General features: G+C 48.9%; 2 protein-coding genes and 1 pseudogene across 3 annotated transcripts; all 3 read right to left on the reverse strand.

Moving 5' to 3' along the window:
- Positions 1-4,680: 4,680 nt before the first annotated feature.
- Positions 4,681-9,147, reverse strand: Klk1 (kallikrein 1). Its single transcript, XM_004672566.3, has 5 exons — positions 9,075-9,147; positions 7,125-7,284; positions 5,515-5,801; positions 5,286-5,422; positions 4,681-4,873 (listed from the first exon to the last, which is right to left on the reverse strand). Exons 1-5 carry the CDS (start codon positions 9,118-9,120, stop codon positions 4,727-4,729), a joined length of 777 nt encoding a protein of 258 aa, XP_004672623.1. The 5' UTR covers positions 9,121-9,147; the 3' UTR covers positions 4,681-4,726.
- A 2,982-nt stretch (positions 9,148-12,129) lies between these two features.
- Positions 12,130-23,752, reverse strand: Klk15 (kallikrein related peptidase 15). 2 transcript variants are annotated; one of them, XM_004672568.2, is made up of 6 exons: positions 23,715-23,752; positions 20,599-20,669; positions 14,933-15,083; positions 14,032-14,315; positions 13,804-13,940; positions 12,130-12,409 (listed from the first exon to the last, which is right to left on the reverse strand). In XM_004672568.2, the coding sequence occupies exons 2-6, from the start codon at positions 20,636-20,638 to the stop codon at positions 12,257-12,259; spliced, it is 765 nt and encodes a 254-aa protein (XP_004672625.2). In that variant the 5' UTR covers positions 20,639-20,669; positions 23,715-23,752; the 3' UTR covers positions 12,130-12,256. The 2 variants fall into 2 exon arrangements, with proteins under 2 accessions (XP_004672625.2, XP_004672624.2); XM_004672567.2 differs by having other exon boundaries at positions 14,933-15,086; positions 23,715-23,750.
- A 15,646-nt stretch (positions 23,753-39,398) lies between these two features.
- LOC101602681 lies at positions 39,399-46,328 on the reverse strand (annotated as a pseudogene).
- Positions 46,329-70,434: the final 24,106 nt, after the last annotated feature.

The raw sequence follows: 70,434 nt of genomic DNA on the forward strand, positions 1-70,434 counted from the left end.
GGCTTAGTGGGCAGAGTGCTTGCCTAGCATGCCTGAGGTCCTGGGAGTGATCTCCAGCACCATATAAAATGGGAGTGGTAGTGCATACCTGTGAGCAGTCCCAGCACTCAGGAGGTGGAGGCAGGAGGATCAGGAATTCAAGGTCACCCATCCATGTCTATGTACTGAGTTTGAAGCCAGCACTTGCCTGGGAAACCTAAGGACTCAGGTTCAATTCCCCAGTACCCATGTAAGCCAGATGAACAAGGTGATGCATGCATCTGGAGTTCATTTGCAGTGGCCAGGAGGCTCTGCTGCTCCCAATACCCCTTCCCCCTTCTGCCTCTTCCATTCTCTCCCTCTCTCAAATAAATAAATATAGAACTGAAAATAAAATAAACAAACCAGGGCTGGAATGATGACTTAGTGATTAAGGTGCTTGTCTGAACCCTAAGGATCCTGGTTTGATACCCCAGTATCCACATAAACCAGATGCACAATTTGCAGAGGCTAGAGGCCCTGGTGAGTCCCCTTTTTTCATTCTCCCTCTCTGTCTCTTTCTCACTTTCAAATAAAGAAATAAATGAGATATAAAAATTTTAACAGCAAACTAAAGAAATGGCAGTTCCCCAAGAAGCTAACTTGTCATCACTGCAGCTGAGGGGATGGGCTGCTGCAGCCTAACTGGAGCTTACAGTGGATCTTGAAAGAGGTGTTCTACCAACTGCCCTGGGCAAAACAAAACAAAAACAGGGCTGTGGAGATGGCTCAGTGTGTAACAAGCATGAGGACCCGAGTTCAACCCTCAGTATCCATGTAGAAGTTGGGTGCAGTGGTGCATGCCTGTAATTCCAGTGTTGGGGAGCTGGCTAGCCTACATGGTGTACTCCAGGCCAGTGAGCGACCCTGTCTCCAACAGAGGTGAATGGTGTTCCTCAAGACGGCACCTGAGGTCATCCTTTGGCTTACACATGCACACACACACACACACACACGCACATGCACCCCACTCCCCAAACCAACTAGCCAAGTAATTGATAACAAGGCTGTGATGGGCCAGTGAAAGAGACATGTCTCACACCACTGGAGCATCCAGTAGGCTGAGCAACCAGGATTTGAGTGGTGGGCCTGGGTCTCAGGGAAAGGCAAGAAAGGAAATTGGATCTGAGACCTGCAAAGTGCTTAGGGAGGGCCCAGTGAAAGTGGGCAGGAGGGTCCAGGCAGAGAACACAGGCCAAACTGCATCCAGGGCCCCCATGGTGGCGATAACTTGGTAGTAGAAATCCCTGTGGAAATCTGGAGTGTCTGGAGGTGTGTGAGGCATAGGGGATGGGACTTGAGATGACAAGGAGAGACTGACAAGGTCGCAGGCACTTGGTGACTAGGAGAGGCACTGTCTGCATGGCGTTAGCCTTAGCAGTAGGGATGGAGTTTGGGGTGGGCGGGATCATGACAGGAGGATCTGTGACTGGAAGGAGTTGCAGGCAGTGTTGGAGGTGAAGCTGACAATGGGGATGGGACAGGAACAGCTGGGGACGAGGAGGTGGCTGGGGTGGGAGGGGATTCAGAATGTGGCTAAGGATGGAGCCCAGTATGCAGCAAGACGACGGAGAATGACCCAGGTACTCAGAACTCTTTCCCTCCCAGCCGACCAGCTCTATACCTGGGAGGAGGACCGCAAGCTCGTCCTGCGGGGCTGGTCTCTTGTCTTCATCATCCTCGCCACCCTGTTGCTGCTCAGCGTGACAGATGGGCGGGTGGCCTACCTGCAAAATCCCTATGCTGGCTACCTGGGCTTCTGGACCAACTGCAAAAGGCACAAGTGTGCCAATGTGGGCCAGGTCACAGGTCAGTGCACAGCAGTGGGACAGGCTCTGGGAGGGAGTTTTGGAGTGATGCTGAAGGGAGATCATTGTGTGAGAGTGAGCTACTGCAGAATTTCTGGGAAGTGATGCGTGGCATGATAATTTTGTTTTCAGTTGTCTTTATTTGGGGGGGGAGGGGCTACCAAGGATTGAACCCCGAATCTGGCTTACAATAGGCAAGAACTCTATCACTGAGTCACAACCCCTGCCCATCACTGTGCATTCTAGACAGGACCTCTACCTCTGAGCCACGCCCTCAGCTCCTCACTGAGGATTCTGGGGCAGTTCTATGGCTGAGCCACAACCCTAGTCCTCTTTTTACTTTTTATTCTTTGTTTTTTTTTTTATTTTTTTAAACATTTTATTTTATTTATTTATTTGAGACTGAGAGAAAGAAGCGAGAGAGAGAGGGAGGGAGACAGAGAGAGAATGGGAGCACCAGGGCCTCCAGCCGCTACAAACAAACTCCAGACGCATGCTCCACCTTGTGCATCTGGCTTACATGGGTCCTGGTGAATCAAACATAGGTCCTTTGGCTTTGCAGGCAAGTGCCTTAACTGCTAAGCCATCTCTCCAGCCCATATTCTTTTCTTTTTTTTAAATTTTTATTTATTTATTAATTTGAGAGTGACAGACACAGAGAGAAGGACAGATTGAGGGAGAGAGAGAGAATGGGCACGCCAGGGCTTCCAGCCTCTGCAAACGAACTCCAGATGCGTGCGCCCCCTTGTGCATCTGGCTAACGTGGGACCTGGGGAACCGAGCCTCGAACCGGGGTCCTTAGGCTTCACAGGCAAGCGTTTAACCACTAAGCCATCTCTCCAGCCCATATTCTTTGTTTTTTTGAGGTAGGGTCTCACTCTAGCCCAGGCTGACCTGGAATTCACCATGGAGTCTCAGGGTGGCCTCAAACTCATGGAGATCCTCCTACCTCTGCCTCCTGAGTGCTGGAGTGAAGGTGTGCGCCACCATACCCAGCTACTTTTTATTTTGAGACAAGGTTTTACTAAGTTGCCTAGGCTGGCCTTGAGCTCATTCTGTAGTGTAGGCTGACCTTGAAGTTATAACCCTTCTGCCTCAGTCTCCTGAGAATCTGGGATGACAGGTGTGCACTGTCCAGTTCTGCAGTGGGGGTGAGTTTAAGGGTGTCAGGAGGGCAGACATTGATTGGGTTATCTGGGAGCAGACACTGAGGGGTATCAGTCAGGCTCCTCACAGTGTCAGAAGAATGACTGTTTATCTGCCCACCCCCCCTCCAGTTCTCATTCATATGAGTAAGGGCTTCATAATCCTGGCCCTGGCGCTAGGCCTCTTTCTCCTGTCTTCCATGGTCCTCTCCTTCCAACAAGTCTTCCGCCGCCTGCGGAAGATTGACTTACTCTTCAGTGTCCTCAGCATCAGCATCGGTAAGTGTGGTCGAGGGCAGTGGTGTCCTGGGTGCCCTCACCCCACCCCAACACCCCCTTCTGCTTGGCAGAATGGGCTGTTTCTTATAGCCCAGACTGGCCTTGAACATGTGATTCTCCTGCCTCAACCTCCTGTACCACCAGGCCTGGCTCGGGGTTCTTTTCCTTGTGGAGAGTGGCCAGGGCTGTCTGTGTCCATCTTCTCTTCCTTGGGGGTCCCTTGTCCAGTCTGCTGTCCGTCTCTGGCCCCACCCCAGTGCAGGGTTCCTGATTTCCCTCAGCATGATCTTCTTTGTCATCGAGTGCAAGAGGCTGTTCCCGAGGCCTCAGGTGTCCTACTTGGTGGTCTTCTACCTGTGCTGGTGCGCCAGTGCCTTGATGCTGTGGGCTGGTGAGGGCGGGGCCAGAGCAGAGAAGGGGGCGGAGCCGGAGGGATGGGTGGGGCCATAGTGGTGCTTAGAGTCCAGTAGCCCATCCAGCCCCCTTTCCCAGGAGTCCTGTCCTACATAAACCAAGTGGGCATGTGGAGCCGCAGGCTGCCCACCATGGATAGGAGGGCAAGCTACCTCCGCTGGGTCTCAAGACATTCCATGCTGGAGCATCCACTGCGTCATCTCTCTTCAGTCATCAGCTATGACGTCGCTCCCAGTCTGTCTCATTAACGCAGCATCTAGGAAAACCATCCCTCTTTTCAAAGCGACGGGTCTCAAGCTTCTCTAGACACAACACCCCCATCATTAGACTTCCCTTCAGAACTCACTCCTCCCTGAAAGCAGGCAGCACCCTTAGGAGACAGGTGGCAGCCCTGCCTCTGCTGCTGAGGACCCATCCCCTGCAGCTCCGTCTCCGCCCAGTGGGTGTTTGTAGGAATTCTGTCACTCCTCTGCAGTTCTGCCCCGTTTTGCAGACACGGGTCCATCATCCTGCTGAGAAGGAGCAATGTGGCCCCGCCTCTATGCCTGGCTAGGCAACATAGCCACTCTCCGTCCTTTTGTTAAGCCCTGCCCAAGATGTCCACTGTGGACCTTCAGGCTACACTCCCACAGTCCAGCCTTTGGTGTAGCCTTACCCATCAGAGGAAGGCTCTTCCCCCAGGAAGGAGTGGTTTGAAATATCTCTGCCCCTTTCCTGACTTCCCAGACACAATGAAAAGGGTGCAATAAAAATGGAGTCACAGTGTCCAACTTCTCAGCGTCTGACTCTCCACTGTTCCCCCACCTATCTTCTCAGGTAGGGTAGGGTCAGGCCCAGCCTGAGTGGATGAGTATAGTAACCCTGACATGGTCTTTGAAGTTGGAGTCTCTGATTGGTCACAGTCCCTTCCCTTTGGCCACCTGCACATAGCTGTGAACCCAACCTTGGGATCAACCAGAAGGTCTGGCCTCAGCCAGGACTGTGGCAGGCCCAAGAATGCCGGAACCAGATGCTCATTGGATGCAGCTTGAGTTTTATTGGGAGTAGGGGACAGTGGGAGCTTCAGGAATTTGCTTCTATAGTTTCACTTATCCAGTCCATGAACTCTATGACTTTGGTGTAGATGGCGGGACTGCCACACGGGACGTGGCCCCATGACGTGATACCTTGCAACACACCATCGCAGACCAATGGGCCCCCTGAGTCACCCTGGGAACAAGAGAGGGACAAAAGGGAGTGAGAAGGGTTCAGCCTGCTGGCCCAGCTTCGTTCTGGAGTCTCTTGCACCCAGTGGCAGAGTAAGGAAGGCAAGGATTTCAAGTGGGACCAAATCCCTGGCCCATAGTGTAGGCAGGGGAGGTTGAGTCCAGCTCTTACAAGGGTGGAGGGTAGGGTCCAGGATGGCCCTTGTAGCTAAGTCACAGGGGAGGGAGAGGGCCAGCTATTGGACCATCTCTGCCCAGGATTCATCACTTCCATATAGGTAATGGAGGTGCCGGGGTGGGAGTCTGGGGGAGGGGATAAGGGAATGGGAGGGACAGTAGCTCTCAGACCTCCAGATTGGAACCCGAGACCCCTTCTTCCCAGCCCTTCAAGGCCCTGCAGGGAGGGGCTGGCTCACCACGCAGGTGTCTTTGCCTCCTTCCAGGCAGCCAGCACACAGCATGAATTCTGTCACATCCTTGGGGTGTATCTTTGCACACACTTCGTTAGAAAGGAGCTTCAAATCTACACACTGGAGATCATCTGGGTACTGGACTGTGGTGGCCCAGGGTGAAAAAGAGCAGTGAAAGACCAGCAGGGACCTCCTTACTCGTCCCACAGCCCACCGCAGTCTGGCCCAAACGTACACTGAAGGGGCTCGATACTGCCCCAACCTGAGGCAGTGCAGATGCTCCCCAGCTCGGGCTCCTTAGTGGGAAGTGCCAGGACCTGGATGGCATCCGTGAGCTCCACGGGCTGAGCCATGCGCAGCAGCATCAGGTCGTGGCTGTAGTCATCCCCGGGGTGGTTCGAGTTGTTCTTCAAGAGGCTGAAGTTGAAGTTGGGGTGTGGGAAGCTTTCGCTGACGAGCATGTGCCTAGCGGACTCTTCATCATCAAACAGATTGTGGCGACCCAGCCAGAGCTGGTACTCCCTGAGGAGCAAAGAGGTGGAGAGAATGAGAGGAGGAGGCAGGGCCAGGACAGTGCAGGGGGAGGGTCCCCAAAGAGGAATGGAAGCAGAGAGAGGGAGAGAGGGAGGGAGAGGGGGAAAGATGCAGAGATAGTGAGGAGGAAAACAGTGGAAGGGGAGAGTGGGAAAGACACCTGAAGACTGGGTAGAAGAAGAGTGGAAGACAGCAACAAGGATGGAGGACGAGAAGGGCAGAGTGGGAAATGGAGCCGACAGAGAGTGAGTGAGAAGAGACAGAGAGCAAGTTTAGAAGTGCAGAAAGTAAAGAGAAGGAGGTAAAAAGAGGAGCAGAGGGGCTGGAGAGATGCCTTAGTGGTGGAGCTTGCCTCTTGAAGCCTAAGGAACCCAGTTCGAGGCTTGATGCCCCAGGACCCACATAAGCCAAATGCACAAGGGGGCGCATACATCTGGAGTTTGTTTGCAGGGGCTGGAGGCCCTGGTGCACCCATTCTCTCTCCCTCTCCCTCTTTCTCTGTCTATTGCTCTCAAATAAATAAATAAAAATAAATGAGAGCAAGTGAGCAAGAGAGAGCAAGAGTGAGAGCGAGCGAGAGAGAGAGAGGAGCAGAGAGGCAGAGAAACCAAGTTAGAGAGTCAGAGAGAGCGAGGAAACACAGGGAAAGGAGAAGAGGAGGGTAGGCCTGAGAGCCTCGCAGCTGCAGGCGAGCTGCAGTGAGGTTCCCCAGCAGTCAAGGCCTGGCCCACAGCCCAAGGTCAGAGCCCTCCCTGTGTCCCTCCCCAGAACACTGCCCTCCCTTCCCCCCTTAGCTGCCTCCACCCAGCTCCAGCTCAGACCAGTCCTGACCAGTGTCTCCCAGAGTGGGCAGAAGGTCCTGCAGGGAGGAGCCCTTCAGAGTGAGAAGCACCTCTCACACATGCGTATCTGGGGACATCCCCATCCTTTGGGGTCCTCTTTGAACCCATTCTTGTGTGTGGTCAGTAGAGATGAGGGTGAAAAGCACAGACACATGCAAAGACATATTGTGACGGATGGCCGCAGAGACACCTAGAGGTGGATAGAGATGGCAAAGACATGGAGACATGGAAGGAAGAAATATAGAAGCCAAACACAGGCCTGGTGAGAGAAACAAGAACATAGAGACCAAGACAGTCATGGGCCATGACAGTGCACTCCCATGCAGCTCTGCCTCTCTCCTTTCAATCCCTTGCCCTCCTTGTCCCTCAGTCCCCCAGCCTGGTCTGGGGGTCCTGCGGCTAATAGCTCTGGCTTCTCAGTCCTGTAAAGTGTTGATGCGCTCTCCCCTGACTCCCTGGCCCTACTTACTCGCTGTAGCAGTGGGCAGCTGTGAGCACCCACTGGGGGTTCACCAGGACGCCCCCACATTGGAAGCGGCTGTAATGGTAGATAGCCACCTGCCAGGGTTGGGAATTCTTCGCACACTCATAGCCTCCGACAATCCGAGACTGGATCGGAGGAGCGGCACCTGTAAACAGGGTGGGTGGGGGGTGGAGTTAGCCCAAGGGTCAGGGACAGCTCAGAGAGGACGCTGTGCTATAGGCTGTGAAGGGACCTGAGGACACAGAACCAGGGCTGGAGGAGTCTGGGGCACTGGCCAGGGACTTAAATGCAAGAGCCGCCTTGAGCTTGGAGGTGGGTGGCCGATTTGGGGTAGGGAAATTTCTGCTCTGCCAAGACAGCATCTGGAGTCAGAATGAACCTTAGGGTCAGAGAACAGAGGGACTCCAGGAAGGGACTCCTTGAAAGCTGACCAGAGGCTGGGAGACAAAGAACACAGCATTAGAGGTTCACAGACTAGGGACAGGGTCAGGGCTAGGGTTGGGCTTTTGGGACTCAGGAAGGGATAAGGCCATTGGGAATTAGATGTGAGTGGTTAAATGCACTGGGGAAGGAAAGCTTGGGGCTAACTGGGGGTGTGTGTCACTGGATTGAGCTGGACCAGGAGTCAGCTGACCTGGGAGAGTAGACCTAGGGGTTTCCAGATCCAAATTAAAGGAAAGGGGGAAGCCTGAGAGAGGATACAGAATGCCTGTTAGGTTTCAGGAGTTCCTTGCATTGCTGGGATGGCTCCTAAGGGAGCTGGGGACCCTCTGAACAGAGTTTTGGTCAGACTGAGAAAGGGCTCAGGGTGAGAGGGATTATGGTACAGGATGGGGAGGGGCTCTGCTTCCCTTGGAGATGGGGCACATGGTCTGGGGTGCTGGAGGGATGGGGGGGGTTCTCTTGGTGGCAGTCTGGGGATAGGTATGGATCAGGAGTTAAACCGGTCCTTGCCACTGCAGAAAAAGAGGGGAATACCCTTTTGATGTGGGGTTGGAGGTTCACATATTAGGGTCTTTGGGAGGTCTGAGCAGGGTGACCTTGTGGGGAAGGGATTGGGGATCCTAGGGCTAGGTCCCAGAAAACCAGAGCAGTGCAAGGGGTCTTGGGTGGGGGAGGGTAGGAGCTTGGGGAAGGATGGGGATTCCATAAGGAAAGGAATCTTTGGTTAGAGGGTTATGTGTGGGAGGATGTGTGGAGTCTGGGGGCCGGCAGGAGGCGTGGTGGTGCATACCTGTTAGCCCAGCACCAAGGAGGCTGAGGCAGGAGATTGGGCACAGCTGATCTGGGCTACAGAGTGAGTGAGTCCCTGTCTCAACCTCCCACAGACAGGTGGAACCAAAAGGGCCAGAGGGAGGGAGAATTGGCAGATCGTGATACAGGGTATAAATCTGGTATCATGTGCCAGTTTGGGAGGCAGGATTGAGGGACTTGTGAGAGTTAAGGACCAGTGTTAGGGTCCGGAGGACACAGTTGAAGACTGACAGCTGGACAGGCAAAGTCGCTGGACATGGTGGGATTTGGTGGGACTCTGTCTAAATTAAGGAGACAGGAAAATAGGGAGCTGGAAAGATAAATCTGTACCCCAAAGTCTGTATGGGGTTACGAGGCTCCTTGGCAGAGGCGGAGAACCCCCAAAAGAGGTGGAGTGAGCCCAGAGTCTTCCCCTTTGGGTAGTGGCTAGGAAAGAGGAGAAAGTACTGCAAAGTGAGGAGGAATAGGAACCTAATGTGGGAATGAGGGCTGGGGGGGGGGGTAGTCTTGGCCGTGGGCAGGGACACAGGAGAAAGAGGAAAGAGGGAGGCATCTGGGATCTCCTTTGGATGCTGGTGACCTCTGCACTGGCTGAGGTGCAAGGGGGAGGGAGGAGAAAGGACTTGCAGAGGTAAGGACAGCACAGAAATCAGGGCTCTGGTCCCTCCCCCCTCATCTCACCAGTGCCCCCCAAGACTAGGGCGAGGCACAGAACCAGGAACCACATGGTGACAGGTGTCCAGGGGCAGCAGGCGGTGAGCTAGGAGCTGGGGCACCTCCTTGGGGAGCCTTTAAAAACCCTCATCTTCCCCCAGAGCCCCGCCTCTGCTGTGCTGGCACCCAGATGTTGGCCAAGGTCCTGCCCCTGCTGACGGAGGTTGATTCCCCCCACCCCCAGGGCTGTGGAAGGGGAGGGACAGCCACACCTGCTGTCCCGCAGGCCTTGGGCCACCCTGGACACCTTCCCAGGGCTGAGGTTGGGTGGGGCAGAGCCTGCAGTTCCCCGAGGCATTGCTCTGGGGGGCAGAGCCCGAGAGGCAAGTTGGGAGCGGAGGAGTATAGAGAACGGAAGATAGAGGAGTAGCTGGAAGCTCCAAGGAAGGTCTTGTATCCCAAGATTCAGTGTACCCTGAAATCAGTCTCCAAAGCTTTACATTTTTGTTTCGCTTATAGCCAAGAGAGCTAACAGCGCCCCTAAAATATAAATATTTGCCTTGACGATGCCAGAATATTTTTTGCATTATAAGTGTATTTTATTTTGTAAGCAACAATCAAAATATGTTTGTGCTACTGATTTCTTCAAATACTAAATGGGATTTTAACCAATAGTGTCCACTTTGATGTATGTTTGTCAACTTTGGAACCTGCAGAGACCTGACTAAGGAAACAGAAGTAATTGTACAACTGAGACTGAAGTTGTTACAGTGCTGCAAATGATGCCTGAGGTCTTGCAGTTAACCAGTACACTTTCAGAGGTCCCTTGATTTTGAACATTAGGAACAACAGAGAAATACTCACTGAAAGTATCAGCAATAGATTTCCGTGTTGCATTATTTACATACAACCGTGTCTGACATTGCTGCTAAACACTGGACACTATTTGAAGTCATAAGTACATCCACATGTTCTTCCAAGTGATGTTTGGGATCCTGCTTGCTCTTCTTTATTGCCAGCTGAGTGGTGATGCCCACACCAGAAAGCCAACAGCCGAAGCCAGGGTGACTGTAATACCAACCAACAACCATCTTGGGCCTCCTGTCTGCTTCAACATATCTAACATTCTGGGTTGGAACATGGGGTCAACTGCTTCAACACTGACACCTGGTCCTGACTGTCACACAGCAAACACATCAATCACTCGGCTGGTGTAGTCACCAGCAAATTCACCAAGCATAAGTCCCATAACTTCCACTGGAATTCCAGCACGGCCATGCTTTAATAGTTTTAGCAATGCCAGGAGTATCTGTAGGTGGCCCCTGGCCCAATCCAAGAGAATGCCATAATTTTTGTTGGCCCTTCCCAACCTGAAATCTAGATCCCGAAATTTATAATAAAAATTTGGGGGGCATTTATCTTGAACATGAACACCGTCAGATACAAGAATATGAGATTTCAGGGTCTGCGATGGTGTTTTAGCACTTCAAAATTCCGTGTCCATTTTGAACAATGTTGGGGCCACAATGACCCTTCTATGCCTTGTTTCCCGGATGAGGGGGAGATCTGCCTCTTTCCCCATCCTACCCCATAATGCCTGAACTAATTGCCCTTCCTGGCCAAGATTTAATGCCCCAAAGCCAGGTGTGATAGAGCATGACTGTAATGCCAGCACTCAGGAGGTGGAGGCAAGGTGGAGGCAGGAGGATCAGGGGTTCAGCCAGCCTCAGCTGGTGAACTTGAGGCTAGAATGGGCTACATGAGACCATCTCAAAAAATAAAAAAGACTAGCACCACAAATTGCAATTATCATCCCCCCCCAATTTATTCTTTAGGTCTTTAACCCAGAGTATGGGCTTTAACATTGTGTCCTTAAGAATTATATTTCAGGGTCTCTGCAAAGAGTTAGGAACTAAGCCAGGCATGGTGGCACACACTTTTAATCCCAGCACTTCAGAGGCAGAGGTAGGAGGATTGCCGTGAGTTCAAGGCCACCCTGAGACTCCATAGTGAATTCCAGGTCAGCCTGGGCTAGAGTGAGACCCTTACCTTGGAAAAAAAAAAAAAAAAAAAGAAGAGTTAGGAACTAGACTTGTGCCCTTTAATGGTAAAGTCATGGACTTCCAGTTGTGACCTTGACTCTGAAAATCAGTGAAGCGGCCCACAGTGTCCCACACACTGCTGTGTGTCACATATGTGGCCAAGGAAAGGAGAGTGTTTGCCTAATTACCACAGTTACTAAGAAACCTAGAACTAAGTGTAGAAGATAAAATGTCTTTCTTTTTAAAAATAGTTTAAATTTATTTATGTATTTATTTATGAGAAAGAGGGAGGGGTGATGGAGGGAGGGGGAAGAGGGAGAGAGAATGGGCGTGTCAGGGCCTCTAGCCACTGCAAATGAATTCCAGGTGTATGCGCCACAGTGTGCATCTGGATTTATGTGGGTACTGAGGAATCAAACTTGGGTCATTAGGCTTTTCAGGTAAGTACCTTAACTGCTGAGCCATCCTTCCAGCCCTTCCTCCTTCCTTCTTTCCTCCTTCCCTCCCTCCCTCCCTCCCTTTATTTCTGAGGCAAGGTCTCATGCTAAGTCAGGCTGAGCTAGAACTCAATAGTGTAGCCCAGGCTGGCCTGGAGTTCATGGTGATCCTCCCACCCCAGTCTCCCAAATGTTAGTCTTAAAGGTGTAAGCCACCACTCTGAGCTTTCTTTATGATCTGATGTGCTGGGTTCTCTCCTGGATGTACAGTTCCTGCGTATGGACAGAATGCCAGATACCATTTCCTTCGCTTCATATGTATGATCTCATTTGATGCTCAAAGCCCCCTTCCACAAGGCAAGCAAGATGATATGGTGATGCCCGTTTGACAGATAGGAAAACCAAGAATGAGTGGAGTTGGGCCACTGATCTGGAGCGAAGCCCTGCCCAGAGTCATGTTCCCTCACTCAGGGATAGGGGGGCCTAGGTGACACAGAACAGTGGACCATGCCCCTCAGCTCCCCTGCATTTATTTTCATTGTCTGAAGAAAGCCATAGACATGCCTACAGAGCAGCTTGCATCAACGAGTCTGATATCCTGGCATTAAAAAGGCAACTTTGAACCTCAGCTGGGCTTCAGGTGGAGCGAGTCCGTGGCTACCATCAGTGACAATGGGGAACGGCCCAGTCCTGCCCCAGGTCTGATGCTGCCCAGGCAGGAAGTGATGGGTCAGTTCCTCTTCATGGTTTCCCGGATCCATTTCAAGTAGTAGCAGACTTTGGTATAGACTCCAGGCTTAGTGGTGGTATCACAAGGGACATCACCCCAGGACACAATGCCCTGCAGGGCACCCGTACAGACCAGAGGTCCTCCAGAGTCACCCTGTGGGGAAAAGGGGGGCGGTTGTCAAGGTAAGTAGGAATTTCCAAAATATTGTGGCTTCAGCCTCATTTGAATCAGTATTCACTACTGCAACAAAGCCCCAAGCCAGGGCTGGAGGGATGGCTCAGCGGTTAAGGCACTTGCCTCCAAAGCCTAATGACCCAGATGGATTCCCCTGTACCCACATAAACAAAACAAAACAAAACATGGGTGCTGGAGAGACAGCTCAGTGGTTAAGGTGCTTGCCTGCAAAGCCTAATGACCCAGGTTGGATTCCCCAGTACCCACATAAACAAAACAAAACAAAAGCAGAACAGAACAGAATAAAACTTGGAGGATGGAGGGATGACTCAGCAGTTTGAGGGGGCCTGAGACTGCCAAGTTCAAATCTCCAGATCCTGCATAAACAGTCGGGTGTGGCCATTCATGTCTGTAACTCCAGTTTCATAGGGAAGCACAGAACCAAGAATTCTCAATGCTCCCCAAGCTCTGGAATTAGTAAAAAGGAGAGAAAAGTTGTGTGTGTGTGTGGGGGGCAGACTCACAAAAAGACCAGGCAGAAGTGCAGTGGGATGGAACACTCAACATTCCACTCCAGCCGCCCCAGGTGAGTGCAGGGGTGCCATAAGGGACCATACATGTGCATACCCCCCCCCCAAACACGGAAGAAGACCACCGGGTGGTGCTGGCTTGTAAGAGAAGGCAGCCTGAGGAGCCTTGGAGCTCCCTGGCCAGTCTAGTGTAGTCTAATTGAGTTCCAGAGCAATGAGAGACCCTGTTGGGAATGAAGTGGATATTTGCAAGGAACGAGGTCCTTCTCGGTCCTTCATACAGGTGCACCCACACGATATTAACGTACACACACGCACACAGGAGAAAACCCAAACTAATCCCACCCTAGGCAATACCAATGCTAACCCAAGTCAGTCCAAATACCCCGATCCAATACAACCCAAGAGGACTCACTCAACTTATGTCCACTTTACCTTCATTCATGCAAGCGCACATCTCCCCATTCAAAATCGAAGCAAGCCCACTATCATCAACACAGCCCCATTCCGATCTCTGTGTCTTCTGCCTCCTCCCCATTTCCATGACACCCCACACTAACCCCGACATACTTCTCACCCCAAGTCAAAAGGCACCCATTCCCCTTCTTCGCCCCACCCTGTGCTTTCTCAAACGAACCACCATACCACTCACTCCAAACACAACCCTAGCTAGCCCTGGCTCCTCCAATCTCACCACCATCCAAACTTTTCCTGGGGCTCCGCCTTCACACTTAGCCGTAGCATCTTCTCTGGCCCAAAGCAAAGGACATCCAAGCCAGCCCCAGCTCCCAGCCCGTCCCATCCTACCGGTCCTTCCACCCCATGGTCCCTCTCGCCCCTGACCTCACAGGAGTCGGTGCCTCTCCCCTCCACACCGGCACACACCATGGTGTCCATCACGCGTCCCGGGTAGTCCTTGTCGCAAGACGCATCTGAGATGATGCTAATGTTGGCGCAGTGCAGCGTATCCGGGAGGCGCACTGGGGAGGACAGCAAGATCGGGGCATAGCCATACCCGTTGGTTCTTTGTCCCCTCCACCCGAGAGCCTTGGAGGATCAGGCTCCACGCACCTTGAGGTTTAGGCCTTTTGGGGTTCTCAGGCCCGTCGTCCGAGATCAGGCCCCAGCCGGACACCAGGCAGGGCTCTCCCACGCGGGGACAGCGAGTGGGTAGAGCCAAAGGCCGCACCTGGGGCGTCAGGCGCACAGGGCGGAGCAGCCGCAACAACATGATGTCGTGGAGGTGGCTGCGAGCCTCATAGCCCGGGTGCGGGATGATGCGAGAAACTGCGAGAAGCTGCTCCGGGCCGTCGTACTTCCGAAGGTTGTGCTCTCCTAGGCGCACTCTCATGAAGCTGGGCGGGCACAGTCAGAAGCAGACACAGGCGTCAGAGAATGGGCAACCCGGAGGTCCCCCAACTGGTGAAGAATTTTAAGATCCTTTCTTTACCCTTTCCTAAGACCGTGAAGAGGATGATGGTTCCAGCCATAGCCAGGTAGGAACACAGGAGTCCCAAGGCATATACACATTTAGAGCCCAACCTTTCAAGTCCTGGCTCTTGTTCAGGATGTAGATTTTTTTTTTTTTTTTTTTTTTTTTGGCTTTTCGAGGTAGGGTTTAGCTCTAACCCAGGCTAACCCGGAATTCACTATGTACTCTCAGGGTGGCCTTGAACTCACGGGGAGCCTCCTACCTCTGCCTCCCGAATCCTGGGATTAAAGGCCTGCGCCACCACACCCGCCACTTGGGTTCAAAGAAGGGACGTTTGCTGACTTCTTCTTCTTTCAAGGACGTAAGGATTCCGAAGTCACACCTCTCTTCACCCAGGGCCTTGACACCCCACTATCTTCCTTTCTCAGTATCCAAGAATCTAGGTCCCTTTCTTCAAGTCCACAAGTCCAGGTAGCCCCCAAACCTAGGAGTTCCCAGGCCCAGTCATGCCCCACAGGACCACCCAGCCCGTCTTCATACCGGGTTTGACAGTGGGCAGCAGACAGCACCCACAGCGGGGAAATGAGGGAAGCACCACAGTTGAAGCGGGTGTGCTCGAACAGGGCCACTTGCCATGGCTGTGAGTGGGGCACGCACTCCTCATCTTCCAGCACCTTGCCACCATCCTGGGCTGCTGGGAGAGGGGGTAGATCCCTGAGCATGGGGCCCTTTTCAGAAACCCCTAAACTTTCCTTAGACCCTCCTCACTATACTGCCCATCTATGCCCTTTCCCAGTTTATCAGGAAGTCCCTGGGCAGGGGAGATGGCTTGGTGGGTAAAGCAGTTGCCACTTAAGTGTGAGTACTTGCCTCAGAACCCACATGAAAAGCCAGATGTTGAATCCAGTGTCATGGTGCACACCTTTAATCCCGGTACTTGGGAGGCAGAGGGAGGATCACTATGAGTTCGAGACCAGCCTTGGACTACAGAGTGAGTGCCAGGCCATCCTGGGATAGACTGAGACCCTACCTTGAAAACAAACAAACAAATAGCCACATGCCAGTGGGACAGATGGCTTAGCAGTTAAGGCACTTGCCTGCAAAGCCTAAGGACCCATGTTTGACTCTCCAGAGTAAGCCAGGCTCACAAAGGTGATGCAAGTGCAAGGCCACACATGCCCACTAGGTGGCGCACACATTTGGAGTGAGATTTCAGTGGCTAAGGCTCTGGCATGCCAATTCTCTCCCTCTCTCTCTCCTCATTAAAAAACAAAATAAAATAAAAATATTAAAAAAAAAGAATCTTATAAAATTCAGGGCTAGAGGGATGGATTAGCTGTTAAGGTGTTTGCCTGCAAAGCCAAAGGACCCAGGTTCGATTTCCCAGGACCCGCATAAGCCAGATGCACAAGGTGGCACATGTGTCTGGAGTTCGTTTGCAGTGGCTGGAGGCTCTGGTGCACCCATTTTCTCTCTCTCCCCCTGTCAAATAAATCAATAAACTTAAAAAATAAAAATAAAATCCAGGTGCTGTAGTGAGAGCATCTGTCATCCCAGGGTGGCTATGGTGAGAAGGGAGGTAGGGACAGGAAGAGTGCCTGGAAAGTTGCAGGGTAGCTAGCCTGGTGAACACAGGGATGAGAAATGAGAGATCCTACCTTAAGGTGAAAGGTGAGAACTGACACCTGCAATCATCCTTCTGATGCCACGGAATGCCTGTACCTACACTCACACACAAGAACACACACACATACACATACACACAACATCGAAAGCTGTCCCTATTGGGACTGGAGAGATGGCTTAGTAGCTAAAGCTCTTGCCTGCAAAGGCTAAGGACCCAGGTTCGATTCCCCAGGACCTACATAAGCCAGATGCAGAAGGTGGTGCATGTGTCTGGAGTTTGTTTGCAGTGGCTGGAGGCCCTGGTGCGCCCATTCTCTCCCTCTTCCTCCTCTCCCTCTTTGCCTCTTTCTCTCTCTCTCTCTCAAATAAATAAAGTAAAAATTTTCCTGCCATTTGAAGCTCTGTGCTCTGGCTTTTACATCTACTGCCTGTGGTACCCTAACCCTATTCCACTTTCTACAAGAACTTGGGAAAAAAGAAGGGGAAAGGGCCAGGAGGAAAGAAGTCTTCTGTGGCTGGAGGTGGAGACAGGTCACTTAGAACAGCCATTCAGCGCCAACAGGTTATCACAGATGTCAAGTTGGTGTAGTCACTTGATATATATGACAGCCTTGGTTCTAGAGTCTGTATCTCAACCAAGTCGAGCTCACCAAATTTGGTTGAGAATCAAAGAAGGTCTCAGACATATTCATGGGTATCCAAATGCAGGGGCAACACTTTAAGCTGAAATTCACATGCAACTTCAAGAATCACAGCAGTGGGGCCCAGGGATGTAGCTCAGTTGGTAGAGTGCTTGACCAACTTGCATGATGCCCTGGGTTCCGTCCTCAGCACCTCTTAAACCAGGTATGTGGCACACACGATCCCAGCACTCAGGAGGTGGAGGCAGGAGGATCAGGAATTCAAGGCCATCTTTATATATATAACAAGTTCAAGGCCAGCCTGGGTTACATAAGACCCTGTCTCAAAAAAAAAATCATCGAAACAAAAAAGTCACAGCAAGACATTCACATGCATGGATGAGTATGGCCAGTTGAGGGATGGGCGTGTGGGCAAACACATGCACAACATGGAATGGAGGGCAGACCTCAAATCACAAGTCTCCAGCATGAGACTGGGCATCCAACATCACCCGCCATTTTCTGCACAGGGCCTGGGAAAGGGAGGTGGCTCTGCACCCTGGGTTCAAATGTACTGGTGAGACTTTGACCTCTCTCTCTCCTTCTCTCTTGTTTTGGTTTGTTTGTTTGCAAGGTAGGGTCTCACTGTAGCCCAGGCTGACCTGGAATTCACTTTGTAGCCTCAGGCTGGCCTTGAACTCACAGCAACCTTCCTACCTCTGCCTCCTGAGTGCTGGGATTAAAGGCGTGTGACACCACACCTGGTTTGACTTTGATCTCTTGATTGGAACCCGTTTCCTCGCCTGTAAAATGGGGAGGGCAGTGAAGATGAAATTGGAATGTGTATGTGTGTGGAGGAGAGGGTAAATTGTGCCTGGAACATGGTATCTGCTTAATAAATCTTGTTGATCATTGTTTATCTGGTATTTATTTATATTTTTTGATAATTTCATGCATGTATATATCTTGATCATACTTACCCCTTATTACCTACCTCTCTTCTCCTGCTGAAACTTTTCTTTTTTCCAACTACTTTTTCCCTTCCTACCTTCATTTCAGTTTTTAATTTTTAAATTTTATTTGTCTATCTATCATCTGTCTGTCTATCTATCTATTCACCCATCCATCCATCCATCCATCCATCCATCATCTACCTATGCATTTATCACAGAGAGAGATGAGGATGAGAGATAATGGACATGCCAGGACTTCTTGCTTCTGCAAACAAACTCCAGATGTATGAGTCATTTTACATATCTGGCTTTATGTGGGCACTGGGGAATTGAACCCAAGCTAGCAGGCTTTGCAAACAAGTGCTTTTAACTGATGAGCCATTTTTTCAGCTTCTCATTTTTTATTTATTATTTGTTTATTTTTAGTTTTTAAAGGTAGGGTCTCACTGTAGCCCTGAAATTCACTCAAAATATTTTCTTTACTATAAAAGAGTGTGAGGGTTGGAGAAATGGCTTAGAGGTTAAGGTGCTTGCCTGTGAAGCCTAAGGACTCAGGTTCAATTCCCCACTACCCATATAAGCCAGATGCACAAAAGTGGTGCATGTGTCTGGAGTTTGTTTGCAGTGGTTAGAGACCCTGGCATGCCCATTCTCTCTCTCTAAAATAAATAAATAATAAATAAATAAATATTTAAAAATAAAGAGTGACGGGGTGTGGGGGTGGGGAGAAAAGATGCACAGAGTGAATGAGAATGAGCACCAGAACCTCTAGTCACTGCAAATAAACTCCAGATGCAAGTGCCACCTTGTGCATCTGGCTTTATGTGGGTACTGGGGGATCAAACCTGGGTTCTGGGCCTTAACTGCTGAGCCATCTCTCTAGCTCTACTCTTTTTTTCTAAATAAACATATTTATTTGCAAGGAGAGAGAGAGAGAGGGAGGGAGGGAGGGAGGAAGAATGAGAAGAAGGAGGAAGGGAAGAAGGACCCCAGCGATTGTAGCTGCTATAAACAAACTCCAGAAGCACACACCACTTAGTGCATCTGGCATATGTGGATGCTGGGCAGTTGAATCCAGGTCATTAGGCTCTGTAGGAAACTGCCTTAGCAACTGAGATATCTCTCCAGCCCCATCCCCTCAATTTTTTTAAATGGCCTCACTATGTAGCCCAGGCTGGCCCCAAATGCATGGCAATCTTCCTCAGCCTCAGCCTCTCAAGTGCTGGGGCAGCTGGTGTGCAATACTTACTATTATTATTGAGGGGGGGGGTGGAGGAAATGAATGAATGAACTGGCATGCCAGGGCCTCCAGCCCCTGCAAGCGAACTCCACACGCTTGTGCCAGCTGGTGCATCTGGCTTATGTGGGTACTGGGGAATTGAACGTGGGTCCTTAGACTTCGAAGGCAAACACCTTAACCACTAAGTCATCTCTCTTGCCCCTGTTATGTATTTTAAACAAAGGACACATGCATTCATTTATGGGAGCATCCACATCGCTATTCGGGTTGGTAACACACACAGCTACATTACTGCTGACATCTGTGCAGACCAAGGTCAAGATCATGCTTTACTTACCAGCCATTTGCAGAGGTCAAAGTCCCAGGCACCCATCTACAGGGCAAATACTCAGATGTGGGCCCTCCCCCAACATTAGATCCCAGGGCAATACCTTCATATAGAGCCAGCATTTAAGCTCAAAGGCACAAAGCAGGAGAGACAGGATAATTCATTCATCTCTAGATCCATGTTCAAGGTCATTCATCTGAGTTCACATTGTGGGGGTCCTGGTTTATCAACTGGACAGCCTCTCTCTCTCTCTCTCTCTCTCACACACACACAAACACAAAATGCCATCATACTACCATATAAAAGAAAAACCATACACAGGTAGTGTGGATACTCTCCTACTCTTGTCAAAGGTCACAGCCATGACAGGCGCCCACACCAGAGCTGAATTGGCACAGCCAAACCAAATGTCCACTTTCTGCCCATTGAGGTTAGGAACAAGGCCAAAGGCCCTTCGAGGGAATGTGGGAATGCGGATGTGGTGGGTGAGGGGCTTAACAAAGGAAGGGTGAGGCCCGTCTATGGTTGAGGGCATGGCTGAACAGCTGGGCACCGGGTTGCATCCAGCCAGTCCGAGCTGGAGGAGGGCGGAGGCTCCGGCTGTGTGCAGCCAGCAGTGGGGAGACAGTACACTGACAGCCTGAGGCTTGGCAATGTGGGGGAGGTCTGAGCGCCCCAGGGCTGGTCGGGGAAAGGTGGGAGTGTCGTGTGGGGAACAGGACAAGGTTAATGAACATCTACCCCCCCCCCCAATTTCTCCAGGGCAAAAACCCTATCAGGTTACAATGAATTTTTCCCTGGGAGGTGGCACAGCCTGGTCTGGAGTTCACCTGTCACCCAGGGTGACCTTGATATGGTGGCCATCCCTCTCTGAACCACAGGCTTGATAAATGAGGGCCGCTTATGAACCTGGTGTCTAAAGCACCCTGCCACACCCATATACCTGACAACACACCACATTTAATCCACATGGTACCTGAGTTAAGATGTCACAGACTTAAGGACCTAGAAGGCGTTTGAACCCAGAGACTGTTCGCTTGGTGCCTCATCCTATGTGACTACTGAAGCCATTACTATTGCAGACAGGTACTGTCTCTTATAGAAAGCTATTGAGGCTTCAGTAGTTTCCCCAAGATCACACAGCAAGAAAACAAAACAAAACAAAGCTTTGGGACTCAAACTCAGGTTTGTGTGATGCCAGAATGTTGTGTTCCCTCTTATGGCCAGGGAGGGGACCCAGGTGGCTCAGCCCCTCCAGGGCTTCTTTGTGCTCTTAGGCTGCACTGAGGGTTCAGGGTCATTTGGCTGGTGGCTTCGATGGGGTCATGAAAGGGTCTCTCGGTAGGTAGGAAGGGTCTGTCAAGTCCTAGGGAGCGGATACCCCGGGGAAACAGGCATTTTATTCCCATAGCCCAGGACCCGATCTCGGTGGCCCTCACCTGTGGATGCCAGTACGAAGAAGGTGAAGAGAAGCCACATGGTGCAGGAAGGGCTGGGGCTTGGAGGAAATCTGAGGAGGAGAGACCAAAACCTGGGGTAAGGCTGGGCCCACCTGCCCCACCATGGTCCATGCAGACACAAAGGCACCCCTACCTGGCTGCTTAAGAAACTTCTTGGGGGCTGGAGAGATGGCTTAGCAGTTAACGTGCATGCTGTGAAGCCTAAGGACCCAGGTTCGATTCTCCAGGTCCCACATAAGCCAGATGCACATGGTGGCACATGCGTCTGGAGTTGGCAGGCGCTGGAAGCTCTGACGCTCCCATTCTCACTCTCTTTTTCTCTCTCTGACTGTAATAAATAACTAAATAAAAATACAATCTTTAAAAAAAGAAAGTTCTTTTCTTTTTTCTTTAATTTTTATTTATTTGAGAGAGACAGACACAGAGAGAAAGACGGAAAGAGAGAGAATGGGCGCGCCAGGGCTCCCAGCCTCTGCAAACGAACTCCAGATGCATGCACCCCCTTGTGCATCTGGCTAACGTGGGACCTGGGGAACTGAGCCTCGAACCGGGGTCCTTAGGCTTCACAGGCAAGCGCTTAACCGCTAAGCCATCTCTCCAGCCCAGTTCTTTTCTTTTCGAGGTAGGGTCTCACTGTAACCCAGGCGGACCTGACTGTAGTTCCCTATCCCTGTGAACACTGCGCTGGCCTCAGGCTCATCACCTACCTGCCGCAGCCTCCTCGGTTGGTATTGCAAGAGTGAATCACCACAGCAGTTTAATAAACTTTTTACTGTCTTGTCCCCTAACTGCTGCACCCCACTTGTCCTCCCTCCTGGGTCCTTATCTCTGGAGGATCCACCGTTCCTTTAAGCACTCAGCAGAGCTCGGCATCATGTAACAGTCCCTTGGGTCTCTTGTCCCAACACCATGGCCCTGGCTCCGGACCCTACCTAGCCCCCCATTGGCTTCTTAGGTCCTCTCAGATCTAGTTCTCCTATATCTTGCCCTCCACATAAGGCACTAAAGAGTCTTCCTGCCTCCCTCCCTTGCTCCTTCTCCCAAAAGTCTCATGCATGATGGATAAGTGCACTGAGCCATGCCCCCAGCCCTCACTGTGGATTCTAGACAGGAGCTCTACCTCTGAGCCACGCCCTCAGCCTCACTGTGGATTCTAGACAGGAGCTTTACCTCTGAGCCACGCCCCCAGCCCTCACTGTGGATTCTAGACAGGAGCTCTACCTCTGAGCCACGCCCCCAGCCCTCACTGTGGATTCTAGGCAGGAGCTCTACCTCTGAGCCATGCCCCCAGCCCTCACTGTGGATTCTAGACAGGAGCTGTACCTCTGAGCCATGCCCCCAGCCCTCACTGTGGATTCTAGACAGGAGCTCTACCTCTGAGCCATGTCCCCAGCCCTCACTGTGGATTCTAGACAGGAGCTCTACCTCTGAGCCATGCCCCCAGCCCTCACTGTGGATTCTAGACAGGAGCTCTACCTCTGAGCCATGTCCCCAGCCCTCACTGTGGATTCTAGGCAGGAGCTCTACCTCTGAGCCATGTCCCCAGCCCTCACTGTGGATTCTAGGCAGGAACTCCATCTCTGAGCCATGCCCCCAGCCCTCACTGTGGATTCTAGACAGGAGCTCTACCTCTGAGCCATGCCCCCAGCCCTCACTGTGGATTCTAGACAGGAGCTCTACCTCTGAGCCACGCCCTCAGCCCTCACTGTGGATTCTAGACAGGAGCTCTACCTCTGAGCCATGCCCCCAGCCCTCACTGTGGATTCTAGACAGGAGCTCTACCTCTGAGCCATGCCCCCAGCCCTCACTGTGGATTCTAGACAGGAGCTCTACCTCTGAGCCACGCCCCCAGCCCTCACTGTGGATTCTAGACAGGAGCTCTACCTCTGAGCCATGTCCCCAGCCCTCACTGTGGATTCTAGACAGGAGCTCTACCTCTGAGCCACGTCTTCAGCTCCTCACTGTGGATTCTAGACAGGTGCTTTACCACTGAACCATCCCGCCTCCATCTATCTTCACTTTTTGAAATTTGAGACAGCGTCTCACTATGTTGTCTAGGCTAGCTTTGGACTTTCCATCCTGCCTCTGCCTCCCTAGTGCTGAGATGACAGGCCTGTGCTGTGGCACCCTGCTCCTGAGGAGCCTTTCTACTCCCAGAGCTGACCGTGCCTGCCCCCTGCTCACAGCCCTCCTCCACAGGCCCCAGGATAAAGTCCCAGACCCTTAGTTGTACTTTCAAGGAAAACAGTGGCTTCTCCCTCTTCTGGTTGACTGTTGCTTACCTCGGGCCAGATACAGCCAACGCTGCCATTTCATGCTTCCCTGCCTTTGCTGGTGTTATCTCTCCTACCAGCCCTTCTAGGATCACTTTCTCCTTGAGGCCTTTCCTGACCCTCTTGACCCTCTGTGCTATGTGCTTCCCCATAAAAACTGGGAACTCTCTCTGAGCAGACCCAGCCTAACTGACCCTGGATTGCAGGTACTGCTCAGTGTACAGTATAGGTCACCCATGGGAGGCCTCAGGAGTGAATTCAAGCCTTCCTTGTCATCTTCCAATTATCCGTTTGTCCTGAAAGTTCAACCTTACTCTTCTGAAAGCCCCCTATACCCATAAAGGAAACCCCCAGTGCTCATCCTGCCTCTGTATGGTAGCAGTAACTAGAAATGCTGAGGTCTGGCCTGTACACCTGTTTCCCCCACCTGTCTCCAGCCCCTGACTATGGAGTTCAGAAGGGGCCAGGTCCTTCTGTCCCCAGCACTGCTCCAGGCCTGAGACCTGGCACTGGGGATACCTTAGGGCGATTGTACTGAACTGACTTGAACCTTGATCACTGCTGACTATGTCCTTGGCTTGGAGACAAGTGCTTTTAGGGACGTCCTTCTCCATCACCCCTCCCTCCACTTGAGCTCCTTTTAGAAGCTTTAGGACATTTTCTTGATTCTAATTCAGCTTGGGGCCACAGGAAAGGACACCTGGATTACCCAGTGCCTTTGACACACTGGATTCACCCAGGATAGTCTGTATGTCAGATCAGGGCATTCCCAATGTTCCCTCACCACCCTCATCTTCCCAGGTTTTTTCTCAAAGATCTCACCCCTTCTAGGTCCTCCGGTAACATCCAGGGCAGCTTGGATACCAGAAGAAAGGAAGCAAGCACCAGAATGCCTGGATTTATAAGCTCCTAGCCCCACCTGGGTCTGGGGGTGGAGTGGTATAGGGTGGGGCGAGAGGCAGCTGAAGGTCAGTCAGGTTTACAGGCTGGACGCCCCAGTGGTGGATGGGATGTGGGGAGGGATTAGCCTGGTCTAATGAGCATTTACTAGTCTGAAGCCATTGTTCTGCGTCCTTAAGGAGGTATTTTCCCCAGGGGCAGTCCCACCAGGGGGAGGGGACAGAAGGGCAAGAGCAGAAAATCGGAAGACATCAAAACACAGCTCCTAGAATTCTGGGACTTGGGTGTGGAAATTGGATGCTATAGCCATACTTCTTGGGACTTGAGAGAAGGTTCTGGAACTTGGATTCTGTTTTGTTTTGCTTTGAGACAAGGTCACACTATGTAGTCCAGACTGGTCTGGAACTCAAGATCCTCCTGCCTCAACTTCCCAAGAGCTAGGATGACAGGCATGTGCCACCATGCCTGGGCTGGAATTTGGATTCTGGATTGGAAAGTCTTGAGTTTGGTCAACATGACCTGAAGTTTGGAGTGTGAAGTTTTGAAATCTGAGGTTTGAAGTCTGATGTCATGCCCCTAGCCCTCTTTTTCCTTTTTTTGTTTTTTTGAGGTAGGGTCTCAGTCTAGCCCAGGCTGACTTGGAATTCACTATGGAGTCTCAGGGTGGCCTCGAACACACAGCGATCCTCCTTCCTCTGCCTACCAAGTGCTGGGATTAAAGGTGTGCGCCACCACGCCCGGCTTTTTCTTTTTCTTTTTTTTTTTTTTGAATTTTGAGACAGGGTTTCACTAAATTGCCCAGGCTGGCCTTGAACTCACTCTGAAGTCCAAGCTGGAGATCCTGCGATCAGGTCTTTGCATGACCTTTGAAGGCTGGGTGTGTGTGTATGGATGCACATGTGTATATGTAGGTGCATGTACATGTGTGAAAGCCAGAGGTGAATGTTGGGTGCCTTCCTCAATCTCTCTCCACCTAATTTTTTAAGTTTACTTATATGTGCACGTATATGATATGTATATACATATGTATGTGTATATAATCTCATGCATGTTATGTCATGTATGTGGGGGTTTTTATTTTCTTCATTTTTTGAGCTAGGGTCTCACTCTAGCCCAGACTGACCTGAAATTCACTATGTAGTCTCCGGGTGGCCTTGAACTCACAGAATCCTGTTACCTCTGCTTCCTGAGTGCTGGGATTAAAGATGTACGCTACCACATGTGGCTTACCTTCTTTAGAGACAAGGTCTCTCTCATTTTGTTGCTGTATTTGTTAGCTTCTGTATTCTGGCTCCACCTTTCATTGAAATATGCTTGTTGGGACTACAGGCCAAGTTCCACTTTGCATTGGCTTTATGCGGGTACTGAGGAGGACTGAGTTGAGGTCAGCAGGCTTGCAAGCAAGAACCTTTAACCCATGAGCAATCTCTGTAGTCCCCTTACTTTTTGAAAAAGTGTCTCTCACTGAACCTAGAACTCACTGATTTGGCTAGAATAGCTTGCCTTGTTGCCTCCAGGATCCTCCTATCTCTGCACCCTCCCCCCACAGTACTGGGATTAGAAGCATATAACATTATGCCAAAGCCTTTTACAAATATATATTTATTCATTTGCAAGGGGAGAGAAAGAGAGAGGGAGGGAGAGAAGAGAAAGAGAGTGGGTATGCCAGCGACTCTAGCCACTGCAAACAAACTCCAGGCGCAAGAGCCACTTTGTCCATTGGGCTTTACGTGGGTCCTGGGGAATTGAACCTGGGTTGTTAGGCTTTTTAGGCAAGCACCTTCACTGCTGAGCCACTTCTCTAGCCCCTATGCCCAGCCTTTATGTGAGTGCTGGGGATGTGAACTGAGGTTCTTATGCTTGTGTGGCACTGAGTCATCTCCCTAACCCTGGTTCTGGGTGTTTGAATTTCAAATCTAGACTAGGACTCCCAGAGCTGGGTGTTTGGAATTTGGGACTTGACAGCAAAAACCTTTGCATTTGCTGGATGAAACCTGGACCTGGAGCACATATGGTTAACTTTGGAGTTGGAATTTTTGTGACTGGAACTTAGCATTTGGGTCTAAACTCAGGTTTAGAGCATAAAGCCTGCTTTTCATATCTTCACCAAACAGTAAGAAGCTGGAATGAAGGCCAGGTGTAGTGTTACATACTCGTCATCCAGGCACTTGAGAGGTAGAGGAAGGAGGATCAGAAATTCAAGGTCATCACTGACTACATAGTAAGTTTTAGGAAAGCCTAGGCTATATGAGGCCCTGTCTCAAAAAAAGGATGGGTGCTGGAGAGATGGCTTAGTGGTTAAAGTGCTTGCCTGCGTAGCCTAGGAACTCATGTTCAAATATCCAGATCCCATGTAGCCAGATGCACAATGACACAGCGTATAATGTCACACATGTGCACAGGGGACTCACACATCTGGGGTTTGTTTGCAGAGGGTGAAGGCCCAGGTGTACCCATTCTCTCTCTCTGCCTTTTTTATTTCTCTTGCTCTCAAAATAAATAATAATAAAAGGGTGGAGTCAGGGGAAATGGCTTAGTTGGTAAAGTGCTTGCCTAGCAAACATGAGGGCTTAAATTTGATCCCCTGAACTGACATAAAATAAACCACATGCTTGGGAAGGTGGAGACAGGAGGATTTTTGTAGCCTACTTGGTGGCTTTCAGGCAAATGAGAGATCATATTTCTAAGAAAAGATGAACAACACCTGAGGAATGATACCTAAGGTTACCCATGGCCTCCACACACACTCGTACAGTATGTGGGGCATTTACTTAACTGGAGCTGGGTGGGGGAGGGGGAGACTGAATTAGGCCTGGCTTAGTGGTGTCTGAGACAGGAGGATTGAAAATTTCAGACCAGTATGGACTACATAGCAAGTTCAAATCTAGTCTGGGGTACATATTGAGACCCTATGTCAATAAACACTCAAAAAACCCCAAGTTTGCACTTGAAGATAGGCTTCCTGTGCTCCTGGTGTCTCTCTTCTGGATCCTGCAGTGTTGATTCCTGTTGGGTCCTGTAGGCTAGAAACGACCCATCATGAATATGACCCAAGGCTTCAGGTATTTGTGGCTGGCTCACAGTGTCTCAGAACCCCGAGGGTCTTGAGCAATTGTCTAGTAACTAGCTAATGAGAAGGTTCTGACAGCAGGAGGGACTTAGTTGAGGTCATTGAGCCCCAAACGGAAACTTTTACAAGCTCTGTCCCTCCCTGTGTCTGGGAATGTCACATTTATAGGAAGAACCTGCATGGCCAGGTTGGCCCCTTGGGAGCCAAGGACACCTCTAAAACATCAGACTTTCCATTCTATGGCTACAGGCCCCAAGACATTATGACAGTCTAGGTCCTCTGAAACCTGGGGACCCAAGATTCTAGAATTTTCTAGAAACACAGATGACTGGGCACTCTGGAACCCTGAAGCTCCAAATGTGCTGCAGCTCCCAGATCTTACTTGCAGCATTTAGAACTTCACAACTCCCGTCTGCAGACCTACAGACAGACATTCTGGACTCCCAATATGGAAGCAATTCTAGTACTTTCCCTTGTCCCCTTGGTTCCTCTCCCCCAGATTCATGCTCATTGTCTTCTGGCCTTTGGCTGGGTAGATGCTTGGGTGGTGCAGGCTGTCCTGGAATTGTCTCATTGGTCCTCCCAGCAGCCCTGTGAGGTTATGGCTATGGCTTACTCCTTAATGGAATTATGGAGGAACTGAAGTTCAGAGATGAGTGCCACAGGACAGGAGCTCAAGGAGAGAGGAGTGCAGTGCTCTCATCCAGGAATACCAGTTTGGTCCATTTCCAGCCCTCTACTCACCTGCCTCTTGGAGCATGGCAGGGCCAGCAGAAAGTTCCAAGGGCTTGTGCTAAGCTTTCCATCATAATTGCTCACCCTACTAACTCACCCAAGCAGGTGCTGACCAGACACACATGGGGACATCCAGGGAGCTCCCCACATCCAAAAGAGCCAAGTCTGGGCCCTGTAGGTTCCCAGGAGTGCATCCTCCCACCCCCTAGCAGCGAGTGATCTCAGCCCTGTGTCCTGCCCGCCCCAGGCTGGCTGCCAGCATCTGCCTGGGCATCTCGGCAGACGTCCTTCACCTCTCCTGGCCTCAGTCCTGTGTTCTGTCCTCCTCCTCCCTTTGTTCTCCTCCCCATTCTTCTGTTTCACTTTATTCCTCTCCCCCTCTCTCTTTCATATCCTTTCTCCTCCTCCTCTTTTCCTCCTTCTACCCTCCCCTACTATTTTTCTTTCCCCTTTCTACTCTTTCTCCCTCACTTTTCTCTCTCCTTCTTATCCCACTCAGTCTTCCTTTCCCACCTCCTTTCCCATCCCCACTTCTTCCCCGACTTCCCCCTCTTCTCCATCTTTTCACTCCATCCATACTTTGGAGAATCTTTATTTCATCAGTTCTCTGATAAATCACTAAACAAGCCTCCTCCATCTGACCTTGACCTGTACCCTCCACCTGCTCCCAGTTGCCCTCCCCCCCAATGTCCCTGGGCCCTGGACTCATTTGTCACTCCAAACCCTCTCTGGGGTAGCCCCACCTTCCCCCTCCTTCCTTCTGCAGTGCATGGATCCCCGGCCCATTCCATCTGCCCCTCTCTTTCTGCATGTCTCTCCAGCTCTTTCCCTTTTATGTGGTTCCAGCTTAGACATTCTTCTCTCTTCCTGGGTGTGTCTACATAGCTCCCCCATGTCCTCCTGCCCTGTGGCTCATCCTCTCTGTCCATTATCAAGTGACCCCAGAGGGTCTCTCCACACTCAGAGCTCATCCCACACTCCCTGGCTCACAGCCCTTCTGTAATGTTCCATCATCCCTGGACAGGGGCTCTGCCTCTCATCTGGAGTTCTAGTCCCCTGGGGTGGCCTTGCTAGAAGGAATCCTGGTCTCCAGGGAGATGCTTCTGAGAAAGAAACCAGCCTCCCTTTTCCTCATCAGCCCAGTCAGGGGGCAGTTCAGGGACTCATGCTGCCTTCAGTCAGCCAGGCTCACACCTTGCACTACTATTTTTTATTATTTACTTCTCTCTCTCTCTCTCTCTCTCTCTCTCTCTCTGTGTGTGTGTGTGTGTGTGTGTGTGTAGTTTGTACATGCCCTGGTGCACATGTGGAGGTCAGAGGATAATAACCTTTGGTGTCTGTCCTCTCCTTGTTTGAGGCAGTATCTCTTGTTCACAGCTGCATCTGCCAGGTTAACTGGCCTGTGAGCTTCCAGGGATTTTCTGCTACTCTTGTAGTTACCTGGGCATTGCCAGGGCACACCACCCAACGAAAAGCAACTGATGGGCGGTGGTGGTGGTGGTGGGGGCTATTTTGGCTTGTAGTATCAAGGATGGCAGAGCAGAAGCTGGAAACTGCTTTTTGCCACAGCAGCTGACAGAAAGCAGCACAAGAATGAGCTGAGCTCTGGCAAGGGGGAAGCTAGGCCAAAACACCCCAAAGCCCATCCCTAGCAAAACACCTCCTCCAGCAAGACTCCACTTCCTAAACTGCCACCAACTAGGTCCAAGCACTGAAAACACAGCCGTTTATGGGGGACATCTGGTTTAAACCACCATAACCTCCCATAGAGCACTGGAGTTACACGTACTAATGCTACAGCATCGAGCTTTATGTGGGTTCTAGGAATCTAAAGGTAGGTACTTGTGTGGTAAGTACTTTATCCATTGAGCCATCTCCCTAACCCTATTTATTTATCTTGAATATATATTTAAAATATTATATTTATTTATTTACTTGAGAGAGAGAGAGAAAGATGCAGAGAGAGAAAGAGACAGAGAGAAGGAGAGAGAATGGGCATGCCAGGGCCTTCAGCCACTGCAAATCAACTCTAGATGCATGTGCCACCAGGTACATTTGGCTTACATGGGTACTGGGAAATCAAACCTGGGTCTCTAGGGTTCTCAGGTAAATGCCTTAACCACAAAACCATTTCTCCAGCCCTATTAATTTTTTTTTTTTTTTTTTTTTTAGGGCTGGAGAGATGGCTTAGTGGTTAAGCGCTTGCCTGTGAAGCCTAAGGACCCCAGTTTGAGGCTCAATTCCCCAGGACCCACGTTAGCCAGATGCACAAGGGGGCGCACGCGTCTGGAGTTTGTTTTCAGTGGCTGGAAGCCCTGGCGCGCCCATTCCCTCTCTCTGTCTGCTTCTTTCTCTCTGTGTCACTCTCAAATAAATAAATTTAAAAAAAATTAAAAAAAATTTTTTTGGGTGGTTTTCAAGGTAGTGTTTTGCTCTAATCCAGGCTGACCTGGAATACTGTTGTGGTGGTTTGATTCAGGTGGCCCCTATAAACTTAGATGTTCTGATTGCCAAGTTCCCAGCTGATAGAGATTTGGGAATTAACGCCTCCTGGAGGGAGTGTATTGTTGGGGACAGGCTTATGGGTGTTACAGCCAGTTTCCCCTTGCCAGTGTTTGGCACACTCTCCTGTTGCTATTGTCTACCTTATGTTGGCCAGGGGTGATGTCCACCTTCTGCTCATGCCATCGTTTTCCCCTGCCATTGTGGAGCTTCCCCTTGAGCCTGTAAGCCATATAAACCTCTCTTCCCTACATGCACTTAGTATGCCCAACTCAGGCTTAGACTCATTGTGAATGTCAGTCAAACCCAGCGTTATACAAGGACACATGGTCATAGTCAGCATGCGCACATGTGGATGCCAGACTAGCACATTTAAATACAGAGGTGGACAACCCAGTAAGCTGGACCTTACTTGGCTCATGGATAGGTACAACTTCAGTAACCATAACACAAATACTCATATGTACAAAGGAATCTGTGGTCTTGAGGCTTGGGCACCTATGAGCACGTGTGCACATACATCTTTGGACATAAAGTGAGACTGAATTCAGTCTCCAGCACAGATCTGGATTCTGACTCTTCTAGGAATTTATTTGGCCACACTGATTACATTTCATCTGTGAGATACTGGCTGTGTTGGAGTGTGTATGATGATGGCTGTGATACAGTAACTGCTTTGTAAATGTTGTGGCAGCCAGGTGTGGTGGTGCACACCTTTAATCCCAGCCCTCGGGAGGCAGAGGTAGGAGGATCGCCATGAGTTTGAAGCTACCCTAAGACTACATAGTTAATTCCAGGTCAGACTGGGCTAGAGTGAGACCCTACCTTGAAAAACCAACTAAATAAGTAAATAAATGTTGTGGCATATAATGTATTTATAGGAAATACATAGAGATATTCATGCTGTGCAGATAAATACTTCCAAAGTCAGACATACTCACAGAACCAGATGGTTAAGGGATATACTGTGATAAGCCCATAAAGCCCCTTAGCAGAGATTCAATTTGGAATTGTACTAGACCTCAGAGACTCAACACTCAGATACAGACCCACGAGACCAGATTTCAGGCGACTCCCAGACACAGAGTATGCAGGCAGGTGAAAACCACAAGGTAAAGACAAAGGGATGTTGCCTCTGGAAACATGTTCATCTCTAGATCAGCCTCCAAATAAAGTGCCTGAGGTTGAAAGTTATTCATAACATTTCCATATGGGGACATGGCTCATTTGTGAGGGGAAGTGGTGGACATAATCAAGTGAGTGAGTGAGTGAGGGAAATAGAGATGAGAGAGAGAGAGGAAGGAGAGAGGAGAGAGAAAGAAAGAGAGAAGCTCTATGAACAAATGCCAAACACAGGCTTTTCAAATCTACACTGATACATGGATTTGTCCCTCAAGGTCAAAGCCACCCAACAATAAGGCTGTGTGGTGGCTTGATTTAGGTGTCCCCCATAGACTTAGGTGTCCTGAATGCTAGATTCCCCAGCTGACGGCAAGTGGAAATTAAAGCCTCCTGTAGGCAGGGTATTGTTGGGGGTAGGCTTATGGGTGTTATAGCCAGTGTCCCCTTGCCAGAGTTTGGCACACTCTCCTGTTCCTATTGTCCAACAGGACAATATTGTTAGCCAGGAAGTGATGTCTACCCTTTGCTCATGCCATCATTTCCCCTGCCATTGTGGAGTGTCCCCTTGAGTCTGTAAGCCAAAATAAGACACCCTTTCCCTGAAAAGCTGCTCTTGATTGGGTGATTTCTGCCAGCAATGCGAACCTGACTACAACAGGCTGGGCTTGCATATCTGCAACAAATCCTCACATCTTCCTACTTATTCCTACTTACTTACTTACTACCTACTACCTACTTCCTACTTACTTCCTACTTCCTTATTGGGACCTAAGCCTTGAACATGGGTGAGGCTGGGTGGGGATGATATACAGATGTGGTAAATGAGACATATAAAGAAGAAAGTGTGAGGTTGTCCCATAGGGAAGGGTGGAGTGTGCAAGCTGAGTGGTATAGGGAGGAAATTCTCCATGAGTCTATAACATTTCGGTAGGTTTTCAGAGCGAAGAACAAAATGAAAATAATTAATGCCTTTGTATCTGGACTGTCAAGGATATGTGGCCTGCAGAGCAGCTGTGTCTATTGTCCAGGGTGCCAGTATGTCCCCAGAATTGATTTGCTTAATGTCTAGGACAATAACTGTAATAGGGCCCTGCAGAGAAGTTCTGTGTGTGGTTCAAGACAATAGAAATCACATCTCCACCAGGAACTGGGTCTGGAAAGGTTTGCTAGCAGACACTTTTTCTTACAAATCCAGGGACTCCCAAGCTCAGGGCCTTTAACAGTGGGAGAAACCACTGGTGTGTCCAGAATCCTCTTGGACCATTCTGATGAGCTCATAGATTTGGGGATCAAGGTGTCAACATGGGACTTATGTTGCCTGATGGGCCAGGAATGACATTCCCCTTGGTCATTGTTTCAGGATCAAATGTTCCTCAGACAAAGTAGGGCTAATCCTCCTGGTAGGAGGGAAGGCTGCTTCTACTGGCAAGGATGCATCAGGATGGAGGGAATGCTCCCTGCTTCATAAACCTTCCCAGTGTTCAGGATCCCCCTCCTTTCAATCACCAGCTCAATTTAACAGCAGAAACCCTGAGGGAGCAAGCTACCTTGCGGGAGGCAGAGTCACAGAGGTGTCTGATGAGTTTTCTTTTGTTTTAGACATTGTGTCCCAGCACTATGGAAACCAGGAGAAGATTGGTAGGCTAGGGAGGGGATGGAGGAGAGGGTAATTGTGGTGGTTTGGATGTGAATGTATGTCCCCCACAGGCTTGGGTGTTTTATTAAGCTTGTAACTTGGGTTCCCAGCTGCCTGGCTGGAGGAGGTGTCCCTAGGGGATGGATCCAGGGGTCCAGCTTAAAAATGTGTTTGGGGGTGGATCTGAGTTCCAGGCCAAAGATAGGAAGAGAGGTTTGTGCTCCACGGTCCTGCTTGCCGCTGGTCTGAGCTTGCTGGTTTTTATTTTTTATTCTTTGTGTTTGCTGGCTGTTGGTTGTTTCTCTCTCAGCCTGGGTTTGTGAAAGGGACCCGGCTTCTTCTATCTTGTAAGGGGCAGCACAGTACTAGGTGCCCACACACCATGGTGCTTACCTCAAGCGGAGACTGACTTCCTCTCTCCGTCTCTGTAAGCATCTCTACATGTCTTTAGCCTGCTTGTGTGTTCACTGTGCATTTTTTTGTTACCCATTCTGCATTGGGGGAACTTCCCCTGGATTCCTTAAGTTTGAAATAAACCCCTTCCTCCCATAAAGCTATGTTTGATTGGATATTCATTCCAGCATCGTGGAACTATCTACTATAATCAGGAAGTGTCAGGGCTCTGCAGAAACGGAATAATCACTGTCTGTCCAGTGCCACAGCCAGAGAGACAGGGAGAGGAGAAAGACAGAGATGCAGAGATGGGAGAAGCCAAGTCCAACAGATGGAAAGTGAGTAGGAGGCAGCCTCACAGAGCAGAGTCCTGAAGGCTGGGGTAGGGGAAAACCATGGGTGGTAGGCATGGATGGAGACACAGGGCCAGACAGCGAGGAGCAGGAAGATGCCAAGCGCATGTTCAGCAGGACCAGGGAAGGGCCAGTACTGTACTTGGTGCCCACACACCACGGTGCTTACCTCAAGTGGAGACTGACTTCCTGTCTCCATCTTTTTTTTTTTATATTTTTATTTATTTATTTATTTGAGAGCGACAGACACAGAGAGAAAGACAGATAGAGGGAGAGAGAGAGAATGGGCGCGCCAGGGCTTCCAGCCTCTGCAAACGAACTCCAGATGCGTGCGCCCCCTTGTGCATCTGGCTAACGTGGGACCTGGGGAACCAAGCCTCGAACCAGGGTCCTTAGGCTTCACAGGCAAGCGCTTAACCGCTAAGCCATCTCTCTAGCCCCCTGTCTCCATCTTTGTAAGCATCTCTTCATGTCTCTAGCCAGCTTGTGTGCGTTTTTTGTTACACATGATGCATCTACTTTTGCCTCCTGCCTCTGACTCTGTCTTCTTCTGTGTTTCTGTTGCCATTTCTCTTTTGTCCTGGGTCAATTACAGTCTGGATCCCCACATACAGTCCTCATTTTTGTTTTAGACATTATTGGAATGAAGATACCACCATTGACTGGGCCGTTTTCCTGTGATAGACATTCTGGAAGTTTCCATTTTGACACATGCATGAACTTTCTTACATAAGGTTTTCCATGAAGCTATGCATTTCCATTGAGTGGCAGTCTGCATACTTATTCAGTTTCCACACTCACCGCCAGCCAGTGTTCTCCCGAGATGACCCCAGTGTACATGCCCTGACATCTTATGGATCTTTTTTTTAAAATTTATTAAAAAAAAATATATATATTTTTATTTTTTCTCAATTTTTATTAACATCTTCCATGATTATAAAAAATATCCCATGGTAATACCCTCCCTCTCCCCACTTTCCCCTTTGAAATTCCATTCTCCATCATGTCCCCTCCTCATCTCAATCAGTCTCTCTTTTATTTTGATGTCATGATCTTTTCCTCCTCTTATGATGGTCTTGTGTAGGTAGTGTCAGGCACTATGAGGTCATGGATATCCAGGCCATTTTATGTCTGGAGGGAGCATGTTGTAAGGAGTCCTACCCTTCCTTTGGCTCTTACATTCTTTCTGCCACCTCTTCTGCCTTAGACTCTGAGCCTTGGAAGGTGTGATCAAGATGTTACTCAATACCCTAGTCAATTCTTTCCAGCACTATGATACCTTCTGAATCATCCCAACGTGCCATCTGAAAAGGGAAGATTCTCTACCCAAAGTGAGAGTAGCGTTAATATAAGGGTATAAATATTAAGAGAAGTGCTTACTGGGCAGTTTGATAATCATACTATATATAATTAGCCAGACATCAACAGATGTTACACCCCTAGGGCTCATGACTACCCCTATTTTAAGTTTTCAGTATCAGGGATTTATTCCCTCCATTGGAGCGGGCCTCCAGTTCAGTTGGAGGACAGTTGGTTTCTACCATGACAGATGTGCCACTATTGCACCCATTGGCTCATTTGGCCTGGCTGGCCAATTATAAGGCTTGCAGTGTCCACTGTTATTATGGATCTTAATGACCTGAAGTCCTTCAGACATTTAAAAATCTCCCAAATCTGGTCTGGGAAGATGGCTCAGTTGGTAAAGTAAGTAAAGCAGAGCTCACTACTATCTCTCCAAAGCCTGCTTCCAACAGTCCTTCTTTTCACGTAGATGCCGAGGGCAGTTTCTATGTGGCCCTGACTGTGGCCATGTCCTTCCTCCTGGGCTGTGGATGCCTGTGACACACATGCCATGGCCCTCATGTGGATAGCATGCTGGTGTGAAATGTGTCCTTCCATTACCATGGACACAGGATGGGACACTCTTCTCACCAAGGCATGGAGAAAAGGAAATGGAACCCCCATCATGTTCCTAGGGGGACCAGGATCTGTCCTCACAACTGGGGCTTCTTTTGGCTGCCCCATCATAGGAGAGATTCCCAGGTATCCCATCACAGGATCACACAGCCCCAGACACTTCCTCACCTTCCCCCCTCGCCCCTCTACCTCCTCACCCTTTATCCTTTCCCCTCTGCTTCACATCTTCCCATTGCTCATCCTCTTCTTCCTTATCTCTCTTCCTGACCTTCCTCCTCATTCCCCACACAGTTGGAGGTGCCTCGGGAAACCTGGGTGCTCAACCCTGTATGCCTCATGTAGAGAATCTCCTTGAGTGGCTTCCAAGAGTCAATGCTTGGTGTTTGGACCTCCCTACTAACAGGTCCTCTGTGGGCCAGGGCCTCACCATGCCGGGCGTTTTCTGATGACAGGGTGAGTGGTTTGAGTGTAGCGTGTCTCCCACAGCCTCATGTATTTGTGCTTAAACCTTTATACTTAGCTGGTGGAGTCCTGGGGAGGCAGAGCCTTGCTAGAGGAGGTGTGTTACTGGGGCAGGCTTTGGGATTTTATCACCCAGCCCAGCTTGCCAGTGCAAGATAGCTCACTCTTGCCGGTTCCCTCCAGCTGACGGGATGAGCCGCTGCTTGTTCCTGCAGGACTTTCCCCACCGAGACTGTAAGCCAAAATAAATCCCTTCCTCCCATAAGCTACTTCTGGTAACTGCTACAAAGCGTGACCGTGGGAAGACAGGAAGTGTGCTTCTGGGGCCTTGGGCAGGGAACAGCTGACTGAGCAGCTGGTCAATTGTGGGGCCCTTTGGAGCCTCTCCTATGGGAACCCCTCCCTCTAGGGAACACCCCTCCCACAGGGCTTGAGGCCACTGCCCAGATGGGAACATTCTGGATGTGCTTGAGCATATCACACATCCCTGTTACTGAGCCCGCTAGGCAGGCAGCTGCAGGGTTTCCCTGTTCTGGCTACAATGAGTCTATGTCTGGATTTTAGTCTGCACCTTGTCCCCGTCATTATCCGGGAAACCCCACAGCGTGACAGCTCTTCTGGGGTCTGTGAGTCCCGCTGAACAATTATGTGGTCTGAGGGTGGCTTAGGTGTCCCTCACAGTGGATAAACTTTCTATCACTGTGGTCCCTCTCCTGAGCCCCCACGACATGGAGTGACACCCCTCCTTTCCTAGAGGTGAACTTTAGGCATGCTGGTGCCTCCAGGACAACGCAGGTGACGTTCTAAGCACTGCTTTTGCTGTGTGTTTGGTGCGTGGGCTCTCAATCTGGGCTCCATGGAAGTGTCACCATGGGCCTCTGTCCTAACTCCTGGGTAGACTCCTCCTCTTCCCAATCCTCATGCCACTTGCAGGCCAGCCACAGTCACCACCACCTGCACGAGCTTGCAGACCCTTGGTGAGATGTCTCCAGACTTGGTCAATGTTCTCCAGGAGAGATAAGTTATGCCCCCTGCCCCGCAGAGGCCTGCTTGTTTCCACATGCCTGGGCCCCTTCTTACTCACTGCTAGTCTGACCTCACTTGCAGACTCAGGTAGGGAGGGCTGACGAGTGCCCCGAGTTCAGGAAGGGGGTGGGTGGGTGCCTGAATGTGAGGTGTTTCCACTTTACTAGGAGAGGCCTGGAGACCGCAAGGATTGCCCCCCGTGGAGTCCTCGATCCACTTTCGGAACAGTATCAGCTTGGCATACAGGCCAGGCGTTCCAGGCTGGGCACAGGGGAACTACCCCATGCTGTGAAACCATGGAGGACACCATCACGGAGGAGCGGGCCCCCTGAGTCACCTTACGGGTCAAAGGGACAGAGATAGAGTGTGAAAGGCTGCCTCACTGTCTGCCTGCAAGCTCCACCTCTCACCGACTGCAGTCCCCCAGGTGTGGGAAATAGAGCGGTCTGCAGAGTCCACTCCAGAAGAAGGCATGCAGGACTCATAAAGAGGACAAGGGGCTGGGGAGGTGGATCAGCGGTTAAGGCAAACCCTAACATCCTGAGTTTGATTCCCCAGTACCCACATAAAGCCAGGTGTTCAAAGTGTCACATGTGTCTGGAGTTTGTTTGTAGTGGTTAGAGGCCCTGGTGCACTCATTCTCTCTCTCTCTCTGTTTATCTTCTCTCTCTGTGCTTATAAATAAAATAAAATAAAATAAAATAAAATATATAATATAATATAATATAATATAATATAATATAATATAATATAATATAAAACAGAACAGGGGCTCGAGTTCTGGAAAACAAGGAAGAGACCCCACAGACATGTCAGCAGCTACAGGACCCTCTTTGCTCAGGACTCATCTCACAGGCCTCTCTCCACAAAGCCTTCCCACAGTAGACACCCCCTGCCCAGGGCACTAGGGAGTCATGGCGGGCTGTGAACAGGAGCTGGGCAAAGCCAGTACTGAGAATAAAAGGACCTGCTTAGAGGCTGGAGAGATGGATTAGTGGTTAGGTGCACTTCCTGAGCAAGCGAGAGGGCATGAAGAGGCCTGGGACACTTTGAGTTCAAATCCCCACAGCTGGGCATGGCCACAGGTGCCTGTAACCGCCACCCCCCCCCACAGTTCTGCAGGGGAGCAGAGACCTGAGACTGGACTGACCCCTACAAGCTTCAGAATTAGTAAAAGTAGACGCTGGCACTCAAACAAAACAAAACAAACAAGATAGCTCAGCAGTGAAAGGCACTTGCTTGCAAAGCTTGATGGCCCAGGTTGGTGGTTCGATTCCCCAGTACCCATGTATAGCCAGATGCACAAAGTGGAGTACAGCAAGCAGCGGGAGACTTTGGTGTGCCCATTCTCCCTCTCTATCTCTCCCTCCCTCCCTAATAAATAAATAAAAATATTTAGGAAAAAAAACACAACAACAAATACACACAACACAGGATCTGTTTAGATGCAGAGCAGGGGCAAGACTAAATAAAGTAGGAGCCTGTGAGGCAGGATGCGGGGAGGTCTCAGACGCGCGCCTGCCTCACCTCGCCCCGCAGTCTGAGCTGCACATGGACACCAGGGGGCGTCTGTGAGCAGAGCCAGCCCTGTCCGTCTTCGGCCCAGCACCGCGCACAGCTCCCAAGTCAGCTGGGAAAAGTAGCCTGTGGGCAAACTGCGAGCCCGTGACAAGGACCCTCGGCCCTGGCCTGGCCCCGGCTCACACTCCCGACCCTTCCCTGCCGCATATGGCTGGCCCCTTGCTCTCCCGGGTCACCTGCCCTGTGTCCTTTGCTCCTCCCCCAGTGCCCAAGGCCACCCCTCACCTGCGTCAAGTGTTACTACCTCCCACTTCCACAGGATGTCGCCTCCCTCCTACGTGTGCAAGCCCACTCTCCCAGGTCCGCGGCCTGCCCCACAGCTCCGCCGCCGCTGGGACTTCCTCCGCTATGTCTCGCTTCCCATTCCTGGGCGGGAGTGCCTCTTTTGTGGAGCTGTTTCCTAATCCCGCGGGCACAGGAGGCTCGTAAGATTCTCAAGAAACGTGTAAAACTCCAGAAGTTCATGAAACTTACAAGACTCATCAGGCTCTTCCCGTCTCCCCGTCCCTGAAGCAGGACAATTTCTGTAAAAGGAGATTTTTTAAAAAATTTATTTATTTATTTATTTGAGAGCGACAGACACAGAGAGAAAGACAGATAGAGGGAGAGAGAGGGAATGGGCGCGCCAGGGCTTCCAGCCTCTGCAAACGAACTCCAGACATGTGCGCCCCCTTGTGCATCTGGCTAACGTGGGACCTGGGGAACCGAGCCTCAAACCGGGGTCCTTAGGCTTCACAGGCAAGCGCTTAACCGCTAAGCCATCTCTCCAGCCCGGTTGTTTTTTTTTTTTTTCTTTGTGTAAGATTTTATTAAATGTCTTCACAGAGCAACATGCAGCCTCCAGATGCAGCTGCCAGCGAGACCCTGTAAGGGACTGGCTGGGGCATGGCATGCGGCTTCCCACCCTCGTGCTCTGAGATGGGGTGGTGGCAGGATCTCATCTTTGGTTCTACATGCGTTCTGGTCAGGCAGGGGCTCCTTAAGACCAACCTTGCCACTTGAATCCCAGGGCAGCGTGATCTTCACTTCGATGCCAATCGCACCTTGCCTGAGCACGGCGTGACGCACAGCGGTGCCCAGGTAGCAGTTGCTGAGTCTCCACTGTGGATCATCAGGCCGTCCACCAACTTCGTGGACTTAGTCCTCTGTCCCCCTGGTCTCCCAGGCATGACAACTCCGCAGCCCTTGGGTCTGCTCTCCGTGATGAACGGCAGCACACCATAGCAGGCTCCTCGCAAAAAGCCCTCTTCCACTAGGGAGTGTGCAACGCAGAGGCTTTGCCCGGGCAGTGCCACACGGACCTCTGGCGGCCACCTTTTCTGCATCAAGCTCTACACAGCCCCCAGAAGCCAAACCTCTTCTGGACCAGGGCAGTCCATTCCCCTTCTCCCCAGAGAGCGTTCTATGGCCTGGTGGCTAACGTAATGATTTCTGTCCTGCTGGGTATAACTCAGACCTCATCTCCATGGTAGCCATCTGCAGCCGGCTCTCCTGTGAGAGTCTGCATTCAGTTCAGCGTTGAAGATGCCATCAGCCACAATCTTCCTTTTCTTGGAGAGTTGCACAGCCACCTTGCGGCTACACGCTGTCGAAAAGAAAGCTCCTGGGCTGGAGAGATGGCTTAGCGATTAAACGCTTGCCTGTGAAGCCTAAGGACCCCGGTTCGAGGCTCGGTTCCCCAGGTCCCACGTTAGCCAGATGCAAAAGGGGGCGCAAGCGTCTGGAGTTCGTTTGCAGAGGCTGGAAGCCCTGGCGCGCCCATTCTCTCTCTCCCTCTATCTGTCCTTCTCTCTGTGTCTGTCACTCTCAAATAAATAAAAAAAAATTTTTTTTTTAAAAAAAAGAAAAGAAAAGAAAGCTCCTTCCTTCAGTATCTCCTCTCTTGTATTAATTATATTTACCTGAAACCCCTCTCTTAAATCGCCCATTTTAAGGCAATTTCCCAGTGTTATTGATCTTCAAAATTTCCTACCTTTTTTTTTTTTTTTTTTTTTTTGAGGGAGGGTCTCACTCTAGCTCAGGCTGACCTGGAATTCACTATGTAGTCTCAGGGTGGCCTAGAACTCTCAGTGATCCTCCTACCTCTGCCTTCTGGTGCTGGGATTAAAGGTGTGTGCCACCACGCCCAGCTTTAATTTTGTTTTAATATATTTTATTTCTTAGAGAGAGATAATGGGCGTGCCAGGGCCTCCAGCCACTGCAGATGAACCCCAGATACATGCACCCCCTTGTGCATCTGGCTTATGTGGGTCTTGGGGAATTGAACCAGGATCCTTTGGCTTTGCAGGCAAACACCTTAACTGCTAAGCCATCTTTCCAGCTCTAAAAATCTTTTTTAATACTTTTATTTATTTGTTTACTTGAGAGAGGCAGATAGATAGATAGAATGTGCATGTCAGGGCCTCTAGTCACTGCAAATGAACTCCAGTTGCATGGGCCACCTTGTGCATCTGGCTTTACATGGGTGCTGAGGAACTGAACCTATGTCCTTTGACTTTACCAGCAAGTGCCTTAACTGCTAAGCTATCTCTCCAGCCCTTAAAAATATTTTATTTATTTATCTATTTGAGAGAGAGAGTGGGTGCCCCGGGGCCTCTAGCCACTGCAAATGAACTCCAGGTGCATGTGCCACTTTGTGCATCTGGCTTTATGTGGGTGCTGGGGAATCAAACCTGGGTCCTTTTGCTTTACCAGCAAGCACTTTAACTTCTAAGCCATCTCTCCAGCCCTTAAAAGACTTAAGATATTTTTATTTTACTTATTTGCAAGGAGAGAGAAAGAGAGAATGAGAATGAATATGGGAGTGCCAGGGCCTCTAGCCACTACAAATAAACTACACAGAGGCATGTGCCACTTTGTGCATCTGGCTTTAGGTGGGTACTTTAGGGGAACTGAAGCCAGGTCACTGGGCTTTGCAGGCACGCACGGTAACAGCTGAGCCATCACTCCAGCCCCCCTTCCAATCTTGTAATTTTCGTGTGTGTGTGTCTATGTATGTGTGTGAGTGAGTACATGTGTGCCAGCCATTTGCTGCTTTATATCCAGCTTTTTTGGACAGTGGGGCATTGAATCCAGGCCAGCAGGCATTGTAAGCAACAGTCTTTAATCATCTCCCAAGCCCCTTGCGTCTTTTTCTATCTTCTTTTTTTATTGACAAGATCTGTTATGTAGAGGGTATCCTTGAACATGACGTCCTGTTGCTCAGCCTCCTGAGTGTGAAGTATGCACATGCGTGTTACCATGCCCAGCCCGATGTCAAGTTTTACATGCACTTTGACCAGGTTTTCAGGTGGTTCCGCCAGGCCCAGAGACCCCCACATTCAGAGCACTGTCTCAGCAAAGTAGGCATTGACTTTTTTTTTTTTTCCTTGAGGTAGGGTCTCGCTCTACCAGTCCAGGCTGACCTGCAATTCACTATGTAGTCTCAGGGTGGCCTCAAACTCACAACAATCCTCCTACCTCTGCCTCCACAGTGCTGGGATTAAAGGTGTGCGCCACCATGACCGGCTTTGGCATTGACTTTTGTTCTCTTGAGTCACCCGATACATTGAACAGCCAGGATTCTGACAGTTGAAAATGACAGAAATCTCGACATAAACTAGCTGAAGCAGTAAAAGTGAGTACACGTGGCTGAAATCCCCAGAGGTCTCACTGGCTTGTAATGGCTCAAATGTCTTTGTGATGGTCAACATTCGTTGTCAATGTGACCGGATTTAGAAGAACCTACGTGGCACATTTCTAGGCATGTCAGTGGGGGGCTTCTACAGAGGTTTAACTAAGGAGAGAAGCCCTGAATGTGAGTGGCATCATCTTATGGACTTGGGTCCTGCACTGAATAGAACAGAAAAAAAGGCAAGAAGCAAGCTGAATACCAGCTTCCATCTCTCTCTGCTTCCTGAGTGTGAGCACAATGAGGTCAAGTGTGTCATGCCCCTGAGGTCATGCCGTCCCACTGGGACAGATGGCATCACTTCAGCGGGGAGCGGGGCAGGGGGCTTGTGACAAAGTTCCAGAAAGTGTCTGAGAGTAGGCCATGTGTGGCACAGTTGACAGTGAGAGAGAGAGAGCGAGTATATGCATGCCAGGGTCTCCAGCCACTGCAAACAAACTCCAGATGCATGCACCCCCTTATGCATTTAGCTTACGTGTGTACAGGGGAATAGAACCTGGGTCCTTAGGCTTCGCAAGCAAGTGCCTTAGCCACTAAGCCCGCTCTCCAGCCCAGGACTTTGGGTTTTTGAACAATGTTGGGACTGTTAAGACTTAGGAGACTCTTGGTGATGAACCAAATGCAGTTTGCTTCAGGAGATGGCCATAGGCCTCCTGTGGGTGCAAGGTTGAATGTCATGGATTAAAGAGTGCATCAGGTTGACAAGGGGTGAACTTGGGATCGCTCATCTTCGCTGCTGCGTGACTGGATGTACAATCACCTATAGGAGATGCACCTTTGTGTAAAGGTATTTTCGGGGAGGTTTACCTGAGGAAGAAAGACCCACCCTGATTTTGTGAATCACCATCCCCATCCCCATGGACTAAGGGTCCCAGATTGAATAAAAAGGAGAGAAATAGGGCTGGAGAGATGGCTTAGCAGTTAAGCGCTTGCCTGTGAAGCCTAAGGACCCCGGTTCGAGGCTCGGTTCCCCAGGCCCCACCTTATCCAGATGCACAAGGGGGCGCACGCGTCTGGAGTTCGTTTGCAGAGGCTGGAAGCCCTGGCGCGCCCATTCTCTCTCTACCCCTCTATCTGTCTTTCTCTCTGTGTCTGTCTCTCTCAAATAAATAAGATAAAAAAAGAAATTTAAAAAAAAGGAGAGAAATAAATAACGAAGAAAGCAAGCTGAGCATCAGCATCCATTTCTTTCTGTTTTTTTTTTTTTTTTTAACTGCCATTGCCGTGTCTTCCTACTGTAATGGAACTTGGGGGTCCTTGCCAATATACCAATATGCCAATGCACCAATAAACTTAGAGTACCCCGGATTCTTGCCTTATGAAGTTTAAGAATTAGAATCCATAGAGCAGAGAGTATGGTTTAGAGAGATTTTATTAGATTCAGAGGAGGAAAGAGAAGAAAGTGCAGAGAGCTCCTGCCGTGTGCAAGGGAGAATGCCGCGGACTGACTCTCGGGGAGATCAGGACCGAGGGAGAACAAGGGCGAAGGCTCAAGGAGAACTCGGGATTCGGCGAGGAAATGACAGACAGACACACTCAAGTTGAATATGCTGCTGCAATTTACTGAAGGTTTCATGAAGGTTTTATACAGATTACACAGGGAAACTTAGCAAGCCAACAAGTGATTTCAGAAATCATTAATCTAAACAATCTTAAGTATTGTTCTATTGTAAGCATACATGTAATGTTGATCAGGCAGGAACTGTACCCATTTTTTAAGAAGGATGCCTTGTATCATTGACCACAACATTATACAAACAGAAACTAGGTGTAAGGTGAATAGCAGGTTACTTATTTTTTATACCCCAAGGACTGTATAAACACCAAGGCTTACGTTTCCTTGCTAAGCGTTTCCATAAATGGAAGAGAATGCCATAGTCTCCTTTTTTCTTCATAATTCACCCATCTATTACCGAATTCATCATATCCTCCCTCATAGGGGAGTGGAACTAAGTAGATTCCAGCTCTAGGAGTCCACCATCTGTCCTTGATCAAGTACTGAACATATCCCCCAGGAAGTTTCCTGGTGGGAATGTCTAAGTTTTACAACTCCTTATCTGTAGAACTGTCATACTTCTAATGAACATTACCGATTAACATTTCTACTTTTATTTTCTCAGGATCAGTATTGTTCTAAAACATCATAAGCTGTTTTTACTTTACACCATCTAAAAACTGTTTTAGAGTTAATTTTTTATTCCTAGTAGAGTTATACATTTTCTCCATTGCCCTAATCATAGGAGGGGCACATTCAATGCTCAAATTGTTTTTTGTACTCTGATTGTGTGCATGATTACTAATAAGTGTTGAATTAGCTGTTCTTAGACAAACAGCTAGAAGAAAGCAGGAAAGAAACAGCATTGGCGCCAGCAATTAGGTCGTCGTGACTTCATGGGCAGCAGGAACCTTTACAGTAACTGACTGCCAAGGGGTCACCGGGGGCATCCCTCCGAGGAGTGCTGGCCCACTGTCCTCAGCTCTCTTCCAGTGCAGAAGCATTTCTGCTTGCTACACAGGCGAGGTCGCCGTGGACGTAGCAGGAGAAGGGGAAAGACACCCCATGTGGGCGTCCCCCATCTCAACACAGCTGGGTGAGGGAAGCTTCCCAGAACTTCTTGAAGTTCAGGAGCCAACCAAGAGAGACTTGTTCCCTGGCACACGTCCATTTATAACTTCACTGTGGTGGCTGCACCTCCTGGCTCAGGTGAGCCAGAGAGACAGTCTTTGTTTGTTTTTCGAGATAGGGTCTTGCTCTAGCCCAGGCTGACCTGGAATTCACTATGTAGTCTCAGGGTGGCCTCGGACTCACCACCACCATCCTCCTACCTCTGCTTCCTGAGTGCTGGGATTAAAGACGTGCCCAACCAAGCCTTGCTAAAGGAGATTCTTCTTTTATTTATTTATTTTGAGAGAGAGAGAGAGAGAGAGGGAACTGGCATGCCAGGGCCTCAGCCACTGAAATGAAACTCCAGACACTTGCACCACCTAGTGCGCATGTGCAACCTTGCACTTGCCTCACCTTTGTGCATCTGACCTGGGATCTGGAGAGATGGAACATGGGTCCTTAGGCTTTGCAGGCAGGCGCCTTAACGGCTAAGCCATCTCTCCAGTGCCTAAAGGAGGTTGTTTAGTGGATCTCCCTCAAGTTGTGCAGCTTTCTTGAATGATCTCCCGTGCTGGGATGGGCTCTCTGGTCATGTAGCTGCCTGTGAGTCTCTCATGCTCTTGTAAGTAACTCCTTACCTGTGTGCTATGATAACCTCAGTCAGCTCACTGGAGAGCCAGCCTGAACACAGATGGAATTATCTCTTTGGTGTATTGTCGTCCTATCTGGGGTGAATAGAAATTGACTCCCCAAGAAAAGTGATGAGGCACCCCTCCTCCCCATGGTGCTCTGAGTGGGAGTGGCCATCCCGTGTTCAGTATTGCCTGCTCAGGGTCCAGCATGTTCTTGGGCAGGTGGGAGACACCAGGGAAGATACATGGAGTGGGGAGCTGGGAGGTAAGAAAGGAGATGCATAGGGCCTAGAGGAAGGAAGGCAGGGAGGGGACAGAGGGAAGGCGCTACAGTTGCTAAGAAGCTGAGCAGATGCCTGCTGGCCTCCTCTCTGTTTTCCCCTCAAGGCCCTGGGTTTGAGGCCAGCTCACCACACAGATGTCTCTGCTGCCATTCAGGTGTCCAGCACACAACACCCTCTGGGAATAAGCTGTCTTACATATGGTATTGGGCAAGAGGTAGAATACTGAGGTATTCCAGAGGGAAAGACTGTGGGCCAAGGAGACGTGGGTGAGGCTAGCACCCCATAGCCCCACTCCCACCTTCAGACCTGCGCCTCCCACTTCAGGTTGCGAGGTCTAGTCCTGGTATCCGTACAGTTACCTGGCTGGATGCTGCCCCAGCCAGAAGCCAGACAGGTGCTCCCCAGCGTGGGATCCTGGGCGGGCAGGCCAGCTCCACCAGGCGCAGCAGCATCAGGTCGTGGCTGTTGTTGATGTTTGGGGGGACTTCTGCTGCTCCAGGAGGCTCATGTTGTAGAGGGGTGTGGGAAGGTACGGCTGATGTGGACATGCTGAGCAGTGTCTTTGTCAGCAAACAGGTGGTATAGACCCAGCCCCACGTGGACATTGCTGGAAAGGAAGTGGAATGAGAGAGGAGGAAGGGGCTGGGGAGATGGAACAGATTGGGAGGAGAAGAGACAGAGACACAGAGAGAAGAAGAAGCAGAAGGAGGAAGGAGGAGGAGATAAAGAGGGAGAGATGTTCAATGACAGATGGCCACAGACATATCTAGAAGTGGGCAGAGGACAAACAGGGAAAAGACACCGAAATCAGGAAGAATGGAATAGAAACCAAAACACACTTGCACACCATCATACAGAGTGAGATTCTGAGAAGGAGACAGGAGCACTGGGTGAGATGTGGAGAGACCCAGGCTTCTATGGAGATGGTGGTCCAGCCCCACTCCAGATGTCCTCCTTAACCACTCCACATCTTATTTTTATTTTATTTTATTATTTATTTATTTGAAAGAGAGAGAGAGAGAAAGAGAGAGAGAGAGAGAGAGAGAGAGAGAGACGGGGGGGGGTGGTATCTCTGTTTTAGATGTGGCTGAGACTGTGTGACTTCAGTACAGTGTCACATATCTGTGAGGCTTGGGAAGCCAGTGGGGTTAAATGACACTTTCCCCAAACCCTAGAGGTTTGATCACTGGTGAAGCACCAGGCATTTCTCAAACCTTCAACCATGCCCCCTTTTATCTGACCTAGAGTCCAGCCTAGCACCATGCTGTCTGCCCCCAAGCAGGAGAGATAAGAGGGTCCCAGGGGATGGCACTGGCCTGGGAGATGCACGAGGGATACCGGAAGGGCATGATGGTGTGGTAGTGAGTGTGCACCTCTTAGAGTGGTTTCTAGGTGACCTAGGAGAAAGCCCACAGCCTCTGGGTCTTTGCACAAACACACACTGTGCTCTCTGGGCTGGACTTTTGTGGAGTGAGGAGTAGAAGAAAAGATCATATCGTGGCAGCATTTGGCCCTCCATCTCTTTTGGGAACCCAGACACCCCACGATCTTCACTCTAGATCTTGGATCCATGGGTCTCCAGGCCCTACCGGCATCTAGAGCATCCAGATACAGACACCTGGAATTCAGCCCCTTGGGTATGAGCTCTTCTGCCTTAGGATGGAGGATTCCTAGATGCCCTGGGCCATTTCCACATCAGAACTGCAAGAGATGACTGCTTCTTACCAGTGTCTCCCTCCAGGACCTCAGAGTCCAGCACCCACACCCCACCTCACCAGAGCCTGACCACAGTCTCTCCTTCAGAACCCAGACATCTGGCCTTCCTCAGGCTCATGCAGGGTCCTGATCCCAGCTGAGCCCCACAGACTCTGACTCTGCCCTCATCTGGATTGGCAGTGGCTGTTGCAGACACTGCTGAGAGCTGAACCAACAGCCTTAGTTACCCTGGAAAGGTGGGGTGTGACCACAGGGAGTTTTAAAAATGTATCTATTATTTATTTATTTGAGAGAAAGAGAGAGGCAGATAAAGAATGAGCATGCCAGGGCCTTCAGCTGTTGCAAATGAACTCCAGACTCATGCACCATCTTGTGCATTTGGCTTTACATGGGTCCTGGGGGAATTGAACTGGGTCCTTTGGCTTTGCAGGCAAGCATCTTAACTGCTAAACTCTCTCCAGCCATTTGGGTTTTTTAAAAAAATATTTAAAATTCTGTTATTTACGTATTTACTTGAGAGAGAAGAGGGAGGTAGGGGAAGGGAGAGGGAGAGAGAGAGAGAGAGAGAGATCACAGAGGGTGTTTTATGGTGCACTGTTAGGGTGTCCTGAACTGGAGGAAGACTCAGGTGAACAGTACTTGGGAGACAGGTCTCCAAGATGATCTTGAGCTCTGTGTCTGCTCAGCCTGCATATTACCACCTTCCCCTTTTAGACTCCTTCAAGGACATGTGCCCAGTTGCCAAGCTGTGTAATGGCATCTGCAAATGTTAGGCATGTTTACTGTCTTGCAATAAAAGTGATGTCTTCTGGGTCTGGAGAGATGGCTTAGCATTTAAGGCCCCTGTCTCCCCCTCTCCCTCCTTTTCTCTCCCAAATAAATAAATAAAATATATTTTAAAAAAGTGATGTCTTCTGATAAAGGATGCCAGTACTGTTTAGGACAATGAAAATGGTGTTTATCCAGAGAAAGCTCATTTTCAGACAGGCTAATAAAGATCAAGTGGTTCATCCTGAGAAGTCAAGCCAGAACAGAGCTGGAAGTCTCACCCTCATTCACTATCTGTCATAGTACTGAAAAGAGCTGTGCAGACTGCTGGGGAAGAAAAGAGTCACCAGCAGTCTCCATCAGCAGTATACACTGTGAGGTACACAAGTGACCAGCAAGGAAGAGTGTGCCCACTGGTCACCAGTTGTGGCCTGTTACAGAGTAACCATCTGCTCTGTGATTGGATTTGCGGTTCACACGTGGAATTCATAGCTGGTACTGAAAATATAGTCAAAAGTCTATGGCTGAGGGTTGGAGAGATGGCTTAGCTGTTAAGGTCCTTGCCTGTGAAGCCTAAGGACTCATGTTCAACTCTCCAGATCCCCTGTAAGCCACCTGCACAAAGGTGAGGCAAGTGCAAAGTCTCACATGCCCACTAGGTGGCGAAAGCACCTGGAGTTCAATTGCAGTGGCTGAGGATCTGGTGTGCCAATTCTCTTTCTCTGTCTCTCTCACTCTCTCTAAAAAATAAAAAAAAATATCTATGGCTGGGAAGGTCATAGGTACTAAAGGGGAAACTATTACTGTTATTTGGCTAAATATGTTGTGCCCATAAACTTGTCCTCTATGTATTTATGTTTATGCCCATAGATTTGTGATGCTCTCATTGTGGCCAGAGAAGCTTCTTTCTGCAGATGGTGGTAACTGCTGGAGCCTCTACCTCGAACAAACCAACACAAAACAAAACAAAAACTCATCAAAGTGCTGAGAACAAATGGCTGTTGAGTGCTCAGCACTAAATATGAATCTTTACCATGCCCTCCGAGGTTCGAGGAACATTGTGGAAGAGGTGGTGGAGAGAACGTAAGAGCCCAAAGATGGGGAGGTGTGCTTTGGAATGCTGTATTCCAGTCACAAAGTGGCTCTTGCATTCATGACCTCATAAGTGACTGTGAGTATCTTCACAAGACCTGAACAATATTGGGCCCATAACATGTCATCATGGATGATGGAGGAGGGCAACTCCTCTCTCCCCCAAAGATAACGTGTCTATCAGGGACAAAGACCAGGCATGTGTCCACTTGGGCCTTTTATATACCTAGAACATTTTGTTTTTATTTTAGTTTTCTTTCTTGCTTTTATAATTTATGAGAGAGAGAGAGAGAGAGAGAGAGAGGCGGGGGGGGGGGGGAATGAATGAATTGGCACTCCAGGGCCTTAACCACTGCAAATGAACTCTAGACTTTGTGTGCATGTGCCACCTTGTGCATTGGGCTTATGTGGGTTCTGGGGAGCCAAACTTGGGTCCTTAGGCTTCACAGGCAAGCACCTTAATGGCTAAACTTCTCTCCAGCCCCTTTACTTTTTTAAAATTTATTTTTATTTATTTATTTGAGAGAGAAAGAGAGAGAGAGAAGGAGAGAGAATGGGAACACCAGGGCCTCCAGCCACGGCAAATGAACTCCAAATGCATGGCCCCCTTGTGCAACTGGCTTATGTGGGTCCTGGGGAGTTGAATCAGGATCCTCTGGCTTTGCAGGCAAGTGCCTTAACCACTAAGCAATCTCTACAGCCCTAGCCCCTCTTCTCTTCTCTGCTCTGCCCTTCCCTGCCCTGTCCTTCCCTCTCCTCCCCTCCCTTCCCCTCCCCTCCCCTCCCTTCTCCTCCCCTCCCCTCCCCTCCCCTCCCCTCCCTTCTCCTCCTTTCCCCTCCCTTCCCCTCCCTTCTCCTCCCTTCCCCGCCCCTCCCTCTTTCTTTCCTTGCTTCCTTCCTTCTCTCTCCTTCCTTCCTTCCTTCCTTCCTTCCTTTTTTTTTTTTTTTTTAAAGATAGGGACTCTCTCTGGCTTAGGCTGACCTGAAGTTCACTATGCAGTCTTAAGGTGGCCTTGAACTCATGACAATCCTCCTACCTCTGCCTCCTGAGTGCATGTGCCACTACACCTGGCCTCTTTCTGTTGTTTTTTTTAAAATTTATTTATGAGAGAGAGAGTGCGAGAATGGGCACACCAGGGCTTCTAGCTGCTGCAAATGAACTCTAGATGCATGTGCCACATTGTGCATCTGGCTTTACGTGGATCCTGTGGAATTTAACCTGAGTCCTTTGGCTTTTCAGGCAAGCACCTTAAAAAATTTAAAAAAAAATTATCTAGAGAGATGGCTCAGTTGGTAGAGCACTTGCTGCTCAAGTTGAAGACCTGAGTTTGGCTTTTCAGCAGCCATGTGATGCCAGTTTTGGGGACATGTACCTGTAATCCCAGCACTTGGGAGTTAGAGACAGGCAGATGCCCAGCACAAACTGACTGGCTAAACTCCCTGAATTGGTGAGCTCTGTGTTCAATGAGAGACCTTGCCTCAGTAAATAAGGTGGAGAGGCTTCCCCCTGCATGCGCACATACATGTGCACCCACACATACATACACCCATGCATACATGCATACATAACACACACACACACAATTATTTTTGTGATACTGAGGATTGAACCGAGGGGTTCCCACATGCTAGGGAAGTACTCTACTGCTAAGCCACACCCCCAGCTCTTTACTGTGACTTCTAGAGCCACATGCCCATCCCTGGCCTGAGGACTCCCAGGTTGTCACAGTGGCACAAATCCCTGTGTGTGTGCAGAACCTACCTGGACTGCTCTGATCACCCCACAGGATTTGTGGGAACTTGAGGGTCCTGAACGTGGGTTGCTGGGCTGAGTGTAAGAAAGCTCCGTGACCTGTATATCCTGGGTTTTCTGTGGCATCTATAAACTCGAGCTAGCTTTTTTGGTTGTTGTTGTTGTTTTGAGGTAGGATCTCATTGTACCTCAGGCTGACCTGAATTTGCTATATAGTCTCAGGGTGGTCTTGAACTCACAGTGACTCTCCTACCTCTGCCTCCTGAGTGCTGGGCTTAAATGCATGTGACACAATGCCTGGCTTCGAGCTGCTGTCTGGCAAAATGTATATAATATGCTCATCAAATTGCCCAGTAAGCACTTCTCTTAATGTTCATACCCATATATTAATGCTACTCTCACTTTTGATAGAGAACCTTCTCTTTTCAGATAGCAGTGACCTTGGGATGACTCAGAAGGCATCATGGTGCTGGAAGAAGTGACAGAGGAGTGCTCAGCACTGCAATATCTCTATCACATCTTTCAAGATTCAGGGTCAATTGCAGAAGAGGTGGAGGAAAGAATGTAAGAGCCAAAGGAAGGGTAGGACTCCTTACTACGTGCTCTTCCAGACACAAAATAGCCTGGATATCTATGACCTCACAGTGCCTGACACTACCTACACAAGACCATCATAATAGGAGGAAGAGATCATGACATCAGTACCAGGCATGTATTCCCTCCCATAGAGTGGGCCTTCAGTACAATTAGAGAGCAGTTGGTTTCCCCCAGAGCAGACATGCCACTATTGCACTCATTCAGTCATTTGGCCTGACTGGTAAAACTTGAGGTTTCCATTGTCCACTGTTTTCACCGCTGATGACTTCTGCCTCCCATAAGCCTGCATACAGTGCAGCATTTTCCAACTTTCAGTTGGCTGGACTACATGGAGAAGGTTTTCTGCTCAGCACAAACTTGATTTCTCACTAACTCTGCCACTCAGGCATGTGAAGTCTTCAGCAGTAGGGTCTTATCATCCCTTTCTCATGGGAAACCAAGGGCCTTGGCAATAGCCTATAATGTTTTGAGGCAACAGGGACCTCCCTGGCCAACTCACTGGAAGGTACGCCATCCTCGGCATTGAAAATTTTCTAGTGGAAATTTGTGGCTTCTGGATGTGCCATTATTCAAGAAAGTAGATTTTCATGTCTTATGCAGAATATCTTGAATTTTGATTGACCCTCCCTCCCCACCTTTCTTTCATACAAGCTCTTCCCCTGACCTCACTTAGGCCTTTCCCCTCCCTGTAACCTGTTCTTCTACTTACATATATACACTATCATCCCCTTAAGACCTTCCCTCTCCTCCCTCATGGCCTTTTTCTAGCTTATGGGCATCTGCTACTGAGTTTTGGTGCCAGATCACACACAACTGTATACATTTGTAGCTAGGATCGACATATGAGAGAGAACATGCGATATTTGGCTTTCTGGGCCTGGGTTACCTCACTTAGTATAATCCTTTCCAGATCCATCTATTTCCCTGAAAATTTCATAATCTCATTTTTCTTTACTGCTGAATAGAACTCTATTGTGTAGATATACCACATCTTTATTATCCATTCATCTGTAGATGGACATCTAGGTTGGTTCCATTCCCTAGCTATTGTGAATAAAGCAGCAATAAACATGGTTGTGTAAGTATCTCTAAGGTAGTGAGAAGACTCATTAGGATATATGCCTAGGAGTGCTATAGCTGGATCATATGGCAAATCTATTTTTAGCTGTTTCAAGAACTCCCACACTGATTTCCACAATGGCTGTACTACATTATATTCCCACCAACAGTGTAGAAGCATTCCCCTTTTACTGCATCCTCGCCAACATTTATTGTCATTTGTTTTACTGATGTTAGCCATTCTGATAGCAAAGAGATGGAATTTCAAGGTAGTTTTAATTTGCATTTCCCTGATGGCTAAGGATGAAGAACACTTTTTAAAATGTTTATATGCCATCTATATTTCTTCTGATGAGAACTCTCTATTTAGTTCCATAGTCTATTTTTAGATTGGGTTGTTTAATTTCTTATTCTTTCTATGTTTTTGAGCTCTTTGTGTATTCTGGATATTAATCCTCTGTCAGATGTGTAGCTGGCAAAGATTTTCTCCCATTCTGTAGGTTGTACCAGGTAATGGGAGGTCATGGATATCCAGGCCATTTTGTGTCTGGAAAATTGCATTGTAAGCAGTCCTACCTTTCCTTTGGCTTCTTACATTCTTTCTGCCACCTATTCTGTAATGGACCCTGAGCCTTGGAAGGTGTGATAGGGATGTTTCAGTGCTGAACACTCCACTGTCACTTCTCAGCGCCTTGGTGCATTTTGAATCATCCCAAGGTCACCACCACCTGAAAAGAGGTTTCTTTAGGCAAAAATGAGAGTAGCATTAATACATGGGTATACACATAAGGGAAAGTGCTTACAGGGCAGTTGAAGGGAAAACACATGCCTTTTGCCCGACAACAGCAGGTGCTACTCTCCCAGGGCTCATGACCTCCCCTGCCATCCAACATTCATTTTAAATAATTTTATTTAGCTGGGGCATGGTAGTGCATAACTTTTTATTCCAGCACTCAGGAGGCAGAGGTAGGAGGATTGCCATGAGTGTGAAGCCACCCTGAGACTACATAGTGAATTCTAGGTCAAGGAAAGAAATTGTTTTATTGAGAACTTTAATATGTGAATATGTTGTAATTTGGTCATGTTCCCATAGGGTTATGCTCTTATATCTCCTCTCCCCCATCTCACACTTCAGTCCTACTGAGGGTTCTTCTCAGTGGGCTTGTTGGTATTCACTGTGGGGTCATGAATGCATCAGTCATTTTCTATGGGGGAACAATTTCTACCTTCCTACTGAAAGATTAATAGCCTTCTCTGAAAACTAAAGGGAACTAAAGAGTTAATAACTATCCCTAAAGCTCATGGGCAAAAAAAGAAGCAACAGGAGGTATCCAGCCTCATTAAGTTTGGGACCCTCCCCTGACTGATGTACTCCCTTAGCCTAGATGGCCTTGAAGGACCAGGGACATCTGAGTATCCTCCCTTAGACATTCCTGGCTGAAGAAGCCTGTTCTGAACAAGGACACAAACAGCTACAATTTTCTTATCAACTTCCCCTGGTACAGTCTGCTTCTTGGGATCCTCCTTATAAACTTACATCCCAGCCTGGCTCAGTGCTTCAGCCTCCATCCTGTGGGAAGGCTGCTGCCCCTCACTTTTCTCTCAATAAACAGTCTGTCTATAGAGATCAAGTCTGGTGTTCTCTTACTTTTCTCTTACACTTTCCTTACATTTTGGCACCATGTCTTGGATCAGAGCCCTCTGGGGCTTTTGGGCCTTGCCCTCCTTTTCTCTTTCTCTCTCCTCTCTACCTCCCTGCCAGTGTTTCACCCCTTCTGGGGCATAAAAACTCACTGTGCTCACCACTCTGAACTAAACAGCCACCTGTGACCTGAAACCTCCAGTCTTTCCAGCTTGCTACCTGGAGGCTTATTCCTTTTCTTCTTCCTTCACCTTCTTCCACTGGACTTCTGAACTCCAGGCTAAAGGCCTCTCATTATGTGATCTGCTGCATCCACACCCTCATCAAGTTACAACTTCGCACAAGGTATTCACTCTCAGTCTGTGGTGGAGGAGCCCCATCTCAGTCCTTAGAAACTATTGGAGTTTCTCACTTTTTGGTCCAGGGACGATTAGAACCTCCCAAGTATCATTCCGTCAGACACCCCAAACATGAATGCAGGGATGCTCCCTCCTAATCCTTGGGTTTCATTTCATTTGCCCTCTCTAAGCCTGAGAAACATCCCTGGTGGCAGGATTGGCCACTCTAGTCTTTGTCCTCCAAAACAGGGTCTAAATTATCTCTTCCAAAGGACACCCCATTGGCATGTCTCAAGGCTAATTTAAAGGACCTCATACTTCCTGAGCTCCTGCCTACCAAATTACTCCAGCTGTCCAAATTTGGCCATAATATTCCTTAGATAATGGCCACCATTGGCCTAAATTTGGGACTTTTGATTTTAATATTTTTTTTATAAGTTTTGTTTGTTTATTTATTTATTTGAGAGCAAGAGCGAGAGCGAGAGCGAGAGAGAGAGAGACAGGGAGAAAGAATGGCCTCCAGCCAATGCAAAAAAACTCCAGATACATGCTCCACCTTGTGCATCTGGCTTATGTGGGTCCTGGGGAGTTGAGCCTTGAACTGGGGTCCTTAGGCTTCACAGGCAAGTGCTTAACCTCTAAGCCATCTCTCCAGCCCCTGATTTTAGTATTCTTATTGATCTTGATAACCTCCTTAGAAAACATGGCGAGTGGTCTGAGGTTCTTTACCTCCAGGGCTTCTTTGCCCTCTATTCCTATCCTTCCCTTTGTACTTCTTATCCTACCTGACAAATTCTCCCCTGTCACCAAAAACCCTGTAAAATCCTGCCCTTTCTAAAACTCTCTCTCACACACAGTTCTGCCATCTGGCTATGACTTGCCAGGGTCTGTCCCTCTCACTCCAAATTCAAGCCATCTCACTAAACAAAAAAACAAAACAAAACACCCCCAAAAACAAAACAAAACTGTCCTTACTGGACCTCTTTAACTTCTTGTACATATGGATATCTAACTTTTCTCTCTTTTGGTCCTTGTATACTCAGATGCCTCACTGACTTCCTCCTGGACAGAATGCATACCTTAGCTCCACAGTGAGTCACTGAATTCTTTGTGGCCACTGAATATCAATCAGCCTCTGAACATCTAGCTTCCACAGGACTGAGCAGGACACCCTGAGAGATCTACTACCCACCCCCCAAGAAGGAAGCAGTATAAGAGCTCACCACCCCTGTTCCAGTCCATGTGGTCCCCCCCCCAAAATATCCCACTTACCCCAGTTCTCCCCAGTTTCTTTTATCCTTCCAGAATTTGAACTGAAGGGTTAATAGCTTTCTCTGAAAACTAAAGGGAACTAAAGAGTTAATAACTATTCCTAAGGCTCACAAGCAAAAAAGAAGCAACAGGGGTATTCAGCCTCATTAAGTTTGACACCTTCCCTGATTGATGTACTCCCCTTAGCCTAGATGGCCTTGAAGGACCAGAGACCATGTGAGTATCCTCCCTTAAGCAATCCTGGCTGAAGAAGCCTATTCTGAACAAGGACACAAACAGCTACAAGTTCCTTATCTACTGCACCTAGTACAGTCTGTTTTTTAGGATATTCCATATAAGTTTGAACCCCAACATGGCTCAGTGCTTCAGCCTTCATCCCATGGGAAGGTTGCTGCCCCTTGCTATTTCTCTCAATAGATAGTCTCTGCAGAGATCAAGTCTGGTGTTCTCTTTTGCTTTTCTCTTACACTTTCCTTACATCTACCCTGTGGCTCTTATATTCTTTCCACCTCCTCTTCTGAAATGTTCCCTGAGCTTTGGAGGGCATGTTATAAGTCTCCTTTAGTGCTGAGCATCAGAAACGTTTAATTTTCTGTTTTGATGAGTTTTATTTTTATTTATTTGGGGGGGTAAGAGAAAGAGAAGGGGGGGAGGGAGATAGTGGGTGCACCAAAGACTCCAGACACATGCACCACCTTGTGTATCTGGCTCACATGGTTCCTGAGGAATTGAACTGTAGTCCTTTGGTTTTGCAGGAAAGCACTTTAATCACTAAGCCATCTCTCCAGCTCCTGTTTTGATGAGTCAGTATCTACCACCGTGTCCCTGGAGGAGTGGTGTGAGAACAACACTCATATTTAATTTGACACTTCCTCAGTCATGTTTTCTGTAGCCCAACATTAATTTTTTCTTTAAATCTTTTTTTTAAAACATTTTTTTTTTTTGAGGCAGTTTCTCACTCTGTCCCAGGCTGACTTGGAATTCACTATGTAGTCTCAAGCTGGCCTTGAACTCATAACAATCCTCCTACCTCTGCCTCCCAAGTACTGGGATTAAAGGCGTGCACCACCACACCTGGCTAATGTTCTTTTTGTATATAGATATTTTATGTTAAAATAACAATGAACCAGCTTAAGGTCTGAATGGGTACAGCTCCATTCTTTTCCGCAGACATCTTGTGAGAATTTCAAACAAGACTTAATTTTGGTTAGAGTGAAACCTTAACTTGAAAAACCAAATCTATCTATCTATCTATCTATCTATCTATCTATCTATCTATCTATCTCCGTAGTAAATGCCAACTCTGCATCATAAACAGCCTAGTCTTCAAATTCTTTTTGTGTCAAAGCTGTGAGTCTAGGCTTGGCCAGAGTTGAGGTCCCCCAAAGTCTAGGAGAACCCCAATCAGACTGCTGAGGGTATCAGAGGACAGCTGTGCTCTGTGTCTCTGCTCCCTTTCCATTAAACACTTTTTTTTTTTTTTTTTTTGAGGTCAGGTCTCACTCTAGCCTAGGTTGACCTGGAATTCACTATGTTTCTCAGGGTGGCCTCGAACTCATGGTGATCCTCCTACCTCTGCCTCCTGAGTGCTGGGACTAAAGGTGTGTGCCACCATACTGGGCTTCACTCCCTCTTCTAAACACTGACAGCTTCCGAACCAAACACTGGTTGGGTTTCAGAAAGAATATACATGGGTATTGAATTGGAGTTTGGTGACAGATGTGTTTGGGGCTGCAGAAGACATGGAATTTTGGGTTGGTTGTGTTGGATGTGAGGGTGGTTATAGGTTTGGTTTGATCTTGACTAAAGAAGATGAGGGATGGGTTTGGTAAGTTTGGGTTCTGTGGGTTCATCTGATTGGGCTGGAGTTGTGTCTCGCTGGGGTTTGAGTGGAAGGTGTTAACTTATGGTGGGTTGAATTGAATGTGGTTGGGGTTTTGCATAGGACAAAGGGCATGTTGACAACAGCGTGGGTAGGCTTGGGAGGGGTTGGTTTTGGGTGGGTTGAGGTTAACTGTGCTGAGCTTCAGCTGAGTATGTGCATGGTGGATGGGTTTGGGTGAGGCACTGGGTCCAGAAATTCTGCATTGCTTAGTCACTCCAGGGCACCTAATCATAGATAAGAGCTCAGACACCAACCACAAATATTCTATGCCTGCCCTAGTCCTCACGGGATTGATTTGTGGTTATCTGAATTCATTTATGTCTTGGTCTTTTGTGGTTAAAAAAAAAAAAAAAGAGCTAAAAGTTGAACTGACTCACTGAGTTACTATAAGAGTTAATTAGTGAGGAGATAAACTTATCTTTGTCAGCAGATGGGAAAATCCTAAATAGAGAACTGTCCAGAAAGGACCCAAAGGGGTGATAAGAAGGAAAGACAGTTTAGGCTAAAACAAGATAAAATGGAGTTCATGGTTATGGCAGCCTGACCACAGGAATGATTGATACGCACATTGGCACATCTTGCTTGCTGCTTACCCTTCCCCTCAGCTATGCAAACTATAAAATAAAAGTAATCCCAGCTAGGGTCAGAGCTTCTTTTGTGAGCTGTCCCGGCTCTTTGGCCCTGGGTAAATAAACTCCTCTACTTTCACTTACAGTGGTGTTGGACTGATCTTTTCAGAGAAGTTCCACAACACCATCTTCTAGGGGATTTCCTGCGTTGTCAGTCAGGAACAAAGAAAAAAAAAATCTACGGAAACAGCTGGAGGAGAGCCCATCATGATCCATATGCTCTGCTTTTACTAACACAGCCAAGGTCACTGTCATGGTTGCTTTTGTCATTTCTGCGACCAGATGCCTGACAGAAACAACTTAAGGGAGGAAGGATTTATTATTGACTTACAATTCAAGAGGGTACAGTCCATCATTACAGGGGAGGCATCCATTTCGTATTCTAAAGATGTGCCCAGGGGAACCTCAGAGGAAATTAAAGAAAGGGCCCAATCTGTGCCAGTGTGAGGGAACTTTTCCCACAGTACCAAGCCCTTCTTTGCAGGACCTTCTGTTTTACTCTGGGAAGACACGGGGAAGGACTAGTCTGAGTTGGAGCTGGGTAGGGGATATTGAAAGAGGTGAAGAAAGAAGATGGAGGGAGGGCCAGGTTTGGGAAGTAAGGGAGGACTCCCACCTTGGATTGTGGGCCAGGCCTACTGGGGAATTTCAGTCCAGTCCTAGGTTTGAATGAGTGGCTGTCAGGAATTTTCCCTTTCTTTCCCTTCCTTTCCCTTTTCTTCCCATCCTTTCCCTACCCTACCTTCCCTTCCCCCTCTTCCCTTCCCCTCTCACCCCCTCCCTTCCTCTTTTCTTCTTCTCTGTCTCTTCCTGCTTTCTCTATTTTTCTTCCTCTCACTCCATTCCTCTTCCTTCTGGTTCTCATTGCCTGGCTTTTTTTTTTTACTCATCCTATCTCCTTTCTGCTCCCTCTGTTTCCTATCATGCTTCCTCTACTGTTCCCAGCCGCCAATCTTTTAGCTGTCTTTTCCACTCTGTTTTCTCCCTGTTCCTGCTTGCCTGCCACAACCTTCTTTTTCTTCATTTTCTCACTCACTGTTTCACCACCTCCTTCTTGTTTCTCCTCCTTCCCTCCCCCGCTTGCTGTGGTAGTTTTAATGTGGAATGTTTCCTCATAGACTCATGTAGTTGAATACTTGATCTCCAGTTTGTGGTACTGTTTGGGAAGTTTTGTGGAACCTTTAGGAGATGAAGCTTGCTGGAGGAAGTATGTTTCTGAGGGTAGGCCCTGAGGTTTTATCGTTCAACCTACGTGGACCTCTGGTGTTCCCTACTTCCTGCTGATGTGAAGATGTAACATCAGCTGTCTGCTCCTGCCTTGCTTTCCCTACCATGATGAAACTTCTCCTGGAAACAGTAAGCCAAAATCAACCTTTTCCTTCCATCAGCTACTTCTGGTTGGGTATTTTGTCCCAGCAATAAGAGGGTAACTGATACACTATTTCTGTGCTTCTCTCTCTCTCCTTCCCTTCTTCCTTCTCTCTCCCTCTCTCTCACATTCACCCTATGCCCTACTTCATCTCTTTGGACTCCTCTTTTTCTCATTCCCTCTGTTTCTTCTACACCAGCAGTTACCAGCTCTGGCTGGGTCTCCACAACTTACTTGATATTGAACACACAGCTCAGTTCCTCCAAGTCAGCAAAAGCTTCCCACACCTTAACTTCAACATGAACCTTCTGAACTACCACACCCCAGGGGAAGACTACAGCCATGCCCTACCTGATGCTGCTTTGCCTGACTCAGCCTGTCCAGATCACAGGGGCGGTGAGGGTTGTTGACCTGCCCACCAAGGAACCCAAGCTGGGGAGCACCTGCCTCACTCTGGCCCAGGCAAACAGAGCAGTCTCTGGAAGTTTGTGAGTGTGCCTCAGACACCTGAGTCTGAGGGAAGAGCAGAAAGATTCCAGCTGGCACCTCCCATTACCCTTTTGCTCCCTGGCCCACCATCCAGAACCTAGATGAGCTCCAGTGTGTGGACCTGGAAGCCCTACCTAACAACTGTAGCCAAGCATATATGCAGAAAGTGACAGAGTTCATGTTGTATGCTGGTCATTTAAAAGGTGGCAAAGGCCTCTACAAGGTATGTCACCATCTTCTGCTGGATGCTACAAGGTTGGGGACCAGGATTCAGTCAGAACTTAATAGGCCTATGCTCCCCAGAACCCATACTTCCTTGTTGCCTCCCTTCATTCCATTCCTTCTCACTAACCTCCACCCATAGGCCCCCATGCATACCACTCCTCCACATCTTAGCTGGTCCCACTCCTCCAGTTGTCATGTTTTCTTGAGCATCTGCTGTGTGTTCTACACTGTCCTAGACACTGGAGAGATATCAGCAAACAAGAACCTCATGGAACCCTGTCCTGTGAAGGACAGACACAAGCAGGAAGGCAAGCTCAGACATGATGGAGGAGGTCACACAATGATGGAGGTATGAAGTAGCGAGGAGAGGTGAAGTTGGATGACAGTCATTGTGGTAGGGAGGAGACATGGGGTGGAAGGTGAAATAACACTCAGGCACAAGCGAGGGGCTACCACGTGGTGTCAGGGAAGAAGCAGAGGAAAAAGTGAGTGCTGAGCCCTTGGAGTAGGGAGGGAAGGGCTGGAAGTGATAGCAAGGATAGCAAGGAGTTATATGTCTCACAGAATTCTCAGGGGATAGAGAGTGAGAAGGGGTCAGGGAGGGCTGGAAAGAATGCTTAACAGTAAAGGCACTTACCTGTGAAGCCCAAGGACCCATGTTTGACTCCCCAGATCCCATGTAGGCCAAACACACAAGGTGACTCATGTGCAAAGTCACGCATGCACACAAGGTGGTGCATGCCTAGAGTTCAGTTGCAGTGGCTGGAGGCCCTGGGGAGCCAACTCTCTCTATCTGTCATGTATTATCTATCTGTGTGTCTGTCTGTCTGTCTATCTATCTATCTATCTATCTATCTATCCATCCATCCATCCATCCATCTACTTCTTTTTCTCTCTTAAATAAATTAATAAATAGCCCGTTGTTTAAAAAAAAAAAAAGAATTACAGAGTCCTGGAACTGAAGAGATTGTTTAGTGGTTAAGGTGCTTGCCCGCAAAGCCTACCAACTTGGGTTTGATTCCCCATTACCCACATAAAGCCAGATGCACAAAGTGGTGCATGATTCTGAAGTTCATTTGTAGTGGCTAGAGGCCTTGGTGCACCCATTCTCTCTCTCTTTCTGCTTGCAAATAATTAAAAAAAAAAAAAAAGAACTGCACAGTCCTGGCCTGAGTCTAGTTTCAACTTGAACGCAGAAGGTCTGGGGGATGAATTACACTACTGAGTTCTAGCCTTGAAGACACCAGAACCCCAGGTCTGTAACATGTTGGCTGACTTACAAGGGATGGGCATTACCTCCTGGAAGAGTCGATGTGAAAAGGCCACAGAGGCTGGAGTCTGGTGTCAGCAAGGCTGTGGCATTCACATACTGGTGGCATACACACACACACACACACACACAGAGGAAATAAAATGACTTGTATGTATACGTGTGTACTCTGACTTCCTTCCCACCCAGGCCACTACCAAGTTGGAAGCCGATGCCCACATCAGGGTACATCTTTCCCATCCCCATCCCTCAGTCACTGCTCCATGAGATAATTCCCTCTAGAAACAACTCCACAGATACAGACAGATGTATGTTTCACCAGCTGCAGTCTCTTCGCCCAGTCAAGTTGACAACCAAGGTCAACCACTCCACTTGGCATGCACATCCCAGCCTAGGGTGACAACATGCACGGGGCATTGCCAGTTAGAGAACCCAGAAGATCTTTCAGGTTCCCAAAGGATGGGAAGAAGTGCTTTGGAACTTGGGTCAAGTAGCCCTGGCATTCATGGCCTCGCAATGGCTCACAATGAAGGGGGGTAGAGTTAAGGTGACTGAACCCCTGAAGGTGTTAAAAGAGCAGGAAAGTTTTCTTCTTATCTCTTGCCTAGTTCCAAAGAACTGTATTTGCACAAACACTCAAGACCCCTCCTGGGAGGGAGGTCTTTCACAGAATTTAAACACTGTGGTTGGTCAAGTTCAGCTAATTCCTGAGACAGCTCCTAGTTCTAACCAACCAGCTGGTTCTCTTTTGACCTGGACCAGAAGACACCACCCTAAGGTTGTAAATACCTTTACAAGGGTAAGGTAGGCTTTCTGGTTCTGTGATCACTTGGGAACTTCCAGCTGCAGGTGAGTTTTTCCCTCAGCTGGGCCTGGGTTAGCTGGGCTCTGCTTGGCTCTGGCCCAGCCAGCAGGGTCCCTAGCCCTTAATCTCCGCAGAGGTTCTTTATCTCCTCTGGCTCTCCACAGGGCAGGAGCTCCTTGAGCTTTCTCTTCGTTTTTCTTCCCACACTTTATCCCCAGATCCCTGTCTGGTCACATGGGCTCCTGAGCTACTTGGGGTCCACATGGTGTACTTCTCTTCTCCCCACTTTGTTTCCCCCTACCCCTCAGCTTCCCCTTTCCACACTCCTTTGTAAAATCTGAATAAAATGTGCTATTTTAAAAATCATTCTCTTGAATCTGGAATTGCCAATTCTTTGGTTAGTTTGCAGATGTGAACAGGGATTGGGGTTCCGGGAAGCACCCCAGAACTCCAATTTTCCCATTTCTACACAATATCTGCATAATTTCGCATGATTATATTGGGTCCATCAACATGTCATGGATGATGGAGGGCAAAAAAAGACACCAAAATAAATGAAGGACTAGTTGGAAAGAAGATGCTGTTCAGTGGAAAGGGAATGTGGAGTAGGGGACAGACAAAAGTACTAGGAGGCAGCCAGGTGTGGTGGTGCACGCCTTTAATCCCAGCACTCAGGAGGCAGAGGTAGGAAGATCGCTGTGAGTTCGAGGCCATTCTGAGACTACAAAGGTCAGCCTGAGCAAGAGTGAGACCCTACCTTGAAAAACAAAGAAAGTAATAGACGGGAATTATGATTATGTATGAAAATTGCTAATAAATGTATAAGAAAAAGGAAGAAGAATGCTGTGGGGCTGTGGCTTAGCAGTAGAGCCCTTGCCTAGAATCTCCCAGTAAGAGGATGGGAGGGTGGCTCAGAGGTAGAGCTCCTGTCTAGAATCCACAGTGAGGGCTGGGGGCATGGCTCAGAGGTAGAGCTCCTGTCTAGAATCCACAATGAGGGACTGGGGGCGTGGCTCAGAGGTAGAGCTCCTGTCTAGAATCCACAGTGAGGGCTGGGGGTGTGGCTCAGAGGTAGAGCTCCTGCCTAGAATCCACAGTGAGGGCTGGGGGCATGGCTCAGAGGTAGAGCTCCTGTCTAGAATCCACAGTGAGGGCTGGGGGCATGGCTCAGAGGTAGAGCTCCTGCCTGGAATCCACAGTGAGGGGATGAAAGCGTGGCTCAGTGGTAGAGCTGCTTAGAATCCACTGTGAGGAACTCAGTGGTAGAGTATTTCCTTAGAAGGTGCAAGGCTCTCAGTTCAATCTTCAGCATCATACAAACAAATAAAAATTTAAATACAGAAAACTAAATACAAAAGATCCTAAGTGTATCAGAGGTCTACGTGGACACATGCCCTGTCTTTGATTCTGGTGGACACATCTTTATTTGCCTGACTGAAAACAAGCTTTCTCAGGAGGGACATCATATTTACTGTCCTGGACAGTAAGTCTGTTGTCAGAGGACATCACCTTTATTGCAGGACAGTCAGCACACTTGACCTTAAAGATACTATCTCACAGGCTAACTGGACACACGACCTTGAAACAGTCCAAAAGGGGAAGGTGGCAACGTGTCAGCTTAGCAGACATAGAGTCTGAGAGAACCCGGAGGAACTGTTTCCCCAACACTGTCCACCTGAGCCTTCCCAATGCAGGAGACCTCAACAGTGCCCCATAAAAACCCTTTGGTCATGTTTCATGTTTCTAAGGCTAAAAGAAGTTGGATCTGCTGCGGCAGCCACTGCCAATGCAGATGAGAGCAGGGTCAGAGTCTATGGGGCTTGGCTGGGATCAGGACCCTGGGTGGGCCTGGGGAGGGCTGGATGTCTGAGTACTGAAGTAGGAAGAGGCTAAGTTGAGGCCTTGGGGAGGAGGCATCTTCTCCAGCAGTACAGATGTGGAAATGGCCCAGGGCTTTTAGGAATCCTCCATCCTGGGATGGAAGAACTCTAACCTGAGGGGCTGAGTTCTATACACACACAGAGAAATAAAAAATAATAATATACCATTTAAACTTGAGGTTCATAGGCCAGGCCCCTGAGATCTAATTGTTTATTTTTATTTATTTATTTATTTATTTTAGAGATTGAGAAAGAGAGAGAATTGGCATGCCAGGGCCTCAGCCACTGAAGTCGAACTCAGGATGCTTGTGCCACCTAGTGGGCATGTGTGACCTTGCACTTGCCTCACCTTTGTGCATCTGGCTTATGTGGGATCTGGAGAGTCAAACCTGCGTCCACAGGCTTCGTAGGCAAGCACCTTAACTGCTAAGCCATCTCTCCAGCCCTGAGATCCAATTGGCTTGTGGAGGGCTCTGGATTTTGCTGAGGGTGCTCTTGACCTTGAGGACAGGGCTCAGCAACGTCTATGCCCTCCACAGACTGACAGAATGATGGGGAGTCAGGGAGCGCTGTGTTCTTTGAGTGACACAAGGCTTTTTCAGGGGGCTTGACCTTGGAGACCCCTATCTCAGGACTGGGCAGGTGGGTCTGTAGGACTGCCGGGATTAGTCTTGAGAAGAAGTGATAGGTTGTGGGAGGTAGGTTCTGTGTGTGGGCATCATTTGAAATTTGGAACGTGGAGGTGTCTGTTTCTGGAACATTAGAAGTTGGAGGCTCAAGGGCTGGGAGATGCTCGGTTGGCAACGTGCCTTCTGTTCAAGCATGAGGACCAGAGTTCAGATCTTGAGAAAACCCATCAAAGCCTGGCACAGTGGAGCCTGCCTGTCATGCCAGTGCTGGGGAGGAGGAGATAGGAAGATTCCCCAGAGCCTGCTGGTTAGCTTCAAGTTCATTGTGAGACCGTGTCTCAAAAAGTAAGGGTTTGAGCCGGGTGTGGTGACGCACGCCTTTAATCCCAGCACTTGGGAGGCAAAGGTAGGAGGATCACCATGAGTTTGAGGCCACCCTAAGACTACACAGTGAATTTCAGGTCAGCCTGGGCTAGAGTGAGAACCTACCTAGAAGAATCAAAAATAAATAAATGTTTGATTTGCCACTACTCACACGAATCCAGATACATACAGTGGGTTATGCATCTGGAGTTTGTTTGCAGTAGCAAGAGGCCCTGATGTGCCCTTCCTCTCTCATTTCTCTCTGCTTGCAAATAAGTAAATAAAAATTAAAAAAAAAAAGGTGGTGGAGAGTGATTGAGGAAAACACCTGAGGTTGACCTCTGGCCTTCCCATGCACATGAACACACATGTGCCCTCACACACACGTGGATATGGACATGTACACACATGGATGATGCGCCACATACACACAGGTACAAAGCCGTTGGAGGTTTAGCCTCTGGGCTCAGAGGCATACAGGATAGAAGTGTCTCATGCTTATGGTGTTGGTATTTCCAGGGACATTGGGTCTTAAAGGGCAATGGACCTGCTTGGGGCAGTAGTGTGTGGAGAGTCAGTTTCACCCCTGTTCTTGTCACTCTGAGCCTCTCCCTTTTGGTTCTGTCCCTTTGATCCAAGTCTCCCTGAGCAACCTACCTTGCCTCCGGGTAAGCTTGGCCTCGGGTCCTGGGAATGTGTCTAGGGGCAGCCAGTGTCTTCAGAGCAAGAAGTCCTCCTGTCCTTTTTCCCAGCACTTGATGTAGGGGTCCAGCTCCAGGCCAAGAGGTGGGTAGGGCCAGCATCTTAGTGCCAGCAAGGTGGGGTGGAACAATGAGGTGGAAAGCTTTATAAGGCTGCTCAGCAAGACACCTTGGCCCCAAGCTCATCACCTCTTCCTAGATGCTGTCACACCATGTAGTTTCCAGTTCTGTGCCTTGTTCTGTCCTTGCAGGAGACTTGTGAGACATGGTGGTGGTGGTGGTGGGGGGGAAGGGACAAGGGAAGTCATGCTTCCCTCAGCCCTTTCCTTCCCACCGGCAGACTACCATGTCGCTGTATCAGACAGTCTACGTGAGTCTTGGGACTGGGATTGTTCAATTTCTCCCAGTGCCTCCCTGACATCCCACCTCCAGCACATGCCTTTCCCACACCCACCACAGTCCTCCATCCCGCACCAGGTCCTTGTTCTCTTCCAGGAAGCCAGGACTTTCTCCTCCTCCTCAGCATACTTCCTGCCTCTAGCCAGTGCTTGCAAACAAATAAATTAAAATAGTTAAAAAAAAATTAAGGGTCAGCACCCTGAAACTCCATAGTGAATTCCAGGTCAGCTTGGGCTAGAGTGAAACCCTACCTTGAAAAACAAACAAACAAAAATGTACAGCCGGGTAGCCGGATGTGGTGGTACAGCGTAATCCTAATCCCAGCAGCATTTAAGAGGCAAAGGTGAGAGGATCGCTGTGACCTGAGACCACATAGTGACTTCTAGGTCAGCATGGACTAGAGTGAGACTCTCCCTTGAAAAACAACAAAACAAAACAAAACAAAACAAAAATTTAAGGACCGAGCATGGTGGTGCATACCTTTAATTCCAGCACTTGGGAGGCAGAGGTAGGAGTTTGAAGGCACCCTTGAGACTACATAGTGAATTCCCTGTCAACCTGAGCTAGAGTGAGACCCTACCTTGAAAAGCAAAAAAATAAATAAATAAAATAAAATAAAAAATAAAAAAATAAATAAATAAATAAATAAATAAAGAAAGAAAGAAAGAAAGAAAGAAAGAAAGGAAAGAAAGAAAGAAAGAAAAAGAAAAATTAAGGGGCAGATCCTGGGTCACTGTTGTCTGTCTTTGTGGGGTTCAGATTCCCCAAGAGGCTCTCAGCACCACTAGAGGCCACTGGTCTGCCTCCCAAGCCCCAAGACAAATGGTACTGCCTTTTGTACCCTGCTGTGAACGGTCACCTCTGTGCCCTCAACCCGGACCAGTAGCCTCTATTATGTTGGGGAGCCCAGATCCCAAGAGACATCCTGCTTCTTCCCAGGGCTCAGTGATCAGCCCTGAACCCAGAAAAGGCTCACCTAATCAGGTGTCAGGGTACTAAACTTTTCTCTTTTTCCAATTCTGTCCCCAACTTTGGTCAGTAGCAGGGCAAACCCAGAGCCCTGACAGCTTCACTGACTCCAGATCTGCGGCCCGGGTTGCCGTCTTTCCCAATCTTCAAACACTGACAGAGCCTCAGCGCCTCCCCACCTGGTTCTTTCAATGTCTCAAGGCCTTTCTCTCCCAGCAAATACATCTCTGGTCTCTGTTTCCAGAACTCTCTGGTCTTCCAGAGCTCAAAGCTTCTACCACAGTAACTCATCCCTACTCAGGCCCCTGTTCCCGGCAAATTCTCCAATCCTCAGGTCTACCCTGCTCCAGATTCTGTCTTGGGCCCACCCACTGTGATCTCTGGGGTCGCCTCTGTGCTCAGAGCATTATGTCACCTGAATCTGGGCCAGTCCTTTCCCAGCACTTCCAGATCCTGATCCTGCACCCCAGGCTCCAGCCCTGGACCCCTAACCCATGTCCCCTCATATCCACAGCACAATTTCTCTTTCTGGGCCCTCCCATGAACCTCAGATGATCCATGAAGCTGATGTAGAGATGAACTTGTTTCCTGCCCTGGCTCTCTGAGCATCCTGTCCATGTGACACATTTCACCTTCCAACTCTGTGTGTGGGAGTTGCCCCAAATATGGTCCAGTAGATCTGTATCTGAATGTTAAAATTCTGAGGTTTGGGTGTGTAATTCTGGATCTCCACTAACGGGTCTTAAGAGTAAAATCACAGTGTAACCCGACACTATATTTGGCTCTGTATATCTGACTTTATTTATTTTTATTTTTATTTTTAAATTTTTATTAACATTTTCCATGACTATAAAATATATCTCATGGTAATTCCCTTCCTCCCCACCCCCACACTTTCCCATTTGAAATTCCATTCTCCATCATATTACCTCCCCATTACAATCATTGTAATTACATATATACAATATCAACCTATTAAGTATCCTCCTCCCTTCCTTTCTCTTCCCTTTATGTCTCCTTTTTAACTTACTGGCCTCTGCTACTAAGTATTTTCATTCTCACGCAGAAGCCCAATCATCTGTAGCTAGGATCCACACTGTATATCTGGCTTTGGAAGTTTATGTACACAGGGTGAATATTAATGTGTGTTTTTGCATAAAATCACATGCTCTTGTTTAAAATAATCAATGTTTTTTAAAAATATTTATTTATTTATTTAATTGAGAGAGATACAGAAATAGGCAGGTAGCGAGAGAGAAAGAGAATGGGCGCGCCAGGGCTTCCAGCCACTGCAAACAAACTCCAGATGTGTGCACCCCCTTGTGCATCTGGTTTCCGTGGGTCCTGGGGAGTTGAACCTGGGTCCTTTGGCATTGCAGGTCAAGTGCCTTAACCGCTAAGCCATCTCTCCAGCCCTAATCAATTTTTTATTAAGCAGTTCTATACACCAGACATTGTCATGTGAATCCACACACACATGCGCACAGCACACTATTTTCCTATTTAACATTTAAGGAAGTGGGAATCACAGTGTGACTAAATGCATTCCTCAAAGACATAAAGGAGGAACCTAGACCTCTGGGTCCTAGGGAGGAGGCCTGGGGGATGAGGGAAGAGGTCTTGGGTATGGACCCCTGGGTCTGAGGGAAAAAGACTGGGGTCTGAACTCCTGGGTCTGAAACAGGAGGTCTGGGACCTGGACTACTGAGTTTGAGGGAGGAAGGTTGCTGAGGGATGATAGTAGATAGTTGGGATTGTGGAAGGGTGCGACACACACACACACATGCACACACACCCCCCAACAGAGGAAGAGACAGAGACGGTAGGTATAAGAACAGAACGTAAACACACACAGTTCATTGACCTCTTTGAACATATTTATAATCATTCTTTTGAACTCTTTCTCAGGCATTTCCTCTAACTCGTTCTCACTGGAGGACATTTCTGATGCATTAATACTTTTAGGTGGATTTATATCGTCTTGCTTTTTAGTGTTTCTTGTGTTATAATGTATATATTTTTGCATCTTGGATTAAGTTAATGCTTGGATTTTCTAGCTAGCTGGGTATTCCTAGCTGTATCAATTGACTTGATGTTATATATTTTCAGGGTAGGAGCTTAAGGTGTTAGGTGTGGCTCTTAAGTCTCTCAGAGTATCTACAAAGGAACACACACAGTTCAGAAGCTGTGGAGCAGCGTGGAGACCCGCAGAGGCAGAGGAAGGATCCTCCCAGTGACTCACAGGGAAACATGAGGGGCAGAGAGAGGCTGGCATGACAAACCTCTAGTCCCTGTGAGTCCCCCAGCTGGTGAAGGCAGAGCTCCAAAAACAACTCTGTGTCTTGTTAAGAAAACAAGCGCACAGAATTTTCTGCAGGTGGGAACAGGCCTTTCTTTGTCCCTGCCTTTCCCACTATAGTGTTCATTGAGAAGCGCCGAGCCCACCTGGTCCTGCTGCCTGGGGCTCTGCCAACAGCTCGGCTGGAATGGAGGAGGAGACAAAGGGTTGGGGACTGAGCGAGGATGCAGCTGAAGTGGGCTTTGTTTGCCATTAGTGTTGTGTTGTGGTACTGTTTCCTCTGGGTTGCACATGACCACGTGTGTCCATCTTGAATCAGGGCAGCTGTGCGCACTCCTGCAGAGCCTCCTGGGAGCAGCCTGATCACCCTCCCTGGTGGGAGGCTCCTGAGCCCTCTTGAGATTCTCAGCAGGCCCCGCCCCTCCTGAGGTTATCTTAGAGGTAGACAACTCACTCTTTGGTAGTGCAGCTGCCTGTCAGTTGTAAGCTCAGGATTTTTCTGTGG

Source organism: Jaculus jaculus, chromosome 14, assembly GCF_020740685.1.
Source record: "Jaculus jaculus isolate mJacJac1 chromosome 14, mJacJac1.mat.Y.cur, whole genome shotgun sequence".
NCBI lineage: Eukaryota > Metazoa > Chordata > Mammalia > Rodentia > Dipodidae > Jaculus > Jaculus jaculus.

Bases quoted from the DNA above. Each gene is read 5' to 3' on its own strand.
- Klk1 (XM_004672566.3), bottom strand. From the start codon at position 9,120: ATGTGGTTCCTGGTTCTGTGCCTCGCCCTAGTCTTGGGGGGCACTG. The intron at 5,802-7,124 runs GTAAGTAGGGCC...TTTGCTCCTCAG, and splicing joins GCTGCCCACTGCTACAGCGA to GGAGTACCAGCTCTGGCTGG. The intron at 4,874-5,285 runs GTGAGCCAGCCC...TCTTGTTCCCAG, and splicing joins GAGGCAAAGACACCTGCGTG to GGTGACTCAGGGGGCCCATT.
- Klk15 (XM_004672567.2), bottom strand. From the start codon at position 20,638: ATGTGGCTTCTCTTCACCTTCTTCGTACTGGCATCCACAG. The intron at 14,316-14,932 runs GTATGAAGACGG...GTGCCCGCCCAG, and splicing joins GCTGCCCACTGTCAAACCCG to CTTCATGAGAGTGCGCCTAG. The intron at 12,410-13,803 runs GTCAGGGGCGAG...TTTTCCCCACAG, and splicing joins GAGGCACCGACTCCTGTGAG to GGTGACTCTGGAGGACCTCT.